The 72,089-nt window shown below is 36.6% G+C and overlaps 1 long non-coding RNA gene across 1 annotated transcript; it reads left to right on the forward strand.

Annotated features, from left to right (window-relative positions):
- The first annotated feature begins 17,746 nt into the window (after positions 1–17,746).
- LOC139039603 (uncharacterized) lies at positions 17,747–59,061 on the forward strand. Its single transcript, XR_011492933.1, has 3 exons — positions 17,747–17,825; positions 27,625–27,710; positions 58,888–59,061. It is a non-coding gene; the product is annotated as an uncharacterized lncRNA (long non-coding RNA).
- The last annotated feature ends 13,028 nt before the right edge of the window (positions 59,062–72,089 follow it).

A 72,089-nucleotide genomic window follows, 5' to 3' on the forward strand; every position in this document is an offset into this window, starting at 1 on the left:
ACTTTATTTTGGGGGGCTCCAAAATCACTGCAGATGGTCACTGAAGCCATGAAACTAAAAGACGCTTACTCCTTGGAAGGAAAGTTATGACCAACCTAGACAGCATATTAAAAAGCACAGACATTACTTTGCCAACAAAGGTCTGTCTGGTCATGGCTCTGGTTTTTCCAGTGGTCATGTATGAACTTGAGAGCTGGACTGTGAAGAAAGCTGAGCGCCGAAAAATTGATGCTTTTGAGCTGTGGTGTTGGAGAAGACTCCTGAGAATCCCTTAGACTGCAAGGAGAGCCAACCAGTCCATCCTGAAGGAGATAAGTCTTGGGTGTTCATTGGAATGACTGATGCTGAAGCTGAAACTGCATTACTTTGGCCACCTCATGAGAAGAGTTGACTCATTGGAAAAGACCCTGACGACAGAGGATGAGACGGCTGGATGGCATCACTGAACCGATGGGCATGAGTTTGAGTAAACTCCGGGAGTTTTTGATGGACAGGGAGGCCTGGCGTGCTGCAATTCATAGTGTCGCAAAGAGTCTGACACGACTGAGCGACTGAACTGAACTGAGGGTTAGTTCTCTGGTAGTCTAGTGTCTTTGAGTCAATCCTCCCACTCCAAAGGCTCAGGGCTTGATCTCTGATCAGGAATGAAGATTCCACAAGTGGTTTGTTATGACATTAAATGAGATTAAAACAAGAATCCAAAGATGATCTCCAGACAAATGGCAGTTACAAAATCAGGCAAATAATAATTAAAGTAATGGAATATGCACATATACATTTACACCCATAAGCAAAGTCAAGATAGTCCAACAAAAATAAAGTACAGTAGACTGACCAGGGGAACACAGGAAATAACGAAATTATATTTACTAGTTAGGAACACAAATAACCAAAGTTAAACCTGAAAACAAAACTAAAGCAAGGTGCCAAGTGGGCAATAAACAATGAAAACAAAACTAGCAAATATGTTGAGAGGAAAGGAAAGAAAGAAAAGAAAGCAAGAATAGATATATATACATTAAAGATTACCTGCAAGGAGAGAAGAAGAGTAGGAAAGGAAAGACAGGAATAAATGTAGAAAAAATAGAATAGATTTTAAAAATTAAAATTATAAAAAAGAGAAAAGAAAAAAAGGAAGAAGAAAGAAAAAAAAAGAAAAAAGAAAAACGAAAATTCCAAAGAAGTGCAAAAACCCAACATAGAGGCAGAGGATTATAACAACAATAAAAAGTGTGAATGAATATACACATATACATATATATCCATAAACAAAATCAAAACAGTCCAAGAAAAATAAAGTACAACACTTTGACCCAAGAAACAAAGGAAACTAAAAATTATATTTACCATTTAAGAACAAAACTAACTAAAGCACAAACTGCAAAACAAAACTAAAGCAAGGTGCCAATTGGGGAATAAAGCAATGAAAACAAAACTAACAAATATGTTGAGAGGAAAGGAAAGAAAGAAAAGAAAGGAAGAATAGATATCCAAAGTTAAATAGAGGTATATAAAGAAGATTTATATACATTAAGGATCAGTTGCAAGGGGAAAAGAATAGTAGGAAAGGGAAGTAAAGGAATAAATGTAGAAAAAATAATAATAGGTTTAAATAATTAAAAATTAAAGTTAAAACAGGTGAAGAGAAAAAAAGAAAAAGAAAACTTCACAAAACTATGGAAGCCCGACATAGAGGCAGAAGTTTATGACAACAGTGAAAAATGTAATTTGTTTAAAAAATAACTCAAAGCTTAATTAGATGTTATAGTGCCATTATAATCAACAACTACAACACAGGGGGAAAAGAAAGGGGGGATGGAGAAAAAAATCCAAAAGAATCGACAGAACAAGTCAAAACATAAGAATAGCAAATGTTTCTCTTGAGTCACTGCTGTCACAGTCCACCTCCCCTCCCTATGATGCCTTTAACACTGTGCTGATCTCTGGCCCTGCTGTGGGGGCAGCTCAGGGTCTAATCTGGTCCTACTCCTCTGTTTTTTGCCTCCAATGTCCACAGCTATCAGAACTAGTGTGTTATCTTTTGTGGGAGCTCTCCATGCCCTTTTATATGTTCCATAGACACAGAGCCTGCTTAGATGATTGTATGGATTTAATCTGCAGCTTGTACAGCTGGTGGGAAGGTTTTGGGTCTTCTTCCTTAGCCACACTGCCCCTGGGTTTCAACTGTGGTTTTATTTCCACCTCTGCACGTGGGTCGTCCCTGGGGCTTGCTCCTGAGGCTGCCCTGGAGGACTTGGGTTTGCCCTGTGAGGGCCAGGTGTGGAGGTGATACAGCTGCTTGGGTCTCAGGGGTTCTGGCAGCACCGGGTGCTCAGGGGTTCGGCGGCGAGGGCAGCAGGAAATACAGTGCTCTGGAAGGGAACGGCAACCAGTGTTGGCCCATACGCTCCAGTATTCCTGCCTGGAGAGCCCCCCTGACAGAGAAGCCTGGCAGGCCAGTCTACAAGGTCACAAAGAGTCCAGACATGACCAAAGCTACCCTGTGGGTATAAATGCACGACTATTTGTTTTTTTTTTTTGGCCTGTGGCAGCTCTGCCCCAGTGAGAGTTTAGCATGAAGGTGGTACAGCTGATTGGCTTGCAGGGACCCTGGCAGTGCCAAGTGTGCAGGGACACAGACTGCTCCCACCCCAAGAGTTATGGCCCGATCAGAGTCTTTTTTCAAGCCTCTTGTAGCTGGTGATCAGAAGGCCTTTTGGCCAGTCTTTCTCCATAGCTCTGCCCATGCAGGCACTTAGAAGGCTCACTTCCCTGGGGTCCTTCTCTGTTGTTAGGCAAGTCAGACACATATTGGGCCCCCCTGGCTGGGGTTTTACTCTGTAGATCAGCACGTCAGGCACTTAAAGGGGCTCCCTGGGTGGGGTCCTACTCTGTAGTTCAGTGCATCAGTCGTTTGATGGGCCAGGCTCTCTATTGTTCAGCTGCCGATGCTGGCAGGTGGGGAGAGAGGCTGTGGTGATGGCTCTGCCCACTACGTGTGACTCAGCTGTATCGCTTTGCTTCCATGGCTGCCTGGCTTTCCTCCACTGGCATTTCAGATCACAGTCTCCTCCCTCACATCCCCTCGATCCGTCTCTCTGCAGTCAATGGCAGCTCTTGTCCTGGGATTGCTCCACAATCCCTAAACTCCAGCTTCTAGCTGCTGCGCCTTCCAGGGGACCTGTGTCCCTGTCTGGGGTGTGTATGGCTGCGGCAAGGACTGTCTGATTCCCATTCCATTTAGGCTGCCACAGATCAGCTATTTCACTCCCACCCTTAACTGTTTCTCCTCTGACTCAGACAATTGCCCTCATGTGGAGATCGGACCCCTGCTTCAGTTCCCCTACCCGCTGAGGACAGGTCCAATCCCACTAGCACTTCTGTTTTCCCCCCTAGTTCCTTTGTCTTATCGAGTTTTGTGTGGTTCTAAATATTCTTTTCCACTGGTCAGGTACCCCTGTCCATTCTCAGCTGGTGTTCTGCATGTATTTCAGTGTCTGAAGGTGTACTCCTGATGTATCCACATCCACTACTCCTCCGCCATCTTGGTCTCTTTTTTCTGGGGGAGCTTTAATAAATAAAGAATCTATGTCTTTTCATTGGCTGAGCCCTTGCTAGGAAAAGAGTCTTTCTCCTTCCTGTTGGGTCCTGCTATAGTTGTAGGGTATGTTTTCCCACTTCTGGGCTCCCAACCCTAATTAAGTTTTTCTGGTTATTAAATTTTTTATACATCTGCACCTTACTTTGCTTTTAAAACTAAATTTCCTTATTTGTAAATTTCAAATGAATAGTAATTCATGTCTTATTTTGGGGAGTTTTAATGATCAAATGAATACTAACGCTTTTAGTAGAGGGGTAAACACTCTATGAATAGTAGCAGTTATTATTATTGTTTCAAATTACCAATGGAATTTACAGAGTTGAAGATTATTATGGGCTTGATCTCTAAAGAGAACCAAGTTTCAAACTTGCACCTTCTGATTTCAAACTCATTGCATTTGCATTATGCACAATGTCTTAGAGAATTTGAGTTAAAATGACTTACAGACATAAACTTCGAGTACAAGCAGAGTATTTTGAAATGACACTGATTATTTTCCACAATTTTGTTTCTTTGAAGTGTTCCCTTCCCTTTACCTGGGACTAAAGAACATCTTTCCTGAGTAAATTCCTTGAGCACTACTCTCTCTGCTCAACTTTGTCTTCAAGGCTTGTTGTATAAACTGTAATTACCAGAAGATGGGTTTTCAGGACACTAAATTATCCAAGCTAGAGAACTTTGTTCTCTCTGGAGCTGTGCTTTTTTGCACAAGATATAAAGGCTTCTTCAAACCTTTGGTTTAAGAGAAGACTGTTGGATTCTTATATCTGTTTCTGCATTTAGTGTATTGCTTTGTCATGTTATCACATGTCCTTAAGTCATAGGAAAACTCTACTGTATACACGTAAGAGAATGAGAATAAAAAAAGTAAATGACTTGGTATCATTATGAGAATAGTTTTTGTTTTAAGAATCCCTAGCCCAAAGTTTTATAAACACTGATATAAAATATTTGTAGATATGGTATAGGAAACAGAAAACTTATTAACAAATAAAGCAAGTCTGTTTTGTCCAATTGCATTGACATTTACCAAAAAATTCAGTTTTAATCTTCAAGTACGTGTTGTTGTTCAGTCGCTGAGTGAAGTGAAATGAAGGGAAAGTCGCTCAGTCATGTCCGATTCTTTGTGACTTCATGGACTATACAGTCCAGGGAATTCTCCAGGCCAGAATACTAGAGTGGGTAGCCTTTCCTTTCTCCAGGGGATCTTCCCAACCCAGGAATAGAACCCAGGCCTCTGGCATTGCAGGAGGATTCTTTACCAGCTGAACCATAAGGGAAGCCCAAGAACACTGGAGCGGGTAGCTTATCTCTTCTCCTGCGGATCTTCCTGACCCAGGAATTGAAGGCGTCTCTTGAATTGCAGGCGCTAAGTTGTTTCATATAATTTGTGACCCCATGGGCTGCAGTATGCTGGGCTTCCCTATCCTCCTCTGTCTCCTGGAGTTTACTCAAATCCATGTCCATTAGTCAGTATGCCATCTAACCATCTCATCCTCTGTCACCCCCTTCTCCTTTTGCCTTTGATTTTTCCCAGCATCAGGGTCTTTTCCAATGAGTTGGCTCTTTGCATCAGGTGGCCAAAGTACTGGAACTTTAGCTTTGACAACAGTTCTTCCAATGATTTTTCAAGATTGATTTCCTTTAAGACTGACTGGTTTGATCTCCTTGCAGTCCAAAGGATCTTCTGGAGCCTTCTCCATCATCACAATTCAAAAGCATCAATTTTTCAATGCTCAACCTTTTGTATGGTCCAACTTTCACAAATATATTCAGCCAGTGGAAAAACCATAGCTTGACTATATGGACCTTTGTAGGCAAAGTGATAGCTTTACTTTTTAATATGTTGACTAGTTTGTTTTGTCCAGTTACAGTGAAGCTAAGCAAAAAATTCAGTTCTAGCCTCCAAGTATGTATCCAGTCCCTATTTTAGAAACCAGTTATAAAAAACAAGTTACATAGATTATCTACTTTTAAGGGGTTAACCATTTTAACAGATGAAACTCAGATATACTTATAAGTATCTTGAAAGTGTGAGACATGATATAAGGTAAGAAAAAAATTTCAACAGAATACCAGAAAAGGTGCAAAGGAAAGAAAGATCAAATTAACTTTGGGAGTCTTAAAAGGTTTCCTGTTTCTGAGGAATTAGAATTTTGGTACTAAGTATTGATTTTGGTGAACTTCCCCAGTGGTTCAGCAGTAAATAATCCACCTGTGATGCAGCAGATGCAGGAGACATGGGTTTGATCCCTGGGTCAGGAAGATCCCCTTTAGGAGGACATGGCAGCCCACTCCAGTATTCTTGCCTGGAGAATCCCATGGACAGAGGAGCCTGGCGGGCTACAGTCTGTAGTGTGGCAAAGGGTTGAATACAACTGAAGTGATTGAGCATGCACACACATTGATTTTTGAGAATATATATATTTTTGATACTCACTGTTCTAGGACCTTTGCATATACAAATCCACTTAATCCTAACTACAATTCTATGAAGAAGGTATTATTATTATCTCATGCAATAGGAGGGAAATTTAGGTTCAGAAAGATTAACTAACTTGACAAAGGCCACACAGGTAATATTAAGTGGAGCTGGGCTATTAACTCAACAGTGCAGCACAGGTATCTGTCTTCTTAATGAACACAGTTACTGTTTTTTCAATAGAGATTTAAAACAATATGTATGTGTATAAGGATGTGTGCTATCAGAATTCAGCTCTTAGAGGTCTGGGGAAAGCAGTTCTACTTGGCAGGATAATCAAAATTCCCAAGTAAAATGGTGGGGTGTAAATTAAAAAATTCACTTCAGATTGTACGGTAGGGACTGTTGTCCAACAGAGTAAGATGTACACACAATTTGATGAGCAGTGGAAAGATACTAAAGGCGTTTGGGGAAGCTACTGAAGTAATTAACAGTAGGACTCAGAAACAAATCTGGCAACATAGATTGGGAAGGGAAAGAATTGGGCAGATGGACACCATTGCTATTGAGACTGTGAGAATGGGAGGTCATGTTCAGAATGAAGAAAGACAGTCATAGTGGAAGATGAATGTCCAGGATCCTGTATTTGATTAGATGTGTAATTTCTGTGTATAGGAAATTCAGTGAATTCAGAGTGGAGTGATGACAGGAAAAGTCAAAGAGAGTATTCTATGCTTCTCTGAGCCATCACCTTTTAAGCCCCATTTGAGAATGGCTAGTTCCTTCTGTAGGATTAATGTTGTCCTTGATTTTGTTTTGCTATAGTTGGTAATTTTAATTTAAAAGCAGTTCTTGATCACTCATTATGTGAAAGAAAGGCATCATATCAGATTCTTTGATGAAAATAAAGGTGAAAGAAATGTACTCTTACTCTTGAAGTAAATTTTATGTGTAGGGATTTACTTGAGTGGAAACTCATGAAGATAGGGTTTTTGCCTGGTTTCCCAACTGCTATAGTTCTTGCTGGCAAGTGCTCACCAATTATATGAATAAATAAATGTATTAATGAAAAGACTACAAATGAACTGACAAGAGAAGGAGAAAATTGAGAACTTGATGACTTGGAAATTAATGGTGCTGGAGTCAGCTCTTGACATTGGATCCTTGTATGTTATAAGAGAGAGACAATTTTCAAAATCCTTTTCCTATACCATGGCTTATTATAAAGCATCCAGTCTGAGTCTCAGAGCAGCAGACAAGCATGTTAGAAGGACCAATTTAAGCAATATTTTTCAAAAGCTTAACAAATTGGGTTAAAAGAACTCAGTGATTCTTTCAATCATTTATTCAAATGAAAACACATGAATATTCTTTGTACTAAAAACTGCCTTCTGGTGAAAATCTGTAGGGTAATATAGAAAATTTCTTGTCCTCATGGAATTCATAATCCAGTGATAAAATATTAAATAAGAAGGGATACAACATATCTATATAGTGATATGTGCAAGGAAACAGTTGATAGGGTCTTATGATGGAGAGTAGAGTGTTCCCAAAGACTATTAGGAAAGTACCCCTTAGGAGGGGTTTTTGGGTGAGATCTGATGGGTCTAGAATCTGCAGCAGAGAAAGAATGTTCAATAGAAGAACGTGGGCAAGGACCTCAGTTAGCGAACATCTTGATCTCTTTGGGGGCTGGTGGCCCACCTGTGAGACCAGGGCATTATGAACCAGGTGGGGTACAGCATCAGATACTGTTCATGAGACAGGTGAAACCTCTTGATACAGTGTCTTATGGACCAGATTAAGGATTTTTAAAGCTGAAAAAAACCCTGGAAGTCATCTAGTTCAACTCACAATCAAAAAGGATGAGATTCAATACCACCATTGGTGAATGATGAATGTACATCCTGAAAATACAAAGATAAAAGTCATGGTTATATTATGAACTATTTGAAAAGTAAAAAACAAACAAACAAAAAAATGGTAGAAAATGAATACTGATGAATTTTTTTTAAAATACAGTTTTACCAAGTCAGTTAATTGGTGGAATTATAAGAGCAAATGATAAAAAAATATTAATAAAAGCCAGGGTCTTAGTTGTGCATTGCTTCATAAACCAGATGCTACCTTCTCCCCAGAATGTAATGAAGTTCATTTGAGGGAGATTGTCATTGCCATTGTTTACAGTAGCTGGGACTGAGGGCAGATGTCCACTTCAGTGGGGATAGTGCTCTTTTTCATTTTCATGGAATTTTATTTGTTTATTTTTTCCTCAAATATATTACTTAAATTTCAAAGAACAATTTACTGAGATATTTAAAAGCAATGATCTAAATATGCCTGTGTATAATGAATTAGAAAAATTTATAAATGTTAAAGCAGTTTCATTTTCAGATTTATAATAACATAAGACTGCAAATAACAATTTGCAGATATAAATAAATATATAAATTAGTAATTGCATTTCTAGTCCTACAATGGTGTTTTTTTTCTTCCACACTGTAAAAATTTCCTCCTGCATTTGGGGCAAAACCAGAGATAACAATTGTTGAGCTAAATTGAACTGATGGGCCAATTAAACAAAGAATTAGAAAAGCAAACTTAGAGGGTGCTTCTGGCTCTCAAAAATTGTCTGGATTCTTAAAGATAAATCATTTACAATTCTAAATGGAATCATTTACTAAAGGAAGAACTTTGAAAGATGTGGTAGGGAAGACAGGAAAGACATTTAAACAGTAGTTTACAATTTTTTTTAAAATGTTAGCTCACAGAAATTTGTTTTACATTGTGTATACACACACACACACACACACACACACACACAGAGTTCATTATTAGAGTATTATATAATATAAATATAGCATATAAAAATGTAACATATATACATGTACAATGATATAGATAACTGTGTGTTATCTATATAAGTGTGGTGAACTCTAACATTGTCTTTTCTTATCTGCCCTATTTGTATCAATTCCATTTTATTCCATTTAAAAAAAAAAAAAGCTTATTTTGACCAATTAAATGGATGCTATGCCCTAACTAGTTAGATATTAATATAGAACTTAAAAAAATACTACATGAAAGAAACATCTGGGACTTGACTACACCATAATATTCCAGAGAAGATAAAAGATTAAAAAAAGGAATAGAAAAGACAAGATGGTAACTGTTCATAATAAAAGAGATTTTGTGTAGATTTGCCAAAGATATCAGGATGAGTTTCTGGAATTCTCCTTGTCCTGGGATTTGAGAGCCCACAGGTAAGGAACATCAAGTCCCAGTTCAATTTCTTTCCAGGGAAATCTTAGCTAACACAGAAATGGGTGGAGAAAAACGAATAGTATTGTTAAAGAGCAGAGGAGCAATGCATGCTTGATTAAGGAAGAACTGAAAGAATCATTGGTTTCTTCTAAGAACTTGTGTCTGAGGTGTAGTCCTAGGAAACAGAGGGTGTAACCAATAGAAAGGGAATTTATCAGCTTGTATGATATAAAGGGGTCCCCTATCTTTGGTTCCTTAGGAATTCTTCATGTCTACATTTTTTTGGGCTCCACTAGCACTGCAGATGGTGACTGCAGCCATGAAATTAAAAGACGCTTACTCCTTGGAAGGAAAGTTATGACCAAACTAGATAGCATATTAAAAAGCAGAGACATTACTTTGCCAACAAAGGTCCGTCTGGTCAAGGCTATGGTTTTTCCAGTGGTCATGTATGGATGTGAGAGTTGGACTGTGAGAAAAGCTGAGTGCCAGAAAAATTGATGCTTTTGAACTGTGGAGTTGGAGAAGACTCTTGAGAGTCCCTTGGACTGCAAGGAGATCCAACCAGTCCATCCTAAAGGAGATCAGTCCCGGGTGTTCATTGGAAGGACTGATGCTGAAGCTGAAACTCCAATACTTTGGCCACCTCATGTGAAGAGTTGACTCATTGGAAAAGACCCTGATACTGGGAGGGATTGGGGGCAGGAGGAGAAGGTGACGACAGAGGATGAGATGGTTGGATGGCATCACCGACTCGATGGACATGAGTTTGAGTAAACTCCGGGAGTTGGTGATGGACAGGGAGGCCTGGCGTGCTGCGATTCATGGGGTCACAAAGAGCCGGACACGACTGAGGAAATGAACTGAGTCTACTTGCCTAAAGTTTGCTACATTGTTATATAATAACTTCTGGTAATTAAGGCACTTGATCCAGTTTTGTCACACCACTTGTTGAGTGAAATTCTGGAAAATTTCATTACTTTGCATCTAACAAATTGCTTCAAAGTAGTTAAAATGAGTTATTTGAGGTGTTTAAGAAAGTTTACATGATTTTTTGTGGTGTCCCAGGACTCACTGGGGATATTTTTGTGATGATTTGCTTTCTATAAATCTAGTTCTTGCATTCCATCACCAGTACTGAGGTGATCTTGATGTAAGAGCTATGTAGCATGCTGCAAGGAGAAAGTTATCAGCTGATGTGCTTGTTAGAAGCCTGATGTAGTGGAAAGAACATCAGTTCCCTTGAGGTATACTTGATCTTGAGGATACCCTTGAACTATGGGGGAATAAACATGCTTGAATTTCTGTGGCTTAGGAGGTCAGGTTTTGCAGACATCTTCTGAACTTGAAGACTCTTTGAAACAGGAATCAGCAAATTTATACTGAAAAGGGCCAGAAAGTAAGTACTTTTGTTCCATGACCCATTTTGTTTGTTTTAACTTCTCAAATCTGCTGTCAGAAGAAGCAACTGACAACTAAATAGGTGTTGCTATGCATGAAGTTCTTTTATATACCAAAATAAATAGTGGTTTGTTTTGGTCTGTGGAATGTAGTTTGCAGACTTCTGCCTTGGAGATATATCTGAGGTAGGCAGAACTAAAATATTTTTGCATAAAATTGTTTTCTTTTTACTGATGGGAGGACCCATTTAATATTAGGATACTCTTTTTAGCCCCTCAAAGAACTAAAAACTGTAAAGGAAAAAAATCACAAGCATTTGTACAGGCATATCTTGCTTTATCACACTTTGTTTTATATTGCATATATGCATATATATTGTATTCTGTACAGATTGAAGGTTTGTGGTCACCCTGCATTGACCAAGTCTATTGGTGCTATTTTCCTACAGAATTTGCTCACTTTGTGTCATTGTGCTACATTTTGTTAATTCTGGCAATAATTAAAAATACTTCATTATTATATTTGCTTTGGTGATCAATGATCTTTAATTTACTATTGCAATTATTTGGGGGCACCACAGAAACATTCCTGTGTAAGACCCCAGACTTAATTGATAAATGATGTATGTGATGTGGCTGCTCCATCAACCAGCCATTCCCTCATCTCACTCCCTCTCCTCTCCTATAAACTGAGACACAAGAGTATTGAAATTAGGTCAGTTAATAATTCTAGAGTGATCTGAAAGTATTCCAGTGAAGGGAAGAGCTTCATGTCACCCATTTTAAATTTCAAAAGGTAGAAATGATTAGCAAGGAAGATAGAGCAAAAGTTGAAACAGGCCAAACCCTAGGTATCTTGTGCCAAAGAGTCAATTTATGAATGCAAAGGAAAAGTTTTGAAGGAAATTAAAAGGATAGATACTCCAGTGAATAATAATAAAATAAAACAATCTTATTGTTGATACTGGAAAAAATTTAGTGGTCTAAATAGGAGATGAAGCCAGCCATAAATTTCCCTTAAGCCAAAGCCTAATCCAGAGCAAGACTCAAACTCGTTGGAATTCTCTGAAGCCTGAGAGAGAGAATTCTATGAAGGCTGAGAATTCTATGAAGCTTCTTCAGAAGAAAAGTTGAAGCTAACAGAGGTAGGTTCTTGAGGCTTAAGGAAAGAAGCCATCATCATAATACCAAAGTGCAGGATGAAGCAGTAAGTGCTGATGTAGAAGCTACAGCATATTATTCAGAAGATTTAGCTAAGATAATTGATGAAAGTGACTACACTAAACAACACGTTATTATGTGTTCTCTTGAAAGAAGTTGCCATTTAGGACTTTCATAGGTAGAGAGGAGGAGTGAATGCCCTGCTTCAAAGCTTCAAAGAATAGGCTGACTCTCTTACTAGCGGTTAATGCAACTGGTGTCTTTTAAGTAGAAGCCCATGTTCACTTACCACTCCCAAAGTCCTGGACCCTTAAGAGTTATGTTGAATCTACTTTGCCTGTGCTCTACATATGCAACAACAAAGCCTAGCTTGCAGCACATTGTTTTTCAACATGATTTACTGAAAAATTTTAGTCCTATATTGAGATTTATTGCTCAGAAAATATGATTCCTTTCAAAATATTACTGGTTACTGACAATGAACCTCATCACTCAAGAGTACTGATAGAAATGTATAATGAAATTAATATTGTTTTCATGCTGTTTCATTCTGATCAAAGAGTAATTTCAAATTTCAAGTCTGACTATTTAAGAAATGCATTTCTTAAGGCCATAGATACCATAGATAGTGATTTCTCTGATATATCTGGGCAAAATCAATTGAAAACCTCTGGAAAGTACTCACTGTTCTAGATGCCATGAAAGACATTTGAAGTTCTTGAGAAGGAGTCAAGACATCAACATTGACAGGAGTTTGGAAGAAAGTAATTTAAAGTTTCATGGATAATTTTGAAGGTTTCCAGGCTTTAGTGGAAGAAGTAACCACAGATGTGGTGGAAATAGAAAGAGAATTAGAATTAGAGCTGGAGCCTGAAGATATATTTGAATCGCTGTAAAAATAAGATAAAATTTAAATGGATGAGGAATTGATTCATATGGATGAGCAAAGAATTCCAATTCTTGAAATGGAATCTACTCCTGATGAAGATGCAATGAAGGTTGTTGAGATGATAAGAAAGGATTTAGTGTATTACATAAACTTAGCTGATAAAGCAACAGCAAGATTTGAGACAATTGACTCCAATTTTTAATGAAGTTCTACTTGGATAAAATGCTATCAGATAGCTCTCCATGCATCAGAGGAATGCTTTCATCTTTATGAAAGGAAGAGTCAATCAATATAGTAAAATTTACTGGGTTCTTATTTTAGGAAATTAACACAGCCAGCTCAGTCTTCACTAACCACCACCCTGATCAGTCAGCAGCCATCAACACTGAGGCAAGACCCTCCACCAGAAGGAAGATTATGACTCACTAAAGGATCAGGTGATGGTTAGATTTTTTAGGAATAAAGTATTTTTAAATTAAGGTATGTATATTGTTTTTTAGACATAGTGCTATTGAACACTTTTAGACTACAATATTGTCACCTTGTTTGTTTAACTTATATTCAGAGTACATAATGAGAAATGCTGTGCTGGGTAAAGCACAAGCTGGAATCAAGATTGCTGGGAGAAATATCAATAACTTCATATATGCAGATAACACCACACTTATGGCAGAAAGCCAAGAAGAACTAAAGAGCCTCTTGATGAAAGTGAAAGAGGAGAGTGAAAAAAATTGGTTTAAAACTCAACATTCAGAAAACTAAGGTCATGGCATCTGGTCCCATCACTTCATGGCAAATAGAAGGGGAAACAATGGAAACAGTGAGAGACTTTATTTTGGGGGGCTCCAAAATCACTGCAGATGGTGACTGCAGCGTGAAATTAAAAGATGCTTGCTCCTTGGAAGAAAAGTTATGACCAACCTAGACAGTGTATGAAAAAGCAGAGACATTACTTTGCCAGCAAAGGTCCACCTAGTCAAAGCTTTGTTTTTTCCATTAGTCATGTATTGAGAGTTGAACTATAAAGAAAGTTGAGCACCAAAGAATTGATACTTTTGAATTGTGGTGTTGGAGAAGAGTCTTGAGAGTCCCTTTGGACTGCAAGGAGATCCAACCAGTCCATCTGAAAGGAAATCAGTCCTGAATATTCATTGGAAGGACTGATACTGAAGCTGAAACTCCAATACTTTGGCCAACTGATGCGAAGAACTGACTCATTTGAAAAGATCCTGATGCTGGGAAAGATTGAAGGTGAGAGGAAAAGGGGATGACAGAGGATGAGATGGTTGGATGGCATCACCGAGTCATGGACATGAGTTTGAGTGAACTCTGGAAGTCGGTCATGGACATGGAGGCCTGGCATGCTGCAGTCCATGGATTTGCAAAGAGTCAGACTCTACTGAGTGACTGAATTGAACTGATAGTATAAACATAACTTTTATATGCACTGGGAAACCAAAAGATCCATGTAACTTGCTTTATTTTGATATTTATTGCTACGATCTGGAACTGAGTTCACAATATATCTGACATCTGCCTATAGAAGTGTTGGCTTCATGAGATATTCCACCCTTAACTGATTGGACATTGCATGCAGCTGGGTCAAGGCAATAATTCCCAGAAAGTGTGTTTGATGTTGCTTGAGAGAATATTCCCTCCTTGTCTTGGTATTCATCATCTTGATTTTCTCTCTGGCACGATTCCATTTCTCCTTTAGGCCAAAGAGATACTTCCATTAGCCATTAGATTCCATAGTGGGTTCTTTGCCTTTCGGTCTTCCAGATGCTCTATAATTTATTGTGTCTTAATAATTTAAATACTCAGAGGAGAAAACAGCTGCTTACATAAGTGAAGCGAAGCTAAAGAAGTAAAGCTAAGTGGACACGCCAAATCTGGCTCCTGATTCCCATTATACCACACACCTTCCTCCTAAATCTTTGTTAAGTCTCCCATGAAAAGTCTGCCACCAATCTGCCACAATCCAATCTGTACAAATATAGAGTTTGATCTTGGAATGTGCAATATACTCCTTCCAGAGTTACAGCAGAGAAAATGCATTAACGTAAAGTTAGCCTCCCCATTCCTCCAGGAAATCTGGTTCTAGAAAAAAAATCCCTTGGTTTCCACTTCATAGCCCAGATTCTAATAATAGTTCATGAAGTGCCTTGTCTCCATCCTGCCCCTCAGAATGCAGAACATACCTTGGGGCTATGATAAGATATAAGGGGTAAATGTGGTAGAATCGTGCATACAGTCAAACATCCTTATCTGTGGATTTTGTATCTGCCGATTCAACCAATCTTGGATCAAAAATACTCAGAAAAAAATTCCAGAAAGTTCCAAAAAGCAAAACTTGAGTTTTCCTCAGGCTGAAAACTATTTGCATAGTATTTACATTGTACTAACTGCCTAAGTAACCTAGAGTTGATGTAAAGTATATGGGAGAATGAGTGTATGTTATATACAAACACTATGCTATTTTATATAAGGACTTGAGCATCTGGAGATTCTGATTTTTAAGAGGAGGTCCTGAAACCTATGTCCCACCCCTCCTCAGATACCAAGGGATGATTAATAGGCTTTCCTGAATATTTCAGATGGATCTATTCACTGGGGAAAATGCACAGGTACAACAGATTTATGAGCATGCATCATATGAAAGAAGTTTAGTACAGTGGCGGGGATGGTAGAATCTGGAGCCATACTGCCTGGATTAGTAGCTCAGTACCTCAGTTCTCTCGTCTGTAAAATGGGTTAATTAAAATATATCATTGAGTTGTTGTGAGAATTGTATGTACAATACTTGGACCAGTGTCTGGCATGTTATAGGGATTCAAAAAAGATGAAAAAAACCTAGAGTGTAGGAAATGTCTAAATAAAGGAATATAGGAAAAGGTCAAAAGTAAATAGTCTCCTCACTAAAGATTATGCTAATTTCCCTTTGTGCTTTCATTAAAAACTCACAGCTATCTTTTATCTCCTCCCTGCCTTGATTTTCCCTCTTCCAGCAGTGAAGGGAGAGGAATCTTTGATTCTAGTATCTCATCCTTTGTGGAAGGTGATGACTAGTGCATTGATTTGGAAGTTTCAACATTTGAATTATGACTGTGAATTGCCTCTTATATGATGAAGCAGAACCAATTGTTCTGGACCAGTTCCCTCTCTGAGTATCAGTTTTCTCAAGTGCAAATCAAGTTTTTTAATATATACCCTACTGTGTATGTATACTGCCAAACACAGTAATAAGTTCTAGTAGTTAGCTGCTCAGTATGTTAGGGATATTATGATTATTTTACTATATCGTTATTCTCTGGTAATCTCTGCTTTTCATGTGAAGTTTGAAGAAAGACACTGTGGATTCGAAGACAGTGGTTAACAACCTGAATTTTGGACCCAACTTTAATAAATTGGTGAAAATCCAGGCAGTTTATCTCTTTTTCATACATTTCTTTTCTCTTTGGGAAGGTAAGGAGGTTGTTTTAGCCATATTAACTAGCGTGAGGTGTAGTGAGACTAGGTGCTGCTCACGAGGGAGGAACCAGATTTTTAAGGTTCTGCTCCTCACAGCTCCTTGGGTATAACACAGCACGCCATTCAGGGCCACTCAGGGCAAGCTCAGGCTGGAGTTGAGGGAGAGGGGGAGCTTGGGCAAGTGCCTTGATTGTATTTTCTGTGGGAAGGAAGGGTAAGGAAGGGTTAGCAGGTTTAGGATTGATGAATAAAAGTTTCCGCAGGCTCTGGGGCACTGTTTCTAGTCATCTGGTACCTCATCCTGGGGTCATTAAGATGACTGTACAGTGGCCTACAGTGTGCAAGCCCCACAAGGGATGTGGTTGGTGTTGTGTGATGTGGATTTAAGCAGTTGCTCAAGAAAGGGAACTGTCTGGCCTCTAGCCCTGGGCCTCAAACTGGGTCAAGATTGTACAAAGCATCTGTTATACAGAGGTTAAACCAGGTGAGCTTTATAAATTTTCTAAGCTTAACTTCTGATTTGGGGCACAATGAGTTCCTTATTTGTTAATTCTTGGGCCAGAATATACAGAGCACCGTCATATAAACAGAGACTCATGGTCTTCCCATGGATGCGTTAGCCAGGTATAGCAGTGCTTCCACTTCCAGACTTATTAACAGAAGGTACTGGGGATTCTTCCCTCTGAGAAGACATCCAGTCAGGGGAGTTTAGCCTGGAGACTACAGTTATTTTACAGTTTACAATGAAGTCAAGTTTCTCATTTTTTTCTATAAACTATGGTCCTATTTCCCAGGTAGACCTTCTATTGACTTGCTCGGTAAGGATAGCAACTGGATTCAAATTCTCAAAGGACTTTATACTCTGAATATAAACTAATTGATATGTTAACTCATTCCTGAAACCAAAGTTGCCTTTAGGGTAGAAGGTAGCAAGTAGTAACCAGCACACAGTATCACAAAATAGCACCTTGGCTCACAAAATAAAGGCTATGATCCAATTCAAAGGTTGACAGAATGCAGTTAATGGCAAATTGAATTCAGCCTGGGGTGAAAGAGAAAAGTTCAAAAAAGAGCAGTAGCTAAACTATTTGGCCAATTTACTTTAGGTCTAGGTATTTTGCTAGCAATTTCCTAATGACTGAAATATATAATCTTGGTATTTCATTTTTTAAACTGATGAAGCAATCATATCATGAAATAGAAACATAATATCAAAGCAGAAAAAAAGGTAAAGCTCTTTCAAAGTTTCTAATTGCAATAAATATGGACTCCAAACTGTAGATTAATTTAGTAATTTTGACCCAAAAAATGTAGAAGGTTTCAAATAAAAGAGTAGTTTATTTGAAATTTTAAGAATTGCAATTTGGGAGGCACTGATTTGAGTTAAAACTCAAGTGTTCTCCAAGGGAAGCACAAAATTGTGAGGATGTATAAAGAAAACAAAGACATTCCAAAAAAGTTACAAGGGTTGTTTTACAGAACTGTGATTCGTGTTAGCAGGCATTCAGTTACTTAACAGCATCAGATTGTTGCTAAGCTGCAGTTTCCATGGAGTAAAGAAAATTGAGTTCCAGGTGGTCTGTGGATGGCCAGGTCAAAAGTTTACACAGCATCCAGGTATGGAATGTGTGAGTTATACTTTGCTGATGGCCTCCTGGCCCCATTTTAAGTCTCTTTGACATAAATGACTCCATTCTTTTGTTCATACACCACAATATTTAGGATCATGTCACACACTAACCCTCTTGCTTTATTTTTTTCCATAGTACATTTTCATTCCTGGTTTACCAATAAAACTTTAATAGAATTTTGTTTTTTTTTAATAAAAAACAGCTTTATTGAGATATCTTTGATATGTAAAAATTGTGTCTAAAGAGTACAACTTGATACTTTGAAACATATATATTATGAAAAGATCACTATAATCATAACATACTGAATAAATGTCATGTCTATTACCTCTACATTGTTATCAGTGTGCATATATGTGTGTGTTGAGATTTAATATAAGATCAGCCATCTTTCCAAATTTCAAGTATGAAATGACATATTGTTAACTATTCCCACCATGTTGTACATTAGATTATTTTAATTGGAACATAATTGCTTTACAATGTTGTATTAATTTCTGCCTCTCTCTCACCTCCATCATCCCACCCCTCTATGTCATCACAGAGTGCTGAGTTGAGATCCCTGCATCTACAGCAGATTTGTATAATTTATTAATCTTATATAACTGAAACTTTGTAACCTTTGACCAACATCATCCATTTCTTCTTAATTCCAGGCCCTGGGAACCATCAGTTTATTCTCTGCCTCTATGAGATTAGCTAATTTATATTCCACATATAAGTTAGATCATGCAACATTTCTCTTTCTGTGTGCAGATATTTTGTTTAGCATAATGTCCTACAGGTTCATCATGTTATTTCAAATGACAGGATTTTCTTCATTCTTAAGGCTGAATAGCATTTCATTGTGCATAGAGAGATAGATAAATAGAAAGATGTAATTTTCTTTATCCAGTCCCCATACTTGAAATCCATAGGGGACTGGAATGCAAAAGTAGGAAGTCAAGAGATACCTGGAGTAACAGGCAAGTTTGGCCTTGGAGTACTGAATAAAGTAGCAAAGTACAAAATGCTAGCAAAGGCTGACAAAGTTTTGCCAGGAGAATGAACTGGTAATAGCAAACACCCTCTTCCAACAACACGAGATGACTCTACACATGGACACCACCAATACTGAAATAAGATTGATTATATTTTTTTTGCAGCCAAAGTTGGAGAAGCTCTATACAGTCAGCAAAAAAAAAAAAAAAAAAACAAAAAAACAAAAAACAACAACAACAAAACAAAAACACACAAAGAAAGAAAAGCCTGGGAGCTAACTGTGGTTCAGATCCTCAACTCCTTATTGCAAAATTCAGATTTTAGTTTAAGAAAATAGGGAAACAACTAGGCCATTCAGGTATGACTTAAATCAAATCCCTTATGATTATATGGTGGAAGTGACAAATAAATTCCATGGATTAGATCTGATAGACAGAGTGCCTGAAGAACGATGAATGGAGGTTTATAACATTGTACAGGAGTCAGTGATCAAAATCATCCCCAACGAAAAAAAATGCAAAAAGGCAAAATGGTTGTCTGAGGAGGCCTTACAAATAGCTGAGAAGAGACATGAAAGGCAAAGGAGAAAAGGAAAGATAGACCCATCTGAATGCAGAGTTCCAAGAAATAGCAAGAAGAGATAAGAAAGCCTTCCTAAGTGAACAATGCAAAGAAATAGAGGAAAACAGTAGAATGGGAAAGACTAGTGATCTCTTCAAGAACTTTAGAGATACAAGGGAAATATTTCATGCAAAGATGGACACACAACAACAGAAATGACATGAACCTAAGAAAAGCAGAAAATATTAAGAAGGGGTGTGAAGAATACACAGAACTATACAGAAAAGATTTTGATGACCCAGATAACCACAGTAGTGTGATCACTCATCTAGAGCCAGGTATCCTGGAGTGTGAAGTCAAATGGACCTTAGGAAACATCACTATGAACACAGCTAGTGGAGGTGATGGAATTCCAGCTGTTGTTGTTCAGTCACTCAGTCATGTCTGACTCTTTGCAACCCCATGGGCTGCAGCACGTCAGGCTTCCCTGGAGCTTGCTCAAACTCAGGAATTCCAGCTGAGCTTCTGCAGATTCTGAAAGATGATGCTGTTAAATGCTACACTCAATATGCCAGCAAATTTGGAAAACTCAGCAGTGGCCACAGGACTGGAAAAGGTCAATTTTCATTCTAATCCCAAACAAGGGCAATGTCAAAGATTGTTCAAACTTCTGCACAACTGCATTCATTTCACATACTAGCAAGGTCATACTCAAAATCCTCCAAGTTAGATTTCACCAGCACATGTACAGAGAATTTCCAGATTTACAGGCTGGATTTAGGAAAGGCAGAAGTACCAGAGATCATATTGCCAACATCAGATGGATCATAGAAAAAGCAAGGGAATTCCAGAAAAACATCTACTTCTGCTTAATTGACTACACTAGAGCTTTTGATTGTGCAGATCACAACAAACTGTGGAAAATTCTTCAAGAGATAGGAATAGCAGACCACCTTACCTGCCTCCTGAGAAACCTGTATGCAGGTCAAGAAGCAACAGTTAAAGCTGAACATGGAACAAAAGACTGGCCCCAAATTGGGAAAGGAGTGCATCAAGGCTGTATATTGCCACCATATTTATTTAATTTATGTATGTATATGTAGGAGAAGGAAATGACAACCCACTCCATTATACTTGCCTGGAGAATCCCATGGACAGAGGAGCCTGGTGGGCTATAGTCCATGGGGTTGCAAATAGTTGGACATTACTGAAGCAACTGAGCACATATGTATATATACGCATATATACATACACATCTTGTGAAACGCTGGCTGGATGAATCACAAGCTGGAATCAAGATTGCCAGGCTAAATATCAATAACTTCATATATGAAGCTGACAGCACCCTTTTATGGCAGAAAATGAAGAGGAATTAAAGAGCATCTTGAGGAAGGTGAAAGAGGAGAATGAAAAAGCTGGCTTAAAACTCAACATTCAAAAAACTAAGATCATGGCATCCAGTCCCATCACTTCATGGCGTATAGATGAGGAAACAATAGAAACAGGAAAGACTTTATTTTCTTGGGCTCCAAAATCACTGAGGATGGTGAAAGCAGTCATGAAATTAAAAGACATTTGCTCCTTGGAAGAAAAGCTATGATCAACCTAGAGAGCATATTAAAAGCCTGAGACATTACTTTGCCAAGAAAGTTCTGAATAGTCAGAGCTATGGCTTTTCCTGTAGTCATGTATGGATGTGAGAGTTGAACCATAAAGAAGGCTGTGCACCAAAGAATTGATGTTTTTGAATTGTAGTGTTAAAGAAGACTCTTGAGAATCCCTTGCACTGCAAGGGGATCAAACCAATCAGTCCTAAAGGAAATAAGCCTGAATATTCATTGGAAGGACTGATGCAGAAGCTGAAGCTCCAGTACTTTGGCCAACTGATGCAAAAAGCCAACTCATTGGAAAAGTCCCTGATGCTAGGAAAGATAGAAGGCAGGAGAAGTAGGGGATGACAGAGAACAAGATGATTTGATGGCCTCCCTGACTTAATGGACATGAGTTTGAGCAAACTCTGGGAGATGGTGAAGGACAAGGAAGCCTGGCGTGCTGCAGTTGGTGGTGTTGCAAAGAGTTGGACATAACCTAGTGACTGAACAACATCATCTATAGACAGATGCCAAAGTTGTTTGCACATATTAGCTCTTATGAATAATGCTGCAATGAAATAGGAATACAGACACCATTTGAAGATAGTGATTTTATTCCCTTTACATATATACCTTGAGATGTGATTGCTGCATAAATTTTTTGAGGAATTTCCATACTATTTTCCATGATGGTTGCACTCATCTACTTTCCTAAGAGCAATGTACAGGGTTTCCCTTTCTCCACATTGTCTCCAAAGTTGTTGTTTTTGTCTTTTTTGATGTAGCCATTCTGACCAGTATGAGGTGTTATCTCATTATGTTGTTGATTTGTATTGCTCTGATTAGAGATGTTGAGAACCTTTTTATATAGCCATATAAATTAGCCATTTGTTAGCCATTTGAATTTCTTCTTTTGAGAGGTGTCGACTTAGTTCCTTTGTCCATTTTAAAATTGAGTTATTTGTATTTTGGGTATTGAGTTGTTTAAATTCTTAATATATTTTGGATATAAATCCTTTATCTGATGTATGGTTTGCAAATATTTTCTTCCATTATACCAGTTGCTTTTAATTTCATTATTTCCTTTGCTGTACAGAAGCTTCTTAGCTTGTTATAATCTCACTTGTCTATTTTTTTTTTTTGTTGCCTATGTTTTTGGTGTCATACCCAAAATATTATTTCCAAGACGAATGTCAAGAATATTTTTCCAGTTTCTCCTAGGAGCTTTGCAACTCCTTTGTAAGACTCTTACCTTTCATTTCGAGTGAGGTAATTTTTATATATGGTGTGACACTGAGAGCTAATTTTATTAGTTTGCATGTGGCCATCCTATTTTCTCAAGGACATTTTTGAAGTGCCTATCCTTTACCCATGTGTGTTCTTGGTATCTTGTGAAAATTAATTGATAATAAAAAGTGGCTTTATTTCTGAGTTTTCTGTTTCATTAGTCTATACTTAAGCTGGTTTTTATGTTGGTGTCACACTATTTTGATTATTATACTTTGTAGTATAGTTTGAAGTAAGGACATGTGATGATTCCAACTCTGTTCTTCTTGCTCCTTGACTGTTTTGGATCTTTTGTGGTTCTTATAAATTTTTTTTTTTTCTATTCTTGCAAAAAATGTCATTAGGATTTTGATAGGGATTGCACTGAATTTGTTGGTAGGTTTTGGTACTATTGATATTTTAACAATATTAATTCTTCATGAGCATGATTTATTTTTTTCCTTATTTATATGTATCTTCTAAAATTTCTTTCAACATTCTTTTACAATTCTTAGTATATAAGTTTTTCACCTTTTTGGTTAAGTTAATTCCCAAGTATTTCTTTATTGCTAATTCAAATGAGATTGTTTTATTAATTTCCCTTTCTGATTGTTTATTGGTGGTACATAATAACACCACTAATTTTTGCATGTTGGTTTTGTATCCTGTAACTTTGTTTAATTTATTTATCTAGTTTTATCACTTTTTTGGCTGAAGGAGCCTTGGATTTTCTACATATATAATCATGAGATAAGCAAGCAGAAATAATTTTACTTCTCTTTTGATTAAGATACCTTTTTTCTTTTTCTTGTCTAATTACTCTATGACTTTCAGTAATGTGTTGAATAGAAGTTATGATAGTGGACATTCTTGCCTTGTTCTGAATTTTAGAGGGTAAATTTTCAGTTTTTCCTCATTGATTAGGATATTAGCTCTGGATTTTTCACATGTTGCCCTTATTGTATTGAGGAATGTTCCTTATATATCTATTTTGTTGATTTTCTTTTTGCCATTAAAGGATGTTGAATTTTTCTCAAATGCTTCCTATGCATCTATTGAGATGATTATGTGTTTTTGTCTTGAATTCTGTTAATGTGGTTCATCATGCTTATTGATTTGCATAGGTTGAACCACACTTGCATTCCAGGGATAAATCCCACTTGATCAGTGTAATATCCTTTTATAGTACTGTTGAATTCAATATGCTAGTATTTTACTGAGGATTTCTATGTCAGTATTCATCAGGGATACTGGAATGTACTTTTGTTGTGTTTTTTGCCTGGCTTTGCAATCAGGGTGATACTGTCTTAATGAATTGAGTCTGGGGGTGTTCTTTTTTTTTTTTGAAAGAAGTTAAATGTTGATATTAGTACTTTTTGAAATGTTTAGTGGAATATACATATGCAGCCATCTGGTCCTTTGGTTTTCTTTGTTGGAAGATTTTTTTTTATTATTTATTCAGTATCCTTGATACTACTAGATTTTTCATGCAGTCTACTTCTTCTTGTTTCAGTCTTGGTCGATTGTCTGTCTCTAGGAATATATCCACTTTCCAAACATACCATTTTTTTGGTGAATAATTTTCACAACTATTCCTTATAAAGATTTTAGTTTCTGTGTTATCATGGCAACCACAAAGGAAGAACTATGAGAAACAAGCAAAAAAAAAAAAAAGAGAGAATCAAACAAAATTGCCACTAAAAATATAATAAAACAAAAGAAGACATTAAGAGAGGAATGCAGGAACAAAAGATCTGTATAACAGAAGACACTTAAGAAAATGGCAATTGTAAGTCCTTATCAATCAATAATTTCTTTAAATGTAAATGAATAAAAATCCCCAATTAGAAGACATAGAGTGGCTGAATGGATTAAAATAATCCATTGCTATCCTGTTACTAGAGACTCACTGCAGATATAAAGATGTACTGCAGGTATATAGACTGAAAGTGAAAGGGTAAAAAAAAAATTATAAATATGATAAATAACAAAAAGAAGGTGAATATAATTATATTGCACAAAATGGATGCTAAGATATATACTGTCACTAGAGACAAAGAAATTAACTATATATTGATAAAAATAGTTAATTCAAAGAACATATAACAATTCTAAATATATACATACCTCATGTCAGAACTCCTTAGGAGTTCTGACATGAGGTATGTATATATCAAAATCAAAGGGAACAATTTATAGAAATATAAAAAATAGTAAGAGACTTCAATACTTTCCTTACAATGCTGTACTGAATATCCAAGAAGAAAGCCAGTCATGAAACAAATTACATAAACAACACTATAGACCAAATGGACATAACTGATATATATGTGTGTGTGTGTGTGTGTGTGTGTGTGTGTGTGTGTGTGTATTCTGCTCCTAGAAAGTTCTATATAACAGATTACACACTTTTCTCAAAAATACACATAAAACTCTCCAGGACAGATTACATAATAGGCCACAAAATAAATCATAGAAAAGTAAAGAAGCTTGAAATATATCAAGGAACTTGTGACCACAGTGGAATGGAACTAGAAATCAATAACAGAAAGAAAACTAAAGTCCCAAACACATGGAAACTACACAACACACTCTTAAAAAATCATTTTATCAAGAGAAAGTCAACAGGGAATTTAAAAAATACCTGAGAACAGACAAAAGTAAAAATGCAACCCAGTAAAACTTTCAGGATGCAGCAAAGGCGATAATAGGAGGCAAGTTTATAACAACAAACATTTGCATTAAAATGAAAATTTTTATTTTAAATTGCATTTCTCAAGTAAACATCTAGCTTCATGTTTAAAGAAATTACAAAAATAATAAAGTAAGCCTAAAGTTAGCAAAAGGAAAAAAAAAAAATTAGAGAATAATAAATGAACTAGAGAACAGAAGAACAATAGAAAAATCAATGAAACTAAGAGATGTGTGTGTGTGTGTGTGTGTGTGTGTGTGTGTGTGTGTCCATTTGTTTATGTGAAGAAAATTCTTAGGCTAAGAAAAAAAAGAGAGATGAGTCAAGACTATCAGAAGTAAAAGAGAACCCATAGTATTATCTACTAGCTAATAAATGTATATAGCTATATATTTGAAGCTTGGTTGTCTCTCTAAATTAGAATGAAAGAAGCAAGGGTTTTGTTTATTTTGCTTGTTGTTGAACCTTTTCTGTCACTTAGCAGGTAGTTTAAAATTTTTGTTTAATCTTTGCTTACAAAGTGATATATTCATACATTTCAGTTACCCTCAACAGTAATATAAAATTTGTTTTAAATAGTAAAATTTACAGTGCTGTTGCATTTTTAATAACACAAAATTTTGCTATGAAAATGATCATAAAATTGGAGAGGCAAAGATCTATGTGGAAGCTTGTCAAACTTATTTGGTGAAGTTCACCTGAGGATCCTGTAACTCTCAAGTTAAAGTCATGTGTGATATTAATGAGTGGGTATTCTCTTTGCTGACTTTCATTTAGTAGTTCATTTGTCTTATTTTTGAAGAAATGAAGATGAATTTCTTGAGTAATAAGATATGTGTGTGAATGGTGGAGTATATCTTAATAGGACCCATAACACACTCAAAATGACTTATTTTCTTGATGAGTCAGGATCATAGCTATGTGCAAGCAGTTACATGATACGCATCTATCTGACAATGATGAGGTGCATCCAAATAAATGGTTTATTGTTCCAGCAGGGGGGCCTGGGTCTTGACCTTTTCTGAGAAATCCTCCATGAAAGGTTGTTCTTTGCTCATTTCCTTTTGCTTATTAAGATGTAGAATCTTAATTTCCCTTGACTATGGCCAAGTTTCTGAAAATTAATGAGTAAATTGAAGGTTAGAGTGTTTTTTGATTTCATTATGTCCTTTAAAATTACTTTAGTTCATGTTTTCAGTGCCTTGTGAGGTTATTCACCACTCCCCTCCCATCTAGTCTTCATGAGAAGACAATTACTGATCACCTGCTCTATTCCAGGCTCTGTGCCAATAGTTGAGTATGTTGTAATAAGCTGTCTTTAGCCTGAGAAATGGAATATTGGTGCCATATCAGTAAGCAAAGAATTTCAGAATTATCAGCGATTGCAGTCACAACCATGATGAACTGGTGAGCCCTGAGGAAAAAAGAAAGGAAAGAATGTTTGCCATCTAGCAGCCATCAGAACTGCAGTCAACCCCTAAAGTGAGCTCTGAAAAAACTCAGGATGTAAAAACACAGAACACTGGCCTGACATGTCTCAGGTGCATATTAAAGAAATGATTTCAGTGAGCCCAGACTCTTGAATCTTTCCACACCTAAAAAAGTGCTATATTCCTTAGCTTGCAATATCTGGTTTTCTTTAATTAACAATAATCCTTTGATGTTCAGACTGCCTGACTTCTGTTACAAAAATGCTATATATCCTGGTTTCCCCCACTGCCTCCTTGGAACAGTTCACTCAGGATGACTTGAGATGCTGCCTTTCGGGCTTGAAGTCCTAAAAATTCCTGCCAAATAAAATATAGCTCTCAACTTTTATATTGTGAATATATTTTTTAGTCAACAATTCCTATTGCAAATTTGTTGAAAATATACATTTTTCTCTGAAGTAAGTTATTTTTTTTTAAATTTACTTCTCAGATATGATGATTCAAAAAAAAATTATGTCATGTATCTACAAGTTTTGCTTGTAGAAAGCATAAACTGAGATAATTCACTGAGATTAAGAAGATAAGGAAATACATATGTATTACATGAAAAAGAAATTTTATAAGCAGTACGTGGAAAATGTGATGCAAAGTAGGTAGGGAGAGACCAACGAGAAGGTAAACAAAAAGTGGTTGGCATGAGAAGTGCTCTGTCCCTTTCTTCAGCGTCTCTGTACAAAAAGACAGATTTTCATCTGAAAGGTTTACTGGAGCAAGAAATTGTATTTTCCTCATCTCTTAGAGAGTTGGAGCCATTGGAAAAGCTTGAGTCTTTCTTGAGTAAAGGTAAGAGATGTACTGGCATATAGTGAATTCTAGAAAATGATCAACTTCTATTTCATTCAAGAATATTGTAGAGGATGTTAATGAAAGCTTGGGACAACTGGAAATTTATCTTGAAGCTGGCATTTAACTATATAACAAATTGTAGAGGAAAATAAGATGGGAAATGATGAGGATAGAAGTGACAAGAGAGTCCCAAGAGTGGTAACAGTCAGAATTTGTTGATATAACCTCTGTTTTGGGAGGGAGGATGGAAAATCCACCTGTGATATGGGCAGAGTGACCATAAGTGCATATAGGGCACGATGAGGGGTTTGGCAGAAGGATGGGCTTGAATGTATGTCTTCAGGCAGTGAACCCCCATCTCTAAAGTCAAGAGCCCATAGTGATGAAATGGCAACCTTCTTTTTTTCTGGTTTCCAGGAAGGATTCCTTAAAACAACAACAATAAGAAATCACATGACTTTTAGTATCTGTTCCAACTGGACATGAGTCTTCTGTCATTCAAGGTCAGTAAAATCATGTCTTCTCAAGGTGCAAGTACACCTTGAGAAATATTGATCTCTATACCCCACTGTGGACCAGAGAATGGTCTGCAGTCAAAGCATAAGCTGCCTTGACTCCTAAGGCACTAAGTATGTCTCTTAATATTTTTTCTTGTCACCACTCCAGAACACATAGATTGCCATTTTTCTCTCCAATCCCATGTACTTGTCATTTATCAAGAAGAGATTAGTCAACAAGGTATTTTTGGTAAATAGGAATTCTGTGTCAGATAATAGTAATTCCCCAGCCTAGAAACCATTGAAGTCATTCTCAGTTCCTCTTATTCTTTCTCTTTTATATGCATCTGTTGAGTAGAGGCTAGAGATGATGCTAAATTTCTACATTGCACAGAATAGGCCTCTCAAAAAGAAGAATTATTTTGTCCAAAATGTCAATACAATATCACTGGAATCTAATGACAGAGTAGTCAAATACTTGTAAGGGTTACTATCAAAGTGATATCAACCTCAAACATCAATATGTAGAATTTGAATCCAATGATTTTTGCTCCATAAACTGATGCATGCATGTGGATTAGGCCCTAGTACATGTATTATTATTTTGCTTACCTTAGCTGATGGGCTGAGATTCATTATATTCCATATAAAGATACATTCTAGTTGTCCAAAAGGATAAACATCTTCCCAACCTCAAGATAGTAAGTTGTGGCAGAGCTTAGATTGAAACCCTAGTCTGACAGGATCACCTATTACTCTGGGGGTTTTATAATCTAGTGCAGAAAGGTTATCTAGTTTTTCCCCCCACTTTCTAGCTACTCCTCTCATCTCAACCAGCCACCTCCAGTTCTGGCTCGTTTCAGAAAATGGTATGGTGGGTTTTTTTGTTTGTTTCTTTGTTTTGTGGATGACCTGGAGAAGGAAATAGAATCATTTATTTAGTGAACCAGTAACCTATTTGAGAGCCCCTTTTGGATAAATTAACAAAACAACCAACAGAAGCTTGGGAAATGCCAGACCCTTGGCTAGGTAAACGTGTGTTAAATGGGCTGAATCAACTGCATTATGAGAAAACAATAAAGCTTATTCTTTTTTAGCTTGTGAATATGAATAATCCTACTCTGTTTTTATTAATATATTCTTCAAAGGCATCTGGTGGTTTTCTAAATAGTATACAAAGCTTAGATATATTTAAAGCATTAAACAGCAGGCTATACTGATAAAAGTGTGAAATCATTATGAAAGAATGAACAATTCCAAGTTTTTGCCATTTGAACTTTGAAAGGAATAGACTTTGCAATCAAATCAACATTTTTCACCAACAGATGGCACAAATAATTTTCACCTTTTTTGACTTACCATGCCCACTCGCCTCCCCATACTCTTCAGAGAGGAGAAAGAGAAAATAGAATGTGTATTATTAGTTTAAAAATAGTAGACAAGAGAAAAAAACTTCTAATTTTATTTCTCCTTTTTAGCAGTATAATTAATAAATATTATCTGAAAATAAAATAATAGACTTTCATTAAGATGGGTGTTTCCCAGCTTGTAATGTCGCCTTACATGTTTGCAGTGTTCTAAGCCAATGAGGTCAAGTTTTGTGTCTCTTTAAGTGATGACATTGAAGCTGTTTATTTTAATTATATCAGATGTACCACCTGTTAAAAAAAATGCATTTAACAGCATCTATATCACTCTATAGCTCTCTCCATTGCATTACCATAGAAACCATCTTAAGGAAAATGGTGTTCAAAAGATGCTTGTGATCACGGAGGAGACTCATGCCTATGCATCAGAATCCCAGTGGGAAATTTACAATATCCTGGTGTTTGGAGATAGCTAAGGGTTTTCTGGGACATCCTACAATCCTATCATTTTACATTTCATTACCTTTGTAAAGATAACTTTTCAATGGGCCAAGGAAATTTAACATATATTTTAACATGCTCTGTGCCTTTACCATATCTGTATATTTGGTTAAGCAACATATTGAAATTCAGAAAATATCTCTTAAAAAGAGAGCAAAGGCGTTTCCTAGCAGTGGAATATATATATATATATATATATATATGTCTTAAAGGTTAGTTACTTGTTTGCTGAAAAATAAGTTCCTAGGCCCTAAAGATGTTGCATTAGGATGTTATGATGTTTGATACAGAACTAAATAAAACCCACAGATGGTATTACTGTCAGAAGATTGGTAAGTCAAGAAGAAAAAAATCCAAATCCGTATGAAGTGTCTATTCCAGGGAGGACAAATTACTCCCTCATTCATGAAACAAAAATGTGTCTAGTATAATTAATCTTCCACAAGCTGGTCAAAGGACCCCCTTAGGGTTTGTTACTTATCAGAGGATCAGGGGCAAATCCAGCCACTGGCAAATTGAATATTCAACCCTAATAGCAACCAGGTGAGTCTTGGAAAGGGAAAACTCATGTCATTGAGTCTAAGCATGACATCTGTTCCTACCAACATGCACTCCTTGCTAATAAGCTTAATGAAAAATCACTGAGTTGGCTGCACAATGAGCCAGATTGACATACACAGAGCTGATCATTATATCTGCTTGATTATGAGAGCTTTATTTGCAGTGGAGACATTTTTAGCAAACACATTAGTAAAAATATTCTGTAACACTCAAGATCCACTCTATCTACATAAGCTGTCCTCAAACATCGTTGTCTTCCATCCTCTAATCTTGTTCATCCTGAACAACTGATCACCAAACTAGTAGCCATTATAAAGGAATCGATGAATCATAAGAATGGCTGTCGGAATTTCTGCTTATCATGACTGCTTCTTATCTCCGATGCCCTTCAGAGTCACACAAATGGGACTTTCTCCCAAAACCTACTTCAATAAAGTGTCAGTGTGTACTGCTCAGCAATATGGAAAACAGGCTCAAACGCTTCCTTCTGAATCATCTGGTTGTAGAGAACTCCATGAGATTGACCTGAGGGTAGAGGCAGGTATGGTAAAGGAAGTGCAGAGCCAACATTTACAGGAGACACTTGCTTATGGAACTCACTTGTGCATCTACCTACATTCAATCTCATATACACAAAATCCAGCTGGTATGCTGCTGTTGACCCCAAATTTTATGGCTTGAGCAAATGCTACTCAGTTCATGAAAGGCAGCTCAGGCTCATGGTGTCTTTAATTTTAGAGTTGGGCATTCTGATCTTATTAGAGCTCAAAGGAAGACAAAAGCTTCCTCTCAAGAGGAAATTATTTACTTTCAAACTTTAGAGACGTCTGCTATTAATTTCCTACTGAGGTTTGTAAGAGACATTACTTAGCATCACAATCTGCCATAAATATTTCAAGAACAGTGCATCTGTGTAGTAACACCAGTCATACCAGAGAGCCTTCTTTTGTTCAGGGCATAGTCAAAACTGGCAGCCTTTGGGTCATTCAGCAAATGGTTGCAATAACATATCCAAATGGTTTTTTTGTTACTGTGAAAGTCCTAAGAGTTTCAAGTATTATGCTTCGAAGTATGCAAGGCAAATGCTTTGTGGAGCATTTATCTAAAACTTCAATTACATCACTTCACATTCTCTCAGCCTACATTTTGCTTCTGATACAGCTTTCACAGCCAGTGGCAGCAAACACTCTGTTACCTCAGCTGCATTCGCACAGTCCTTGCTTCTTGTCTCTGGGTGCTTCTGATGTGTTGGCGTGGGACTCGCAGAACCTCACTTGGTGTTAATGGGGTGTTTGTGCATGGGCAGTCTGGAAGTATAGATGAACTATGCTCCATGGGCAGCTTATAAAAATGTGGGATATATACTCAAGCAGAAAAGTTTGAGGCATATTGTACCTCTACACAGAAAGTCCAGTGTTAACTATGCATTTCTTACTTCCTATCCTTGGGCAGCTATGAGGATGTGATATGGGGCCCTGTGGAAACCCATTCAGGGTTCATACAGTCACAGTTTAGAAAATGACAAATTTTGACTAGTGGCAGATGGAGCTGATGAATAAATCACCCTCTTGTCTTTCCTTAGGTGGACACTTCTGAAGTAGCTTCTCTGCAATTCACAAGGTTGGGTGGAATTGACAAGACTCAATAAATTGGCTCTTGCTTTTTTCCTGTTTTACTCTCCTTATTCCCCTTATTTCTGTTTCTTGGGATCACTTTCCAAATAAACTACTTTCACCTTTTTTGTATCCAGCTCTGCATTTTGGAGAGCACCTTCTAAGTAAAAGGGGATCTTCCATCATGTCTCGGGGCTCTGGGCCATTCCCATTACTTAAGTGGCAAATACCATTTATTTCCTGCTTTCAGACATGTGTCTTACAAAGATGTCTCAAGTTTCATTTTCACCATGTTATTCGAGCACAGTGTTCTCACTTAAGTAGATTCACGATGATGCCCTGGAGGTGATGATGTAACTGAGGTTCCTGTGGACTAAATTGTGTTTCAGTGATGATGAGCTGGCAGAGACCCACTGTGGGATGCTGGATGTGTGCAGCTGACCTTGTGAAAGTAAATCACTTCTGGGGTTTCCTGATAACTGTGAAAGAAGTGATAAAAAAAAATCCAGACCAATAAATATATTCCAGGTATTCAGAGCCTTGGTGATTTGCTCCAAGAAAGGGTTCCCATCTGGAAGAGCAGCTGCAATCGCATTCACCACCTGATTAAACTATGCTAATCAAATATTATTTCCAACAGTCCTCTGTCTACATAGGACAGTACAAGTAAATGGTGATATGATAGGAATCATCACTCCTGTTTTCTTTGGTCTTTGGTGGTGATTCCCCCAAAGAGGTGGTATTGTTTTTGGTGTATTATTTTGATAAGGTGGGGGCACTCAAGAGGCCTTTTTTTTTTTTTTTAAATTGGAGTATAGTTGATTTTTATGGTTTCCTTCATAGCTTAGTCAGTAAAGATTCTGCCTACAATGCAGGAGTCCTGGGTTTGATTCCTGGATTGGGAAGATCCCCTGTAGAATGAAATGGCAACCCAGTCAAGTATTCCTGCTTGGAGAATTCCATGGACAGAGGAATAGCCCATGGGGCTATAGTCCCCATAGTCCATGGGGCTATAGTCCAAGGGGTTGCAAGAGTCGGACACAACTTAGTGACTAAATCATAGTTGATCTAGAATATTGTGTTAGTTTCAGGTGTATAGAAAAGTGATTCAAATATACTGACATATATAGACATATATCTATGTCTATACCCATCTTCTTTTTCAGATTCTCTTTTCATGTATGTTATTACAGAATACTGAGAGTTCTCTGCTGTATAGTAGGTCCTTGTTGGTTATCTATTTTATATGTAGTAGTGTGTATATGTTAATCTTAGTGGCTTACTGTTAGTCTCTCAGCTGTGAGACTCTCTCAACTGTCTCAACTCTCTCTCAACTCTCTCAACTCTTTCTGACCCCATGGACTGTAGCCCACCAGGCTCCTCTGTCCATGGAATTCTCCAGGCAAGAATATAGGAATGGGTTGCCATTTCCTTCTTCAGGCCCAATTAAGGGATCAAACCTGGGTCACCTGCATTACAGGCAGATTTTTTACCATTTGAACCACCAGGGAAGCTCATATATACTAACCCCAATCTCCTAATTTGCCCCTAATTCCTTCCCCCTCAAGAGGCGTCTCCTGTGCTATGTACTTAGTCTGTCAGTTGTATCTGACTCTTTGTGACCCCATGGATTGCAGCCCACCAGGCTCCTCTGTCCATGGGTTCTCCAGGCAAGAATACTGGAGTGGGTTGCCATGTCCTCCTCCAGGGGAATCTTCCCAATCCAGGGACTGAACCCAGGTCTCCTGCACTGTGGGCAGATTCTTAACCAATCAAGCCACCAGGGAAGTCCTCTAAAATTGTAATATTTTCTTCATTAGTGAATACTATTTCCTAAATTTAGCTGTTTATACTGCATCCTTAGAAACTGGGACTGTCACAAGATGGGCATGGAATCCTATGAGGCCCCAAATGAGATGGAATTTGATGAATTTCCATATTACAGTTGAGCTAAGAAGATTTGCCTGCCTGAATACCCATTCAAACCTGCTTCAGTCATGCTGTTTTCTGCTAGGGGCTAGACATATTGTGCTCAAATTCCCAGCCTTTCTATAGCTATGAATATGTGACATAGTTCTGGCTAATGGGAATCAGATGTTAGGACTTTACTTCCTGAGAAAATTCTGGCAAAGATATCTAAAAAAAAAAAGCTGACATTTTCTTTTGCCACCTTCTTTTCCTTGCCTAAAGGTAGTGCCCAGAAATAACAACACTCAGGCCTACTACCTTCTAAACTTCTCATTACTTAAAAAAAAATGAGTTTGGTGGGCATTTCTCATACTCATGATTCACAGAGCTAAGCAGATAGACCACACAATTCATATGAGCCATACTCTGAGCAGTAACCATGGAGATGAAGCACCTTGGAATAATATATTTCCTATTTTCCCATTCCACAGTTAGGGGCAGAAGTTGCATTGAAAAAGGATACGAGAAAAATTTACCATATAGACCAGGATATCATTGCCAAGTCTTCTTTCCCATACTATCTGCAAGTGACTCTTCATCTTTACCTGACTCAGATCTGGGATTAGGGGAGGGGCCGGGCTCTGTTGCTATGATGTTAATGTTACCTCTCTGTCATCACACTTAGAATGTTTATGCAAAGCACACAGACCTTAGTTCACTTTGCATCTATTTGAACTTACACATTTCATGCTCAATAATGCTTTCAATAATCTCTTTAAACACTATCATTCTAATGACCACTCTATCCTGCAGCGTATCACAGTAAGCATGCCCAATTCTGTTAAGTAGGACAACTTAACCTCTGCCAGTCCACAATTCCTTCATCATCTTTGAAATTAACAAGCCCATTTTAAATGTCCAGCAACTCTATCAGTATTCTTGTCATAAAAGAATTAAGCCACTGTGATACTTTTCAAAGATTTAGAACCCTTCAGGTTCAATATATTTTTCTGTGTTATGGCCAAAGATTATTTTCTGGATTATGACTGGTACTAGTTTGGTCATAAATTGGTATTCTTACTTTCAAAATCACAGTAAATTTCACCTAAGATATTTACATAACAGTTTTTCTCCATAAACTTGAGGATTCTTTTATCTCTGGCATAAAAAGGAATTTCTTGTATTTTAAACTTGTTTAGTCTAGTATATCATGAAATACATACTTGAGTAAGATGATAGAGGAGGTTAAAACTACTTTTATGTACCTCATTGAGCAAACTTAATATAAAATTTTTGGTCAATACATCTATCTATCTCAGTAAATTCAGCCATATATAACAATGTTTCTCTCTATTTAGCACCATTGGAACCCATTCTTATACATTTTTACAAATGCTAACTGATATTGATTAGGAATTAACATATTGAATTTTGCTTGGTGCATAATCTTTCACACTCCAGTGTCTATGAAAAAGGATAACTTGGGAAGGGACATGGAAGTATTGAATTGCTTTTGTGTGGCAGAAATTGTTAGTTGCAGGCACTACATTGATACTCATTTTCTCTTTCAACATTAATCTCAGAACCCACTTTTTATAGGAACAACCACACACCTTAACTAAAGGCTTTGCATCTGGCTTTGTTACATAATCAAGCCCTGCCAATGAGAGGCATAAAGTTGCATGGTCTTTCTGAGAAGTTCCTTATAGAATGGTGTTCACTGTTCTTCTCTTGCTGACTGGAATTAGAACTACGATAATGTGACAGTACACTAAAGATGAGAAATAGAATGGTAGTTGGAGCTGGTGTGTTGGTGACTATGGAGGACCCATTCCAAGTTCGGATTACCTGTTTGTGACTATTAACACTATTAAAAGTTTTAATACTCTTAAGTGACATAGAAAGTAGTTCTATTAGGCTTTAAAACACTGCTAATATCTTTTCCTGATAACGCAGCTAGACTTGATCCTCTTTCACGTTGTTTATGGGTGGTCTTCAAGCAAGACTAAACAACCATAACTGCCAAGAGACCAGGGGATGGTTTTGTAGACAAAGGGAGCTCAGTCAGACTGAAGAGTCCTTACCACTCAAATTTAGTGCTTTTCAATAGGAGCACTAAGGATATTTTAAGTGAGACAATTTTTCTTTGTGCAGGGTTTTCCCACATTTTTTAGGGCATTTAACGTCATTCATACTCCAGTGATAAATGCTAGTAGCATCCACCAGTGAAAGTACCTCCATATGCTTATGGAAACTGCCTGGGGCTGGCCACTTCTCAGGTTGAGAACTACTGCTTTAAACCATGTATAGCTTTCCATGAGTCTTTATGCCAGTTCTAAGTGCCTTATTCATTTTTAACATTTACGTTAAAGATTTGTCAAAGTTACAATTCGACTGATGCTATAAATTGTTAAGTCATAGGATTGCATGTTAACTTTTATTTATTGCACTTTCAGCCCTGTGGCTACCAGTGATAAGAAATTTGTTTAGCACAATCACAGAAAATTCATGATTTTCTGATTGCCTGAAAAAACAGAACTTTGAATTTGTCATTTTATTTCTGGAGCATCCCAATGCACTTAGAGGCCACTGGTCCATCTCACAGCCATCACAGTTATCACAGTGCTTTATAGAAATGGATATCGAGTCCTTCAAAGTCTTTTCATCAATGGGCACTTAATGCCAGGTGACCACAGGTGAGAGTAATGAGCCATCTGTTGGGCCAGAGAGTGTTCATAGTATAAGTTATAATCTTACCACCTCAGAACCAATCAAACAGGAAAAGTAATCCTAGATACACTCCTTCAAGTATCAGCTGTCTGCAACTCGTACTAGCTTTTTTTAATTCATTTTAAATTTTATTTAAATTAATATATTTATTTTAATTGAAGACTAATTACTTTACAATATTGTGGTGGTTTTTGCCATACACTGACATGAATCAGCCATGGATTTACATGTGTTCCCCATCCTGAACCCCCCTCCCGCCTCCTTCCCCATCCCATCCCTCTGGGTCATCCCAGTGCACCAGCCCTGAGCACTTGTCTCATGCATCGAACCTGGACTGTTGATCTGTTTCACATATGATAATACATGTTTCAGTGCTATTCTCTCAAGTCATCCCACCGTTGCCTTCTCCCACAGTGTCCAAAAGTCTGTTCTTTATATCTGTGTCTCTTTTGCTGTCTTGCATATAGGGTCATCGTTACCGTCTTTATAAATTCCATATATATGCTTTAATATACTATATTGGTGTTTTTCTTTCTGACTTACTTCACTCTGTATAATAGGCTCCGTTTCATCCAACTCAGTAGAACTGATTCAAATGTGTGGAGATTCCTTAAAAAACTGGAAATAGAACTGCCATACAACCCAGCAATCCCACTGCTGGGCATGCACACCAAGAAAACCAGAATTGAAAGAGACACGTGTACTCCAATGTTCATCATACTAGCTTCTGAATCAATCCGTGCTCCTGGTTGCAGCATACAGAATTCACTCAAGATTGTCTCTGATAAAAAGTAATGTCTGAGAGTTAATCTCAGAATATGAAGACAGGGACAATCTCCTAAATATACCACAGAGGTTTCTTAGCAAGGAAACCCCATGGAGGCCGCTTAGCCCAGTAAAGACACATCAGCAGGTCCAATGATGCAGGGGACAGGACTCCAAAGCTCCACCATCACCATTCCTGAGAACAGATTGCACTGGGTGCCCAAGTCAGTTGACTCCTTCTGAGCTGGTTTTACATGGATGTGCCTAATAAAAGAATTTTTACATGATGAATACGTGTTTTTTTCAGAATCTTTCTTTCACGCTTGTGCTTGAGGTAGATTTCTATATTACTACCAATCATCTTCTTCACAATCTTTCCTAGCTGGATAGTGATTTTCATATTTTAACAGCTTTATTATCTTTTAAAAATATGTAATACTTTGAATACTATGTAAGTTGATAAATTTTCATTTATCAGTGTCTCATTTATATATTTCCTCTGGATTTTAATGCTTTTTTCCACACCAAAATTTCAGTTGCAGTGTTTCCTGAATTCTTTATTAAAATGTTCAAATTTATTGAATCTATAAACTTTCCTTGTCATCTTTACTATATTTATATTCCCAGCTCTGCTTCATGTTTTTCCTAATTTATCTTCCATCTTATGTAGCTAAATTCATAATATTTTCTTTTATGGTATTTTCTATTGTTTTTATCCTGTGCAGGATATTATTCTATTAAATGATCAATTCTATTTCAAGGCTCACATTTTTGTTGTGGATAATTCCTTTAATGTGCACTTGAATTTCATTTCTTAATAATTTAGAATTCTTGTGTTACAGTCTAAAATGAACTTGGGTTCTTAAATGTCCAAAATTTATATCACATACTGAAAAACAAAGATTAAAAATCTAGCATAGAGGTTAGACTCTTTGAAATACAATATTTAAAAACAAAAACAAAAACACAAAATTTAGAAATATATATGAAGTTCAGTTTAAAAATAGGGCTTCTCTCTCTCTCTCTTTTTTTTTTGCAAGGTTATAGTGAAATGAAAATGAAAATTAAGGAATAATAGAGGAGTATTAGAGGACTTTAAAAGGAAATAGGAGAGAAAAACAAGAAAAAGAAAAAAAGAAAGAAAGAAGAAAAAAAAAGAAAAGAAAAAAAATTTTTTCACCTAATTAAAAAAAATAATAAAAATATATGAAAATGAAAGTTGAGGAGTAATGGGGGAGTAGTAGGGAATTTTAAAAGAAAATAAAAGAGAAAAAATTTTAAAAAAAAAGGAAAGAAAAAAAATTTTTCTTCTTTTTTTTTTTTTAAATTTAACAAAAAATATACATATATATCTAGGAATTTCTCTGGAGCTGTTGCAGTCAGTGTAGGTTCAGTTCAATTTCAGATAGCTCCTCTTTCCAGCTTACACTTCTCGATATGTATAGGCCCCTTCCAGTGTAATTGGTGTTACCTTCAGGGATTTTAATCTGTTGCACCGGTCCTTTCTGAAGTGGCTATTCAGTTCCCATTTTTATTCAGGAGTGTGTTGATTACTCTCTCCCACTTTTGACTCTCTGTTTTCTACCTCAGAACACCTCTATTTCCTCCTTTCCGCTTCTCTTCCCAATCCAATTCTGTGAATCTTTGTGGGTGTCTGGGCTACGGAGAACACTTTGGGAACAGATAACTGTGTAGATCTGTCTCTCTCCTCTTGAGTCCCCCTTTCTCTCCTCCTGCTCACCTCTATCTCCTTCCTCCCTCTCCTATTCTTCATGTAACTCTGTGAACCTCTCTGGTTGTCTCTCATGGTGGAGAATCTTTTTACCATTAACCTAGAAGTTTTATTATCAGTGCTGTATAGTTGGAGAAGTCTTGAGACTATTGGAAGAATAAAACTGAAATCCAGAGGCAGGAGACTAAAGCCCCGAACCTGAGAAAACCAGAAAACTCCTGACTACACAGAACATTAAGGAATAAGAGACCATCCAAAAGCCTCCATACCTACACCAAAACCAACCACCACCCAAGAGCCAATAAGCTCCAGAACAAGACATACCACACAAATTCTTTAGCAACGCAGGAATATAGACCTGAGTGTCAGCATACAGGCTGCCCAAAGCCACACCTAACACATAGACCCATCGCAAAACTCATTACTGGACACTCCATTGCACTCCAGAGAGAAGAAATCCATTTCCATGCACCAGAACACTGACACAAGCTTCCCTAGCCAGGAAACCTAGACAAGCCAATCGTCCAACCCTACCCACTGGGTAAAATCTCCACAATAAAAAGGAATCACAGACCACCAGAATACAGAAAGCCCACTCCAGACACAGCAATTTAAACAAGATGAAAAGGCAGAGAAATGCCCAACAAGTAAAGGAACATGAAAAATGCCCACCAAATCAAACAAAAGAGGAGGAGATAGGGAATCTACCTGAAAAAGAATTTAAAATAATGATAATGAAAATGATCTAAAATCTTGAAAACAAAATGGAGTTACAAATACATAGCTTGGAGACAAAGATTGAGAAGATGCAAGAAATGTTTAACAAGGACCTAGAAGAAATAAAAAAGAGTCAATTAAAAATGAATAATGCAATAAATGAGATAAAAACACTCTGGAGGGAACCATGAGTAGAATAACAGAGACAGAAGATAGGATAAGTGAGTTAGAAGATAAAATAGTGGAAATAAATGAAGCAGAGAGGAGAAAAGAAAAAAGAATCAAAAGAAATGAGGACAACCTCAGGGACCTTTGGGACAATGTGAAACGCCCCAACATTCGACTCAGGAGTCCCAGAAGAAGAAGACAAAAAGAAAGGTCATGAGAAGTTACTCGAGGAGATAATAGCTGAAAACTTCCCTAAAATGGGGAAGGGAATAGCCACCCAAGTCCAAGAAACCCGGAGAGTTCCAAACAGGATAACCCCAAGGAGAAATACCCCAAGACACATATTAATCAAATTAACAAAGATCAAGCATAAAGAACAAATATTAAAAGCAGCAAGGGAGAAACAACAAATAACACACAAGGGGATTCCCATCAGGATAATAGCTGATCTATCAATAGAAACCCTTCAGGCCAGAAGGGAATGGCAGGACATACTTAGAGTAATGAAAGAGAATAACCTACAACCTAGATTACTGTACCCAGCAAGGATCTCATTCAGATATGAAGGAGAACTCAAAAGATTTACAGACAAGCAAAAGCTGAGAGAATTCAGCACCACCAAGCCAGCTCTTCAACAAATGCTAAAGGATCTTCTCTAGACAGGAAACACAGAAAGGTGGTATAAACGTGAACCCCAAACAACAAAGTAAATGGCAACAGGACCATACCTATCAATAATTACCTTAAATGTAAATGGGTTGAATGCCCCAACCAAAAGACAAAGACTAGCTGAATGGATACAAAAACAAGACCCCTATATATGCTGTCTACAAGAGACCCACCTCAAAGCAAGGGACACATACAGACTAAAAGTGAAGGGCTGAACGGAGACCAAAAGAAAGCAGGAGTCGCAAAACTCATATCAGATAAAATAGACTTTCAAATAAAGGCTGTGAAAAGAGACAAAGAAGGACACTACATAATGATCAAAGGATCAATCCAAGAAGAAGATATAACAATTATAAATATATATGAACCCAACATAGGAGCACCGTAATATGTAAGGCAAATACTAAAAACTATGAAAGAGGAAATTATAGTGGGAGACTTTAACACCCCACTCACAACTATGGATAGATCAACTAAACAGAAAATTAACAAGGAAACACAAACTTTAAAGGACACATGGACCAGCTAGAACTTATTGACATCTATAGGATGTTTCACCCCAAAACAATCAACTTCACCTTTTTCTCAAGTGCACACAGAACCTTCTCCAGAATATATCCCATCCTGGGCCATAAATCTAGTCTTGGTAAATTCAAAAAAATTGAAATCATTCCAGTCGTCTTTTCTGACCACAGTGCAGTAAGATTAGATCACAATTACAGGAAAAAAATTATTAAAAATTCAAACATATGGAGGCTAAACAACATGCTTCTGAATAACCAACAAATCATTGAAGAAATCAAAAAAGAAATCAATATATGCATAGAAATGAATGAAAATGAAAAGACAACAACCCAAAACCTATGGGACACTGTAAAAGCAGTGCTAAGGGGAAGATTCATAGCATTACAGGCCTACCTCAAGAAACAAGAAAAAAGTCAAATAAATAACCTAACTCGACACCTAAAGCAAATAGAGAAGGAAGAAATGAAGAACCACAGGGTTAGTAGAAGGAAAGAAATTTTAAAAATTAGGGCAGAAATAAATGCAAAAGAAACTAAAGAGACCATAGCAAAAATTAACAAAGCTAAAAGCTGTTTTTTTGAAAAAAATAAACAAAATTGACAAACCATTAGCAAGACTCATTAAGAAACAAAGGGAGAAGAACCAAATTAATAAAATTAGAAACGAAAATGGAGAGATCACAACAGACAACACTGAAATACAAAGGATCATAAGAGACAGCTGCCAATAAAATGGACAACTTGGAAGAAATGGACAAGTTCTTAGAGAAGTATAACTTTCCAAAACTGAACCAGGAAGAAATAGAAGATCTTAACAAACCCATCACAAGCAAGGAAATCGAAACTGTAATCAGAAATCTTCCAGCAAACAAAAGCCCAGGACCAGATGGCTTCACAGCTGAATTCTACCAAAAATTTAGAGAAGAGCTAACACCTATCTTACTCAAACTCTTCCAGAAAATTGCAGAAGAAGGTTAACTTCCAAACTCATTCTATGAGGCCACCATCACCCTAATTCCAAAACCAGACAAAGATGCCACAAAAAAAGAAAACTACAGGCCAATATCACTGATGAACATAGATGCAAAAATCCTTAACAAAATTCTAGCAAACAGAATCCAACAACATATTAAAAAAGTCATACACCATGACCAAGTGGGCTTTATCCCAGGAATGCAAGGATTCTTTAATATCTGCAAATCAATCAATGTGATACACCGCATTAACAAATTGAAAGATAAAAACCATATGATTATCTCAATAGATGCAGAAAAAGCCTTTGACAAAATTCAACATCCATTTATGATTAAAACTCTCCAGAAAGCAGGAATAGAAGGAACATACCTCAACATAATAAAAGCTATATATGACAAACCCACAACAAGCATTACCCTAAATGGTGAAAAATTGAAAGCATTTCCCCTAAAATCAGGAACAAGACAAGGGTGCCTACTCTCACCACTACTATTCAGCCTAGTTTTGGAAGTGTTGGCCACAGCAATCAGGGCAGAAAAAGAAGTAAAAGGAATCCAGATAGGAAAAGAAGAAGTGAAACTCTCTCTGTTTGCAGATGACATGATCCTCTACATAGAAAACCCTAAAGACTCTACCAGAAAATTACTAGAACTACAACGAATATAGTAAAGTTGCAGGATATAAAATTAACACACAGAAATCTCTTGCATTCCTATACACTAACAATGAGAAAACAGAAAGAGAAATTAAGGAAAAAATACCATTCACCACTGCAACAAACAGAATAAAATACTTAGGAGTATATCTACCTAAAGAAACAAAAGACTTATACATAGAAAACTATAAATCACTGATGAAAGAAATCAAAGAGGACACAAACAGATGGAGAAATATACCGTGTTCATGGATTGGAAGAATCAATATTGTCAAAATGGCTATACTACCCAAAGCAATCTATAGATTCAATGCAATCCCTATCAAGCTACCAACGGTATTTTTCACAGAACTAGAACAAATAATTTCACAATTTGTATGGAAATACAAAAAACCTCGAATAGCCAAAGTAATCTAGAGAAAGAAGAATGGAAATGGAGGAATCAACCTGCCTGACTTCAGACTACACTACAAAGCCACAGTCATCAAGACAGTATGGTACTGGCACAAAGACAGAAATATAGATCAATGGAACAGAATAGAAAGCCCAGAGATAAATCCACGAACCTATGGACACCTTATCTTTGACAAAGGAGGCAAGGATATACAATGGAGAAAAGTCAACCTCTTCAAGAAGTGGTGTTGGGAACACTGGTTAACCACTTGTAAAAGAATGAAACTAGAAAACTTTCTAACACCATACACAAAAATAAACTCAAAATGGATCAAAGATCTAAATGTAAGGCCAGGAACTATAAAACTTCTAGAGGAGAACATAGGCAAAACACTCTCTGACATAAATCACAGCAGGATCCTCTATGACCCACATCCCAGAATATTAGAAATAAAAGCAAAAATAAACAAATGGGACCTAATGAAATTTAAAAGCTTTTGCACAACAAAGGAAACCATAAGCAAGGTGAAAAGACAGCCCTCAGATTAGGAGAAAATAACAGCAAATGAAGCAACAGACAAAGGATTAATCTCAAAAATATACAAGCAACTCCTCCAGCTCAACTCCAGAAAAATAAATGACCCAATCAAAAAATGGGCCAAAGAACTCAACAGACATTTCTCCAAGGAAGACATACAGATGGCAAAAAAACACATGAAAAGATGCTCAACATCACTCATTATCAGAGAAATGCAAATCAAAACCACAATGAGGTACCATTACATGCCAGTCAGGATGGCTGCTATCCAAAAGTCTACAAGCAATAAATGCTGGAGAGGGTGTGAAGAAAAGGGAACCCTCTTACACTGTTGGTGGGAATGCAAATTAGTACAGCCACTATGGAAAACAGTGTGGAGATTTCTTAAAAAGCTGGAAATAGAACTGCCATATGACCCAGCAATCCCACTCCTGGGCATACACACCGAGGAAACCAGATCTGAAAGAGACACGTGCACCCCAATGTTCATCACAGCACTGTTTATAATAGCCAGGACATGGAAGCACCTAGATGCCCATCAGCAGACGAATGGATGAGGAAGCTGTGGTACATATACACCATGGAATATTACTCAGCCATTAAAAAGAATTCATTTGAATCAGTTCTAATGAGATGGATGAAACTGGAGCCCATTATACAGAATGAAGTAAGCCAGAAAGATAAAGACCATTACAGTATACTAACACATATATATGGAATTTAGAAAGATGGCAATGATAACCCTATATGCAAAACAGAAAAAGAGACACGGATGTATAGAACAGACTTTTGGACTCTGTGGGAGAAGGCGAGGGTGGGATATTTCGAGAGAACAGCATTGAAACATGTATATTATCTAGGGTGAAACAGATCACCAGCCCAGGTTGGATGCATGAGACAAGTGCTCAGGGCTGGTGCACTGGGATGACCCAGAGGGATCGGGTGGAGAGGAAGGTGGGAGGGGGGATCGGGATGGGGAATACATGTATATCCATGTTTGATTCATGTCAATGTATGACAAAAACCACTACAATATTGTGAAGTAATTAGCCTCCAACTAATAAAAAAAAATTAAAAAAATAAAATGAACTTGGTCCGTGGGGTAGCTTGATACACTGTTTTTACCCTGTTTTGATATCATAAACCTTCTTGTAACTTGTCTTTGTTGACTTCTGTCTTCTTTTTAATGCTCTGGAGCAGTTATTTATAATATTTATTAACATCTTATACCACATTCTAAGGGCATTTTGCTCAGATAGTTTATGAAGATAATTCTTGGGGCATTTCCATGTCTTAACCATTATTATTTATTCAATTTTCGCAATGCAATTTTATAGACAAATAGAAACTTTAATTTTTTAGAGGAGAGCAGTAATTTTCACACTTTAATGTGAATAAGTATGGCTTGATAGATATGCAGATTCCTGGCTCCTTCTCCAAATATTCAGACCCATTAACTCTAATTCTGATAGACCTAAACTTTTGTACCTTTAATATGCCAGGAAATTCTTAAGTAGAAGAGCTGAAAACTGTACCTTGAGAAATATAGGGATAAATTTCATATGTTCTCTTACAAAAGCTATGTCCTTATACAGGTCATTGTATCTTTTATCTCATTCCTAATTTGATTTTCTTGTGTTTGTCTTTTCTCTTATTTAGAATTTCCAGTAGTTATTGCTAACTTCTCATAAGTATAATTTATAAATTCAAATATATTTGTACTCCATTTTATAATTTACTGATTTCCTCTGTGGTTCTTATTATGTTATCCTTTATATAAATTTGTTTTGTTTTTCTCAGAGTTGAACATTCAGTATATTTGCTTTATTTCTGTTTAAAAATGAAAATATTGACAGTAATGATTTTAAGTTTGGTGTTTTCATCTCCCATGAGACCTAACATGATATTCTAATTTTAGCTATTTTGTAAAGTTCTGGGATCATAGTTTTGAATTTTATGTAATATAGTAGCATTTAACAGTTTTTCCTTGAGTTGTAATTGTTTAGTATCCCTTTGTTTCTGGTTTCTGGTTTATTGTATGGTGGAAAAATATTATAGTTCATATGATTTACTTTTTCAGGAAATTACTAATGTTGCCCTATGGCCTAATATGCCATCCATTCTTTTTACACAGGGACTGCTTGAAAAGAAAAGCTTTAATTTTTTAAAATGAATTTCCAAGTTTACTATATTATTTGCATTTTTTGTGTTTCATATATTGTATGCATATTACACATACTTGTTTGAGCTGTAGTTTAAGTACTCTCACAAAACTTTCTATTAATATTTTATTTACTTTCTATGAGTTTTTACAGTATATAATTTGAATCATTTTTATTTAGTTGTAATCTCTCTTAAACATCACGATAAACTCTTCCTTTTCATGGCATGCAGGCCAATATAAATGAAAATGTAAACTCATTTTAGTTTTCTAACTTAAAAAATTATTGAAATATAGTTGATTTACAATGTTGTGTTAGTTTCAGATATATAGCAAAGTGACTCAGTTTTACATATACACTTGTGTTTGTTGTTTTTGTTTAGTCACTAAATCGTGTCCGGCTGTTTTGCTACCCCATAGACTGTAGCCCACGAGGCTCTTCTGTCCATGGGATTTCCCAGGCAAATACTGGACTGGGTTGCCATTTTCTCCTCCAGATATATGTGTGTGTGTGTGTGTGTATTAGATTCTTTTCCATTATTTTATTACAAGTTACTGAGCACAGTTCCCTTTGCTACACTATATGTCCTTTCTAGTTTTTGATAGTCTATAATATAACCTGCTTTTTAAAACATCCTAAATTATCACCATTACATCATCATTCTTATATTGCATATCTTACAGTGGGCACGTATTGTACTATCTTTTAAAGTACTGCTCACTTTAAAAGGGCAGCTTTTTTATTTTTAGCAATTGCTTCTTTGTACCCTCCAAATGTGTCTTTCCAATGGGGATGCCATTTGCTGTGTTTTGTCTGGATAGTCAGAGTTGCTTTGCACAGCAGTTGGCCCTGACCAAAGGTAAGCTAACCTGAGTCCTTCCACAGACAGTTTTGGAGCAGAACTGTGTCAAAAGATAATGTCAAAAAATAATCTTTGACATTTGATGTCTAAAAGGTGTTAGAGGGACAGACATATGTGTTATGAACTATGGAAAGAGTGAAGGCCTATGTTTCCAGATCTTCAGAAAAGATGCTAGTCTCAGAGAAGAAATAGGGCAAACAGAAAGCAGCAGAGACAGATGAAAATGTGGTCCTGTTTGTGTTTGGCCCCCAAGCTCCTAAAGTCCCTGAGTTCCAGCTGTTTCTCTGACCTTATTGAAGCTGTGTTGGCCATCCAGTCAATTCTCTAGACTGAACAGGAAAAGAGGGCTTCTGATTGGGGGGAGCAGAGGTTGAATAGCCCTCTAAATCCCTTAGAAAAAAAATCTCAAGAATAACATGTTGGTTAAAACTTTGTATGCTCAAAGGTTATTGTATGACCCAATAACAGTCAGGAAGCAAAGTAAAAAGACACACATTCTACTTTCTGTTCAAAAGCACACTTTCTAACAACATACAGCTCTTTGGCCAATAGTGGGTTTTTCAATTTTTTCCATTGACACCAGAAAGGAAACTTATTCTAGGACTTTGAGAAATATTATGAGAGTATTATTGTTGCTTTTCTTTCTTTCTTTGCCTTTTCTATGTACTTAGCATATATTAAAGGTAGTTTGAAAGAGAACATTTTAAACCAAATAATATCATCAGTATCACACCATGTTTGCTTTATCATGTTTGCTTCAGCCTACAATTCCCTTATCCCATTCTCCATGTCTGTTTAGGCAAAGGGTATACAGTTTAACTGCTTCTTCTTTCATTATAACATATAAAGTGAAATGTGGATCATTTTGCTTCTAAAAAAGCTGACAGGTTGAAGATGTTTAAGATGGTATGAAAAAATACTGAGCAAATTTATTAGATGAACAGAATTTATTCAACCTTTGTTGTTGTTTAGTAGCTAAGATGTGCCTGACTTTTTGCAGCTCCATAAACTGCAGCACACCAGGCTTCCCTGTTCTTCACCATCTCAGATTCATGTCTATTGAGTTGGTGATGCCATCCAACCATCTCATCCTCTGTCATCCCCCTCTCCTCATGCCTTCAATCTTTCCCAGGATTAGGGTCTTTTCCAATGATCTGCTCTTTGCATCAGGTGACCAAAGTACTGGAGCTTCAGTTTCAGCGTCAGTCCTTCCAATTAATATTCAGGTTTGATTTCTTTTAGGATTGACTTGTTTGATCTCCTTGCTGTCCCAGGGACACTGAAGAGTCTTCACAGCAAGACAGTTTGAAAGCATCAATTCTTTGGTGCTCAGCTTTCTTTATGGTCCAACTCTTACATCCATACATGACTACTGGAAAAACTATAGCTCTGACTATATGGACCTTTGTCAGCAAAGTGATGTCTCTGCTTTTTAATATGCTGTCTAAGTTTGTCATAGCTTTCCTTCCAAGGAACAAGTGTGATTTAATTTCATGCTTTAATTGTACTGAATACATTTCTGAAAATAAGGACGAGCAGCTCTGATCTTAAAGAAGTCCGTCTAGAAGTACCAAGGGTACTTTCATTTGAAATGCAACCAAAGTTGACCCATTGTATTAATAGTTTATTACCATTTGACATCAACAATGCAGTTTCACTAAAAGCAAAGCACTGTGTCATTTAAATTTAGAAAAATGTGCCACACCATAAAAAATTTGAAACAATGATTGATACAGATCTGAGTCCTATTGTTAACCACTTGTATAATAGTTGTAGCTCAATAAGGAAAAAAAAAGATTAAAGAAAAGTAACATCCACTTTATTGCAGTGTGGTAAATGAGGGGTATAATCTATAAGTGGAAGATGTCACATAATTAATTTTCAGAATCATGCAGCTATTGAACACTGCTATTAATACAATATCTTAATAAAATATTATGGAAAATTCATGTCTGCTTAACTTTTACTTTTTTTCCTGTGATTTAAAAAGTGAAGACACAACTTCTAGGAAAGTTAATTTGTAAGGCCATAATAATTATAAGGACCCAACTGGGAAAATAGTTTATTTTACTATATTGGCTTTCTAAGCTAAGTGTCCTTAACTTGTGTTAGATTATTTAAGAGATTCTCGAATTTGGAAGGGAAGAAATGCATGTTTATAGTCATTAATACCTAATTGAAATGTAGGTCTCTTCCTTTGTTACCTAGGGAACATATTTCAGTAATATTAGTGTTATCTATGATTTTGTTTTCAGCAGAGATTATAAGTATTTTTATAACATAAAACTCAAATTACTGTTATAACTATTTTAAAGTTATAGTAAACTACCTGCTCTATCTCATAATTAAATGCATTTATAAAGCAGCATATACATCACTACACCACAAATTCATTTTCTAATAATATTTTAGTTTCTTCATCTCAATATAAAACAGTTTTATTTATAATTCTATATATTTTTATGCATTTCAAATATGTTAAAGAAGTGGTCCATGAATAACAACACCAGAACATTAAGAATCTTTGTTGCACAGCCATGTAGGGGAAAAAATTAAGGAAAAGAATAGTAGAATGAATTTTTTTTCATTTTTCTTCCCATATTTCTTAAAAAGTGAACAAAATGAAGTTTTTGAAAGGAAAATATATATTATGGGGTAACTATATTTCCTGGTTTGCCTGGGATAGTCCTGGTTTTCCTAGAGTAGTTATTAAAACATTCCATTTCACACCCAAAAGTATCTTGGGTTGATGATAAAGGATATCAGCAAGGTACATATTATGTCCTTAAATTCACAAGGAAGAAGGTTTGGCACTGATTTAATTTAAAGGATTAGTAAATGGAAATGTCGTCCTTAATTTTTTCCTTTTTTACAAAATCTTCCATTTCTTACATGTGAAAAGACATATGAGTTTTGAAAAGACAACCAAAGAATAAGATTTATTATATTTGACACTTAAAATATTGGAAAGCTTAGGCAGAATCTTAGTAAATATTTGTTTAATTAAAAGCTGTTTTAGTAGAAAAGGAATATTCACTAATTTATTCCATATTGCCTCCATCTCTAGTTTAAAATAATGCACACAACAACCATCATCTAAAATATAGAACAATCATAAAAGGCCATGCAGATGGAGTATGGTCTATTATTCATTTTGGGGTATTACTCAGAAATCTGAGACAGGCTAATGGTTTATTAGGAAATGTCCATGGAAAGCAGAACAAACAGTTTATGCAACAATGGTAACATTTCATTGCTAAGAAAAAATGTACAATGGCAGAGACTGGCAAGATGGCACAAATAAGTGGGCCAACCTATTGTGCCTTTTCCTTTAGCCATTAGATTGCCCTGCCCTAATGCTTGTGGGAGGAGAATTTACATGTGCAATCTACTGACTAGCTGGAATTCAGGAAGTACATATAGACCTTTGACAATTAAATTGTAGACACCACATTCCACACTTTGTTGCCTTATGGTAATTTTTTTGTTCTCTCATTTTGGCTTTAAATAAGAATGGATCATTCTTATTTTGCTTTTTCTTATTTAGATATCTTTCAGTAAAGCATCTGAGGTGGTTAGACGGCATCGCTGACTCAATGGACATGAGTGAGCAAACTCCGGGAGGTAGTGAAGGACAGGGAAGCCTGGTGTGCTGCAGTCTATGGGGTCACAGAGAGTTGGACACAACTTAGTGACTGAACAGCAACAAAAACCTAAACTTACTCATGCATCCAGCCTGGGCTGGTGATCTGTTTCACCCTAGGTAATACACATGTTTCGATGCTGTTCTCTCGAAACATCCCACCCTCGCCTTCTCCCACAGAGTCCAAAAGTCTGTTCTGTACATCCGTGTCTCTTTTTCTGTTTTGCATATAGGGTTATCGTTACCATCTTTCTAAATTCCATATATATGTGTTAGTATACTGTATTGATCTTTATCTTTCTGGCTTACTTCACTCTGTATAATGGGCTCCAGTTCCATCCATCTCACTAGAACTGAATTCTTTTTAATGGCTGAGTAATATTCCATAGTGTATATGTACCACAGCTTCCTTATCCATTCGTCTGCTGTTGGGCATCTAGGTTGCTTCCATGTCCTGGCTATTGCTATTGGAGAGGGAGGTGGGAGGGGGGATCGGGATGGGGAATACATGTAAATCCATGGCTGATTCATGTCAATGTATGACAAAAACTGCTACAATATTGTAAAGTAATTAGCCTCCAACTAATAAAAATAAATGAAAAAACAAGCAAACAAACAAAACAAAACAAACAAAAAACCCCCCTAAACTTCCAAGGGAAAACCTATATATCATGATTGCTTTAAAATTGGGATGAAGCTATTCCAAACTTCGTAGGGAATTGTAAACAATTCTAAAAAAGAAGTTAGCATTGTTTTATGAAATGAACTTGAAAAGAAGAATTATTTTAAAGTGAATAGTCTTAAAAAGAAAGAAAAAGTGTATTTTTTTTTAAAAAAAAAATCAAAAAGCAGCCACAGCAGAGTGTAAATAAAATATTCTATAAAATACAGTCTGGGATATTTTAATGAAATATTGAGGAATACAGTAGAAATATGCCTTTGAGCAACACTAGCAGTAAAGCAGCTGAATTTTTGCTTTGTTTTGTATTCTGTATTCAAATAATTAAATCCTTGAGAAATAAGAGAAGACAAAGGAATTAGAGTATATCACAACTGAACAAATTTACAATATATACCTACACAATGAAATTTGCCTCAAAATGTTTGTACAGTTCACTATTGCATCATTGAATTGAACATCAATCCTGAAATTTTAGCACATGAAGTTTTCCTTAAGTTGTATTTTCCAGGGCACCCAGATAAAGACATTACGTATGCACTGTTGTCACAAGACCATCACTAGTATTTATGATTTCTGATTCTATGAATCATTAAATATTTCATTTGCTCTCAGCCAGTATTTCAGGTGACTGAGATTGTTTTCATGATGAGGTAAATCAAACAACCATTTCTGAGGAAGAGAATTAATCAGTGGTTTTATTTCTATGATGTTTCTGTGGTCTTTCTGAATTTTCTGGAGTCTCCCAGTAAGTTTTACTGTTAGATTAAGAGGAACCCTAGGGAAGACTTTGGATTTAAAAAATATTACAGCCTTACCTCAAGCAGACTTTTTTTTCCCTTGAAAAGATCAATAACCCTGTATTTTGCATCTTTGTCTTATAACAAGAAGAACTTGAGCTAGACAAATGGAAGCAACAGCCGCCACTTCATTGAAACGATTGTAGAGTCCCCTGATAGAAGAACTTACCTGTGTGTTATAAAATCTCCTGGGGGGATTCTAAGACAAGAGAGTTGGACACAAAAACATAAATGAAACCACTAGCTTTGAGGGATTCACTAGGTATGAGAGTGAGAGGTATACAACCTGCTTCTATTCTTTGTTTCTTATATTCCAGGTCTGGTTCAGGGAATATACACATAGGACAGTATCCGAATTTTATCAGATGTTATCTTCTATCTTATTTCCATTCAGGAAGCTTCAACTTTCTGTAAGGTCAACTGATTTGGAGTGATAAGGTACACAGTTAGCAGTAAATTCCATGAGTGTTAAGCTTAATTAGTTGCTTTAATTTGTCTGCATGAAATTAGCTCTTTGATCAGCCACAATGCTGTGAATAAGGCATTCAGGAAACCCAGAGGTGGGGTTGATGGGAGAAGCATGTCACAAATGGAAGGAAAACCTAATCCAGAGTAAATATTTGGTCCAGTTAGGGAAAATTATTCTTCCTTTCATTATGGAAAAGATCTAATGTTCAGTCGACAATCAGATAGCTGGCTAGATCCCTAGGAAGTAATACCTTTACTTTCCTTACTGGTGCTGGAAAATTGGATACTCAGCAGAAATGGGACCCAGTGGGCTGTGGAGTGAGGAAATATTTGTTGTTACACTGTCTCTGACCTTGCCATCAAGGTCATGGAATCCTTTGGCCAAGAAGAAAGGAGGCTTGGGAAAGAGGTGACTGAAAACTACCAGTGTATTCAGAGTCCCCATTGCACTGGGAGCCTTTCAGTAAACATTCATATGGTACATCCTCACACTCTGAATCCATCCCAAAAGTTCCATCCACGTGCTTCTTTCCAAAACATCCTAGAAACCCCCTCTTAATACCAATTTTTCCAAGTTCTACTCTGTCCAAGCAATTATTCACCACTTTCTCATGTAGATCTTCATTTTGTTTTCTCTAGCCATCTTCTCTTTTGCTAAAAGAATTAGATGCCATATAATTCAACTCGTGAGTGGAGCTGAGGTTCCTCAACTCTTGTATTCCTATTTCCAGAGTACTATGTAAGGTTTTTGTTTTTTTTTTCTATGTAAGGTTTTCAGGAAATTATTTGGCTTTTACTGACAGCATGCCCCTCTATCAGCAAACCTCTATTGTGGTTTGAGGGAGGATTGGACATATGGCAAAGGTAAACACAGTGGGAGCCTGAACTGCTCATGAAAGTGACACGCTTGTGCTTTCAGATACTGTCTACAATAACATTTTATGATTTAGTTCAAGAAACATGCCTGATTTTTCTGGTTTGTAACATTTGATAACAACCAGTTCATGATGGGCAACTCAAATTACTGGGATACCTAGCTCTATAATCAGGCATTCAATCTCTGCAGGGTTCAGCAGCAAGCCAATAATTATTTCTCCAAAGGAAAATAATTACTTGGGAATTACTTGTTACCTGGCTTTATGCAAAAACATAGAATTCTCCATGTCTTGGCTCATCACAAATGCCACATAACTTCCAAGTATGGCATGGGTACTATGAATAATGCTGAATTTCATAGTCATAAGGTCCCAGTTAAAAAAAAAAATGTATGCATAGTCATACAGCCCAAATCAGTTAAAATACCTACTCTTTTCTATTTTTCTCTTAATAGTAGAATTTTGAGCTACTCAATAAATGAATCAGAGCAGCACAGCCCAAACAATTACATTTTCCTTCAAAATACAAAAGGATGTATCATATGTGATGTCTCATTCTTAGTGGTAAAGAGTATAAGGTGCTTCAAACTATTTTCATTTTAGAAGGAATATCCTGAAATTTCCAGGCTTCTAAATTCTCCAGAACATTACTGAGGAATCAGGCCCCTGGCTTTTAATAAGAATCATTTCCCATCTTCTGGCAATAGGAACTTACCAGGTCATCTTGCAGACCTGCTGTTTTCTATTCACCAGGTTCTGTCAGACTTATGTAATCAGGGTTGCAAAGCCTCATACAGATTTGAGAAGAAGATAAAAGGATTTGAGGGGTACAGAGCCACTAAAGCAAATTAATGAAGATATAATATTACTCCTAATAAACTAACCCAAAGCATAGTGCTTACTGACTTCTGAGATGGATAAATAATACATATTTATAAATAAATATAAAATATTTAAATATATAAAATGCAAAATGATAATGAATATAATATGAAATACCATCAGCAAGTGGAATTGCTAGGTATTTGAGTTTATGACAATCCACTCATTTTCTAAGACCTACCTATCTTCTGCTCAAGACAACAAACACCTTAACTCATGATGGGTATTTGCAACTATCACTTCTATATATATTGTCTTCACTGGTGGCATTAATCTCCAGGACTCAGCCAGACATGTGATACTGTGTGGTTTACTTTTTTGAAATGAAATATGTGATGGTTAATTTTATGTATCAACTTGACTGGGAATGGGATACACTGATACCTGGTAAGATACTTTTTCTGGGTGTGTAAGGGTGTTTTTTCTGTGAGGGTGTTTCTGGAAGAGATTAGCTTCCGACTGAGTAGACTAAGTAAAGAAGACCCACCCTCACCAGTGTGGGTAGGCATCAAACCATCCACTGAAGACTGAAATAGAACAAAATTTGAAGAAAGGGTGAATTTATTCTCTCTTCTTGAGCAGGGATACCCATCTTTTCCTGTTCTCAGACATCAGAACTGCTGGTTCTTGGGGTGTGTGTGTGTGTGTGTGTGTGTGTGTATGTGTGCGCGTGCATGTGTGTGTGTGTATGTGCATGCTCAGCCATGTTCTACTCTTTGTGACCCCATGGTCACTCTTTGAGCCCACCAGGCTCCTCTGTCCTTGAAATTTTCAGGCAAGAATGCTGGAGCAGGTTGCTATTTCCTAGTCCAGGAGATCTTTCCAACCCAGGGATCCAGTCTGTGTCTCTTGTGTTTTCTGCACTGGCAGGCAAATTCCTTACCACTGAGCCACCATGGAAACCCTTTTGGGACTTAGAACTCCAGAAATTATTCTGTTGTTCCCCCCACTTCTCAGGCCTTCAGGCTTATATTGAGTATATCATTGACTTACCTTGTTCTCCGGCTTATGAACAGGATACTGTAGGACTTCTCAGTCTCCACATGTGAGTCAACTACTGTAATAAATATTTCTGTATGTATACATGTATCTATCATCTGTCTCTTGTTGTTTCTGTTCTGCTGGAGAATCCTGACTAATAGAAGAATTGAGGATCATAATCGTTCACTTGGCTCTTTGAACCATGTTAACCATAGGGCAGAGAGTTATGACACTCAGTTGCTGATTTTATTTATTCTCATCTTAATTCAGGAGCCAGAGTAACAACTACTTGTTTAGTCACACAGCCAATGGGCCACATAAACACACTTAATATAGTCCTCGTTCAGCAGATGATTTCAATAAGTTACCCCTTTGAGAGTCCCTTGGACTGCAAGGAGATCCAACGAGTCCATCCGAAAGGAGATCAGTCCTGGGTGTTCATTGGAAGGACTGATGCTGAAGCTGAAACTCCAGTACTTTTGACACCTCAGGCAAAGAGTTGACTCATTGGAAAAGACCCTGATGCTGGGAGGGACTAGGGGCAGGAAGAGAAGGGGACGACAGAGGATGAGATGGTTGGATGGCATCACCGACTCGATGGGCATGAGTTTGAGTGAACTCCAGGAGTTGGTGATGGACAGGGAGGCCTGGCGTGCTGCGATTCATGGGGTCGCAAAGAGTTGGACATGACTAAGTGACAGAACTGAACTGAACCCCTTTGACCAATGGACTCAAGTGTTCTGGATTCCTAGGGATATTAGTATAGAGGCAGTGATAATCCAAATTGACCATCAAATATATGGATTTTTCTATTTTGGGTGAATGAGTGCTCTTGTAAATGTCTGTTGGACCTTTTGGGGAAAATCAGGATAAAATCTGTAGCTCAAGATTCTGTTATTAGAAGATCTTTCCTCAATCGTGTGCATGATTTAACATATACAATTCTGTTCTTTATGATCTACTAACAGTTCAAGCATCTTACCCTGGGAGAAGTTATTGTAAGCTCAACAAGCTTTTAATAAACTTGCCTAATACTAATATTATTTTTCATCTCATTACTAAGAAATCAATCATATTTGAATTTCAAAGGATAAGCTGGAAATCATATCAATGTGATTCTGTCATTTAAGTGCTATCATAACAGAATTAATTAAATGTAATTTTAAAATGGAATGAAGAAAATCCAAAATTTCTTTTAGACAGTCATAATACCCAGAAAAGAGTTAAAATTCTGTTTAGTGGATTGACAGGTCAACAAAACAGCCAAACAAGGTACTCTTAATATTGATTTATCAATTATCTCTAAAAGTGTTATAACTTGGCCTCTGTCACTTGGTTAATATCTAAGCAGGATTTCCATCAGTGATTCTTAATTGGAAAAGAAAATCTCACTCATGAAGACATCAACTGATTAATCATGTATTTTTATGTTAACAACTTAGACACTGCAAGTATCTATTTATCATTTTGCTCAAGTGCTTAAAGGAGGGAAAAAAATCTGCCTTTCATTAATTTATGTTAGATAAGATTAATTTTGATGTTTAAAGATGGTAAGATGTGATTCTAAAATTTTCCTAGAAAAATTTCATTAGAAGGCAACATGTTATATCAGAGAGTCCAAATTTGGCATGGAGGATCTGCCACTGGCTTTGTTTTTTTTTTTTTTTTTTTTTTTGACTCAGGCAAGAGATTGAACTTTTCTGAACTTTCATTTATGAATCTTCAATTAGAAATAGAGATACCTATCTTGCAGTTTCATAAATCTTGTGTAAAGTGTATATGGCTAGAGTTTGGTACATAGCAAAGTAGGTATTAATTATATGACTTAGACAAATTATGAGATCATGAATTCATAAAGATATATTTTGCATAAACACCTTTAAAAACAGAAGGGGGAGGTACCATCAATATATATCTTTGTAAAGCCTTGTGGCAGCATTCTCTCCTTCTATGTTCTACCCACATTTCAATCACCCTTTATGAACAACTGCAGAGTTGCTCTGAGGCTTAATTGATATTGGGTTTTGGGGGGACACTCAGCAGTTGTTGAATATATGGGGAGAGGGATCCAGGACCATGGCCAGTGCCTTGCACATCATCTTTAACCCACAGATCAATAATTTTAGCCATTTTCAATTTGGGTCTTTGGAAGAAGATTTAACCTGAAGGAAGATTCTATGCTGCCCATATTTTGAAAACTTCTAGCCAAGACCATTTCATCTTTGCCTTTTGAGAGTAACAGATATTAGTTAAAAACCACAAGTAAGAGCCAGATGGATGTCATTTCCTGTTTCTCCATTAAATGGCTACTCTACCTTTATATAATAATTGGACGTTAAATTGAGTCTGACCTGAGCACAAAACCATGGTGAATGTGTCATGTGTATTTTGTCCCTATAAAGGAAATTTATTTTTTGTTCTAGTGTTTTCCCTTATATTAAAATGAAGTAAATTACTCTAATTTCATCGTTCAAAATACATTGTTTATTTTTAAATGTATATTTTTTCTTTTACAATCCCCAAAGCTTTTATTTTTTTTTATTTTTCCATTTATTTTTATTAGTTGGAGGCTAATTATTTTGCATCATTGCAGTGGTTTTTGTTATACATTGAAATGAATTAGCCATGGATTTACATGTATTCCCCATCCCAGTCCCCCCTCCCACCTCCCTCTCCACCCGATCCCTCTGGGTCAATCCCCAAAGCTTTTAAATCTCCATTTCCTTTCTCCATGTGTTTAAATAATAACTACCAATTACACAACATCCCCAATTTGTTTCTACATTCCCTGATCTTTTTAAAAAAATGCCTACTTTGTCACACATTTTACTGCTTCTCTTTCACACTGTTCAGGTTTATATTTTTCTTCCATTAACATTTTATAAAATAGCATTTTATAAAGTGGACTTGGTCATTTTTTTCTTCTGGAAATGAACAGGTGTGTGCTGAAATAAGAGGTCTGGGTCTCCAAGAAAAGGAACACAGAACTCTTGTAACCAGTCCCCACTCTATGGACGAGAGGCCACAAACACTGCCCTCTCCCCCCGATGCCAGCCCGTAGGTCACCTCGAGCCACCACAACTTTCAGAAACATCTTTGCCTCTTCCTACCTCCTCCTCATGGCTCTGGGAAAACTGCACTGGCTAGACAATTGCATCAGGACTTTTCCAGGGCTCTGATTTTTGGCACAGAGTTTCCTTTTTCAGGGAAGATGATGTCTTTGAGTTCAATCCTGACTTCTTGGAGGAAGCTCATGAATGGAACCAGAACAGAGCAAGAAAAGCAATAACAAATGGCATATCCCACATTATCACTGATGATACCAAATGAAGCTCTAGGCAGTCAACGTATTTCAGATCCAACAAAAGAATCTTTTCAGGCTGGAAATGGATGTTGTTAGTTTTTAGGCCAGACACATTCATTGAGTCCCAAGAGAGAAAATACTATGAACGAAAGAACTGTAGGAATGTGATTTTATAGTGTGCTGGATGCCAAAAACCAAGCAGAGCCAACAGAAACCAGAACACATGTGGTTTGCCTGTCCTTTTGAAGATGAACTTCCCACAACGGAGGGTGCGCGGTGGCCTCACTAATGAGAGCTCCTTAAAAGAAGGGGTGGTTGTCACCATAGCTATTAAAAGTCTCTCTGACAAGCTTCCATAATTTTCCAAAATCAGTTTTTACTTCAATTTCTGGTATTTATTCTTCGTTCAGTTGTAGTCAGAGCTCTGATTCCAGTGTAAATAGTCAAACTTGAAAGTCTTTGAGCAGAGGGCATTACATTTCTCTTCAACAAGCGTTTGTTAAAGTGATCCTCTGTGCATGGTCCGATGCTGGAAATTCTGCCAATTTGATTAAACAGTCCCTTTTTCTGGTAAAGAATTGACTTGAAACTGAAACCTGAGAACATATCCAAGAACATGAACAGTCACATAGTTTCATTAATGAACTGAAGTGTTTATAGTACAAAGCTTCAGTACCACATTTTCTGAAGCAATCTATTTCTTTTTTTCAGGAAATTCATCTGCATCAAGATTAGAGAGGTGGGGGAGAAGTAGAAGGCGGGATCACGAAAAGAAAAAGAGTAGACTGAACAGGAAATGCTACTGTAGGAAGGCCTACATGAAGAAATGTATTCCTCTTTATTAAGTAATGTAAAACAAATATTTGATTGAAAAGTAAAGCACACTTTCCTCCTAATTTGGAAAACCTTTAAGAATAGAAGTTGTGCATAAATTAATATACATATTTATTGGAATTCTGAATAAAATCTTAACAGTTCTAAAAAAAATAAGTTTAGTGTGATTGCTACTTTGATTATCCATGTATCCAAAAATATGAGATATGTGGCTGTAATGATGATTTTCCTTCAAACGGAATATGCCAGAACATACACACTAAGGAATATTGTCCTTCAAAGGAGACATTTTGGGAAATTAGTCCTTTATTTTAGTAAAGTATCATTGTTAGAAATGTCTGTTAAAAGCCTTCTTAATAGCTATACAAATTGGCTGAGGAAAATCAGTGTTATTATTTGAAGTCATTTTCCAGGCAGGAATACTGGAGTGGGTTGTTATTTCCTTCTCCAGGTGATCTTCCTGACCCAGGGGTGAAACCTTAGTCTTCTGTGTTATTATGTAGATTATTTACCACTTTATTGAACAGGGTGAAACCTGAAAAGCTTTTGACTGTAAATAAAACAAGTCTGCCTTTAGAAAATACCAATTTTTAAGTGGAATAATTAAGCAGTTTTTAAAATTATGCCTGTGAACATGCATATGGTCAGTTGGCAGTCCCAAAGTTTAGGGAATACAAAGGATGGAGCATCCCAGGATATAGCTTATATGGAAATTTCAAAGAATAATGTTCATCTTAAGAGGAGGAGTCTTAAAAAAAAAAAAAAAAAGAGGAGTCTTGTTGTTTTATGTGGATTAAAGACCAAATCCTACCACACTCCTATGTATGAATGTATGAAATGTATGAATCTAAATTAAATCTTTACAGATTGGAATCAGATTAATTTGGTGTGAGGCCATGATAGATAAAATCATGTAGGATGTGTGCTTTATTTTCTGTTGACCAATGGTTTCTTCTGTTTTGTGAAGTATTAAGTGTTTTCTATAACGGTGCTTTTATGGTTATTAAACATTATAATATGATATTGCTTTTAAAAATAAAATAAGAGGGCTGGAGTCCTTAGAGATATTCCTGGAAGCAATTGAGCTGTTGAGTCCCTACTACCATTGGGGGTGGATTGGATTGGGGGTGCTTCTAGTCAGTTATGAGAATAGTGGCTGTAGTGGATATAGTTTGGAGCTGTGTTTATAACTTTTAATCACATGAACATTCTTGGAAATAACTCTTCCTTTGTTTTTTGGTGCTTTTCTCCTACTAAAAGTCTTGCTTCAAAGTTTTCAATTTTCTATAATGGCAAAATAACTCCTATTGGACCAAACCTCCTACAGATAACAAGTTTGAACTCTGGACACAATATAAAAAGTAACCATTTTGGGACACTGGTAAGTGGCCAAAAGCAAGCAGATACTTGTTGGGTTCCACTTGGGAAGAAGGAAACTGTACCATGTGATCTTTTGTGACTTTAGACCAAGATAGGTTTAAAAGGCATAAAGACAGTATGTGTGTGTTATCCTAGGTGGGTAACACAGACATTTAAAAAAAAAATCTTTCATTGTTCCAGGATTGAAAAATTAGAAGATAGATTTTCAGACAATTACAGCAACTGAAAAATGAGGGTAGAAATAATGGAAGGGAGAGAGACAAAAAGGGAAGACCAAAATTATGTGTGTAGTCTCTGCTCAGATCTCTGTATGACCCATGAACCTCACAGATATTAGAAATATTTCAAGCATCCCAGTTAAACTAAAAAATCTGAGGTGAAATTTCAATAACTGCTTACGGCAGACAAGACTGTTTCCAATTTGAATCTGAGTTAAGACCAGATAGCTCTCTGTACAAAGTTTTTCTTTGGAGAAATGTAACAAAGTCTGGAGTGTCTATTAATACAATGCATACTTCACAAGATTGTGGTTATAATCTACTATATACCATGCCAAATAAAAAGAAATAGGAAATTGCTATTTATGTTCTGGAGAAAAGACAATGAAAACTGGGATGATACAGCAGTATTAGCTGACAAGGATTATTAAAGCAGCTGTTGCATCTAAGATTATGGGTAAGAAGGAAAATTTGCCTCTAATAAATGAGAGAGAGAGAAAATCTCAGATCATCAATAGAAACTTTAAATGGGGAACAAATGGAAATTCTAGAACAGGAAATGTCATATCTGAAATAAATATCTGGATGGAACTAATAGCAGATTGGTGATGACCAAAAACATCAATAAATTTCAGGACATATAATGAAAAAAATTGCCAAGGCACAGACAAATTTAAAAATATTCAGAATCCTATGGGCCAGTTTCAGAAATGTAAATGCATATAACTAGAGTCTCTGAATTGAATGAGAAAAGAATGAGAAAATTATCTGAAATAATGTGCTGTGCTAAGTCACTCAGCCGAGTCCCACTCTTTGTGACTCTATGGAATGTTTCCTGCCAGACTCCTCTATCTGTGTGGTTCTCCAGGCAAGAATACTGGAGTGGGTTGCCATGCCCTCCTCCAGTTTGAAATAATAATGCCTTTCAAATTCCTAAATTTGGTGAAAGCCTGTCTATAAATTTAGGAAACTTAGTTAACCTTAATCTGAATACATATAAGCAACAGCACCCAAGGATATCAAACTGCTGAAAGAAAAAGATGAAAAAAAATATTGAAATTGACAATTAAAGAGTGGAAAGATCTGAACAAACATCTCATAAAAGAAGATACATAAGGGGAAAATAAGCATATGAGAAGATGCTCAACATCATATGTTATGAAAGAATTATAAATTAAAACAATGAGATGCTACTATACTCTTACTAAAAAGGTTAAAACCTAAAACACTAATAACACTAAATGCTCATGAGGATGTTGAGCAACAGGAACTTTAACTCACTGTTGCTGGGAATGCAACTGGTGCAGTCACTGTGGAAGATAGGTTTGGAACTATCTTCCACTGTTGAAGATAGTCACACTCCCTGGTATTTACTTAAATGAGTTGAAAACTTTTGTCTACCTACAAACCTGTGTACGAATGGATATAGCATCTCTGTTCGTAATTGCCAAAGCATAAAAGAGAATGAGATGTCCTTCATTAAGTGAATGAATAAATAAACCCAGATAGTGAACTATTACTCAGTGATAAAAATAAATAAGCTATCAATTCAGGAAAAAGACATAGAGGAATCTCAAATATGTATTGCTAATAAAAGAATTTACTCTGAGAAAGCTCTGTACTATATGATTCCAACTATATGACATTCTGGTAAAGGCAAGTCTGTGGAGGCAGTGAAAAGATCAGTGGTTGACAGGGATTTGTGGGGGTGGGGAAGGTGTCACACAAGAGATTTTTAGGACTCTGAAACTATTCGATATGGTATAATACTATAGTAGTAGCTCTGGGCTTGCTCAATCGTGTTTGACTCTTTGCAACCCCAGGGACTGTAGCCGACCAGGCTCCTTTGTCCAAGGGATTTCCCAGGCAAGAATACTGGAGCGGTTGCTGTTTACTTCTCCAGGGGATCTTCCTGACCCAGGGATGGAACTTGCATCTCTGCCATCTCCTGCACTCAGGCTGATTCTTTACCACTAGCGCCACCTGGGGAAGCCCTTTTTTCTCTCAGAGACAGGACTTGGGGAATAAACAACAGTTACACATTTATCAAAAACCGTCAAACGTACAGCATAGAGACAAGTCTTATGTAATGAGAATTTGATCAGAATTACTCTAAATTTAGAGAGTAATTTGGGGATGTGACCTAGTCATGATTACAAGCATATTTCAAAGTGATACTTTTTAAGTAGTTGTGTGCATGTCTGACTCCCTGCAATCCCATGGACTGTAGCCCATTAGGCTCCTCTGTCCATGGAATTTTCCAGGCAAAAATACTGGAGTGGGTTGCCATTTCCTTCTCCAGGGGATTTTCCTCAACCAGGGATTGAACCCGCATCTCTGGTGTCTCCTGCATTAGCAGGTGGATTCTTTACCACTGTTGCCAGCTAGGAAGCCATTCCAAACAGGAATATTGTTTAAGGACACGTGCCACATGTATGAAATTCTTAAAATAGTTTTCTTAGTAGTGTGAAACTAGCAACACTTCGGTTAATTAATATTAGCACTGATTTTAGTAGATATTGTTGAAAACATTTATCATGTCTTGTTATCTTCACTCTTACTAAAACATATGATTATATAATTCTAGAAAGATATTTTTATATTTTGATTACTTGGCTTTAAGTTAAATTCATGTTACTGAGATGATTAGATGTTTCCTTGTAAAACTAGATGAAGGTAAATATATTATTGAAGATAAGACAGTATTTTGGATTTGAGTTTTGATCCTCAAATTAACAATTAGCCAAGTAATTACAAGTTTGCATTTTATTTGTCCCCAAGTTGTTTCAGTCCAAGGAGTTTTGATTTTGGATGTTAGCTTCAATTTTCTTTAATTCATATACTAGTAGTTTTCAAATGAAAAAACATATCATATCATAACACATTTTTATATTAATATATGCATACTAGTCTTGCACATTTCAGAAACTTAAAGTAATAAAATGAAATCTTAAATATGCAGCAATGAGTTGAAATATAGTTACATGTAATAGGAAGTTTTATGCTAGAGAACTGAAAAGGAAGTTAATATGTCACATCCATATTCTCTTTATTATTCCACAGTGTCAGTTAATTACTGTAGAGGCAGGTGGGTGTTCTATAGATCTTCCAGGGTACTTAGGCATTGCCCTCTCCTTATTCGTTTTTTAGGTCTTCTTGGAAAATAAGTGCAAATTTTAGAATCTTCATTGAAATTTGACTCTTTGTTTTGATCCTCTTTTTACAAAAAAAGATGTAAGAGCCTGAGAATCTGTTAAATAACACTAAAGTACAATTAAGTAGATTCTGATTAACTGGATAACACCATTTGTTCTGAGCAGAAAGAAAAGGTGGATAAAACATGAAAAATTAAAGTATTGCTATTTGTTCTTTTCAATATAGAAATTACTTACTTTTATATAGCTTTCTCCAACATGTTGAACACATTACTGGAACTAGAAGAATTAATGCAATCTGACACACTTGTGGCTCAGCTGGTAAACAATCACCTGCAATGCAGGAGACCTGAGTTCGATCCCTGGGTTGGGAAGATCCCCTGGAGAAGGGAAAGGCTACCCACTCCAGTATTCTGGCCTAGAGAATTCCATGGACTATACAGTCCATGGTGTTGCAAAGAGTCAGACACAACTGAGTGACTTTCACTATCATTTGGAAATGAGTACCTCTATTATATTAACTGGTTGCTGTGGAACACAGAAGAGAACAAGACATTGAACTAGGCATTTCTAAAGAGGTCTTTTGATTTCTGTTTTTGGGTTTTCCTGGCAAGAATACAGGACTGTGTTACTATGTCCTTCTTCAGGGGATCTTCTTGACCCAGGGATTGAACCCATGTCTCCTGTGTCCCCTGCATTGCAGCTACCAGGGAAGCCCTTTTTTATTTTAGTGTTGGCATATATAATCCAATGGATATTCACTTAAAAGATGAATATGCCTGATCCTTAGCAAGGAATCATATTGATATATTTTCCATATTTCCAGAGAGGAAAGATTTACATTCTTTCTCCTTAATCTGTCTCAAAGCTTTGTAGACTTCATAAACTGTATAAAAGGCCAAGTCACATAACAAGCCTTTGTCCATCAAACAAGTTCTCATCAAATCTCAGTCCAAATACACATTGCTTTATGAAGGTGTTTATAGCCAAAATCTGCCAAATTTTCAAAAAGTATCATTCATAATGTCTTCATGTAGCTAACAGATTGTTAAAAAAAAAAAAAAAACGAGTAGACTTGGTCTCGAGTGGTGGCGATGCTGCTTTTACTCATATGTTCTCATTTATTCTCTGCCAGAATGTTTATGTGCTACTATGTATTCCCAGGCAGGCCATCTGTTCCTATTGTCAAGGCCAGTGAGCTTAGGTAACAAGAGGGTGCTGCATTCTTGATTTCTGAAGACATTAGTTAGCTGCACCCAGAAATGCATTCTATTTTTTGTCTACTTTCTATACCTCAAATCATATAAGCTCTCCTGCAAATATGGGCAAGGTGTTACATGGAAAATTAGATAAAAGTGTATGAAGCCAGGGGAAATTTAGTATAATCACAAACAGTTAAGGGCATGATCTTTCATCAAACACACTGGACTGAAATTTTGGCTCAGCTACTTACTAGCTCCATGACCTTGGGCAAGTTAATAACACACTTTAAACTGCAGCATCCTTGTTCGTGAATTTTAGAGATAACAAAAGTACTTTGTCTATTATGTTTGCTTATGAAGTAACACAAGAAAACTCTTATCAAATTACCTAGCTTATTGTAAGCAGTCTGTATTCGTTAGCTGTTATTATATGTGCCTTACTAGGTACAATAGCAATTTTAATCCTTTGTTAGTGCCCTAAATTATACTTCAAAATAGATCTGAAACTTGTAAAATATATTGTACTTTATTGTTGATTCAAGTAAACATACTTGATAGTGTATTCTCAAGCTTGTATAATGCTATCCATGATTGATTTGGCCAGTTTTCTGACATGATCTGCATTTCTTTCCCTCAGCCTAGGATACTTAAATAGATATTTTTTTAAATGCCAGTTTATTTCATGTGTACACTTTGTTTTGTGTGTTTTAGTTGAAGTGAAATATTCACCTTTATTTTATTTCAGAATAAGCATAGTTTAAAAAGTATTGGCAACAATTGGCAGTACTGGAGAAAATATCAGAGGAGACAGGAGGACGGTGTTGTGACAACTGTGAAAATCATTTGGAAAGGATACAATTTTAACAAATGATGTTTTGAAAGAAAATAATTTATTCAAATAAATTGTAAAAGTCAGCCTATAATATAAAGAAAATAAATTAACCATTTTGAGAAATTTTAGTTGAAGTCAATTAGCCGATAGATAAATCCATCAAAGGCAGATCCCATTTCACCTTCCTCAGTAAAAGGAGCTGTCTCTTTTTCAGATAACTGCTGTATTTTTGTAAGTCACATTCCTTTGATAGACATGTTTTTTATATATTTTATTATCTTCTAAGTTTTTCTCCTATATATTGTAAGAATATTTCTGCAAATTGTTCCAAGACTGTTTTGGACCAAGGAGTACTTTATAAAATTAGCAATACCTTACAAAATGTTTATTGTGTTTACATGAGTACTTTCCCAAATGTAGTGTTTTTAACTACTCTTGGTTAACATCTCATAGTTACTGCAATCCAGATGTGATTAACAGATGGGTACAGATTTTATAATATAAAAATTTTGCAGAAAAGTTTATAATCTTCTCATTTGTCTCAGTTACATTTTCTGGTGCTACCCACTCTTCCTCTGTGTTTCTCTAGTATTATTTGCCATTGATATCAGTAGATTGTAATATAAAATAATATGTTATGTAAGATTTTCTTTAGTATGTAATGTGTTTCAAATACAACTGAGAACTAAAGCACAGCCTGAAATAATACAGACTTTTCCATTAAGGGTCAAGGACTTCACAGTGATGCAGCCAGAGATATCAATTGATCAGAATTAGCATTGTAAGGAATATGTTGGTAGTGGTAGAAGGCACCAAGAGGAAAAGGAAGTCTGTGGATAGCATTCCAATCCTGAAGCCTGGGGGTCAGTCTGAGCTTACAATAAATTATAGCTTCTGAGGTGTCCACCAGAAGGCAATAGGCAGCCTCTAGAAGGGAGGAAATAAAAGCATGTTGATACGACTTTGCCTTATTTCTGTTCTGAAGTCTATCAAGTTTATCTCTCCTTTTAGATCTCTAACAGAAACTATTGTTTTACTAGGAACCATCTTTTATAAGGATATTATGGCTGATCCTTTTTGCCTTTCAGATCTGAGCTCAAATGTCACCTTTTCAGATAGGTCTTCCTCAATCTTTTTTGAGTTACTTTGCTTATTTTTTAATGTTGTTTCTCAATCTTGATCATTTATTTATTTTTTATTGATCAACTTTTCTGTCCACTCTCCTTTGCCCCTCCTATTTCAATGCAAATGTAATGAGGATAATGCTCTTGCCTTATTCCCTGATTTGTCCTCAGCAGCAAGGGATAGACCTCGATGAACACAGTTCCTCGATAACTCCCTGCCCAGTGGATGAATGCATGCATGAATGAATAAGAGCATAGGAGATCATATTAGTGAATGGAAGCATAGGAGACCCAGTTAGGTTTTTATTTTAGGGTAGTCCTTCACCCACTGAAAGGATCAAAGGGTAACAAATATATTAGGGATTCACAATGAGGCTTACTAATAATGAACTGCCAGTGTAGAATTTCTTCTAATTCTCCCTTCTGGGATTGTTAGGCTGTGGCGAGGAACTGAATGTACAGGCAAGGATTAAATGAATCTTCAAGGAACACAGGAGAAGTGTGAAAAAATCACTTCATTGTTTTACCTACTCTTTATCTAAAAAGTAAAAATCTTTAGGCAAAAGCCTCACTGACATCTGAGTTAGCTGAAAATTAGCTTTCCAAAAGTAGTGTACTCATAATTGACCTATTATACAGAAATAACTGGTTGTTTCAGTTAACTGGCACCGCCTTTGCTTTTGCACCTCACCAGCACAATAATATTCTATTATAGACATCATGTTTCAACAGAATAAAATCTGGCAAGTAAGAGATATAAACATAATCTTTTTTTGGCTCTTCACATAGACTAAGTAAAGGTTCTGGCTCCTTATGATGCCAGTTCATTATTAGACTAGTTTATTTTGGGATAATGCCTAGTAGTGTGTTTCAAGAGATAATAGACAACATCAGGCTAATATAGAGTTTATTCCAGAATCCTAAGAAGTTTTAATACAAAAGCTTTCAGCTAAGATTTATTTACATATAATCAAAAAATTAAATTTCAGTAAGCTGGAAACATAAGCAGAATATCTCACTCTGCTAGAAGACCAAATCAAAAACTACACTAAGCTTCATATGAGTGATCAGAATAGAAATACTCCCAAAGTCTGTAAGAATGACATGAGGGTACCCATTTTCATTGCTATTAGCCAACATTTCACTGGAGACAAGCAATACAAAGAGAAAAAAATTTAAAGCCTGTAACTATTTGAAATGATTATTATCATCTTCTTATACAACCTAAGCAAGCAAAAATTTGTAATTTTAAACCAATAAAAGAATCTACTAAGAACCTATTAATCAAATAAAGATCAACATGTAAAATAGTAGAACTTTTCTGCTTAAATATATGCCAGAAGTTTTACAGAAATAAAAGAAAATAATCTTACTTACTTCTGCAAGAAAATCAGTAAAACACATAGGAATGATGCTAAAAAATGGTCCTTTATGGTAAAAACTATAAAACTTTTCTAATAATATGTTCAAATCAATTAATTTAGTATGTTCAAATCAATTAATCAGTCTTCTATGACAAGTCTTAATATTAAATTCTAAACATGAATAATTGCATTTCTATTGACAAATTTTTTTAATAAAATTTGACAAATATTCCAATCAATTTGGAAAGAAAATAATTTAAATATTTTGAAAAGCAAAAAAAAAAACTCAGGAACAGTTTGTAGGGTGCTGTATTACCATATATGTAAACATATTTAAAAGCCATAGTAACTTAGAACATTGTATTGGTACATGAAAACAAGAAGAAAACCATAACTTTAAATAAGGTTCAGAAAGATATATTTATATCTAACATTTAATTTTTAAAATAGGTAGCATTGTTAATTACATTTGTAAGATGGGTTAGGGAAAAGAAATGATTAAATAAATAATATTGTGAAAATAGTTTAGCATCAGGGGCAGGGGGAAGCAGGTTAAATCACTACCTTGTTCTCTTCCAAAACCTAATCCTAAATAAATTAAGGAACCAAATATGAAACATGCGTAAAACAAAGGAAAACAAAATTAAAGAAAATATAACAGACTTTAAAAATCATCTTAAAATGAGAAATACCTTTCTGAGTAAGACATAACTTAGAAGCCACAAAGGAGTAAGCTAACAGATCACATGACATGAAGATAAGATACTTGAGGGCAATAGAACACCACATGCAAAGTTAAAAGACAAATAACAGATTAGAGGAAAATATGTGCAATACATTTAACTGCTAAGAATTTCTGTGTAGAGTACACACAGACTATGAAAAGAAAAGCAGACCAAAGGAAAAATGTAGAAAAGCTACCATCACGTGTTCCCAAAAAGAAGATGGAAAACAAACGTGTAAAGTTATGCTGACTCTTAATAGTATTAGAAAATACATTTCAGCTTAATTCAGTCACTCAGTCATGCCCGACTGTTCATGGACTGCAGTGCGCCAGGTTTCCCTGTCCATCACCGACTCCTGGAACATGCTCAACTTCATGTCCATCGAGATGTTGATGTCATCCAACCATCTCATTCTCTGGTGTCTGCTTCTCCTCCTGCCATCAATCTTTCCCAGCATCAGGGTCTTTTCCAGGGAGTCAGTTCTTTGCATCAGGTGGCCAAAGTACTGGAGCTTCAGCTTCAGCATCAGTCCTTCCAATGAATATTCAGGACTGATGTCCTTTAGGATGGACTGGTTGGATCTCCTTGCAGTCCAAGGGACTCTCAAGAGTCTTCAACACTGCAGTTCAAAAGCATCAATTCTTTGGCTCTCAGCTTTCTTTATGGTCCAAATCTCACATCCATACATGACTACTGAAAAAACCATAGCTTTGACCAGATGGACCTTTGTCGGCAAACAAACAGAGTACAAGACAAAGAGAATATACGTGAGGTTACTTTGTAGATTTTACCAATATATAAGGTTGGTAAAAGGGCTTCCCTGGTGGCTCAGTGGTAAAGAACCTGCCTGTAACACAGGAGACCACCTGCAATGCAGGAGACCTAGTTTCAATCTCTGAGTTAAGAAGATCCCTTGGAGAAGGAAATATCAACCCACTCCATATTCTTGCCTGGAGAATCCCATGCACAAAAGTGTGTTGTGAGCTACAGTCCATGGGGTTGCAAGAGCTGGACATGACTTAGTGACTAAACCACCACCACCAAGCTTGGTAGAAATTTTAAAAGTTTGAAAATGTCAAGTTTGTTGAGTAAACAAAAACAGAAGCATGCACACACACACACACACACACACACAAACTATTAGCAAGAATGAGAATTAATGAAATGATTTTCAAGTGTAATTTGCAGTGTATATGGAAAATATACATCACATAGAATTAAACCCACAATAAATATCCACACATCTGCAGAAAAATAGGTTAAGTGATATCCATTCCACTGCAGTCTGTGTTAGAGGGATAATGAACACAATCAAGGGCTTCCCTGATAGCTCAGTTGGTAAAGAATCTGCCTGCAATGCAGAAGACCCTGGTTCAGTCCCTGGGCTGGGAAGATTCCCTGGAGAAGGGAAAGGCTACCCACTCCAGTATTCTGACCTGGAGAATTCCATGGACTGTATAGTCCAAGGGGTTGCAAAGAGTCACTGAGCCTCCATCAATGTCCAAATTGCAAAATATATGTAGTATATCCTAAGGTGGAATATTTTATATATAAAAAAGACAATGAGATTAGCCTAAACATACCAACTAGATATATATGTAAGTCATATTACATAGAATGCATAGCATGCCTACAGTGATTGAATTTAAAAGTGAAAATTTATGCATGCATGAAGATAGATCTACACATACAGAGAGGCTGAGAGGAAGCACACTCAACCTCTGACTGCTGTTATATGTATAAAGGAAGGGACTGAAAGCATTGCTGAAGATGTTCGCATTTTACTTTGTATGTTTTTACATTGTTTATATTTTTCAGGGAAGACCCTTTTCTGTTCAATTCAGTTCAGTTCAGTTGCTCAGTTGTTTTCAGCTCTTTGAGACCCCATGGACCCCAGGCTTCCCTGTCCATCACCAACTCCCTGAGTCTACTCAAACTCATGTCCATCCTGTCCGTGATGCCATCCAACCATCTCATCCTCTGTCATCCCCTTCTCCTCCTGCCTTCAATCATTCCCAGCATCAGGGTCTTTTCCAATGAGTTGGTTCTTCACATCATGTGGCCAAAGTATTGGAGTTTCAGCTTCAGCACCAGTCCTTCCAATGAGTATTCAGGACAGATTTCCTTTAGGATGGATTGGTTGGATGTCCTTGCAGTCCAGGGGACTCTGAAGAGTCTTCTCCAACACCACAGCTCAAAAGTATCATTTCTTCAGTGCTCAGCTGTCTTTATAGTCCAACTCTCACATCCATACATGACTACTGGAAAAGCCATAGCTTTGACTAGATGGACTTTTGTTGGTAAAGTAATGTCTCTGCTTTTTCATATGCTGTCTAGGTTGGTCATAGCTTTTCTTTCAAGCTGCAAGCATCTTTTAATTTCATGGCTGCAGTCATTATCTGCAGTGATTTTGGAGCCCCCAAGAAATAAAGTCTCTCACTGTTTCCCCATTTATTTGCCATTTAGTGATGGGACCAGAAGCCATGATCTTAGTTTTCTGAATATTGAGCTTTAAGTCAACATTTTCACTCTCCTCTTTCACTTTCATCAAGAGGCTCATCAAGTTCTTCTTCACTTTGTGCTATAAGGGTGGGGTCATCTGTATATCTGAGGTTATTGACATTTTTCCTGGCAATCTCAATTCCAGCTTGTGCTTCATCCAGCCTGGCATTTCACATGAAGTGCATAGTTCCCTGGTGGCTCAGACGGTAAAAGCGTCTGCCTACAGTGCGAGAAACCTGGGTTTGATCCCTGGGTTGGGAAGATCCCCTGGAGAAGGAAATGGCACCCCACTCCAGTACTCTTGCCTGGAAAAGCCCATGGATGGAGGAGCCTGGTAGACTACAGACCATGGTGTCGCAGAGTTGGACACAACTGAGCAACTTCACTTTCACTTTCACTCTGCATATAAGTTAAATAAGCAGGGTGACATTATAAGTCTTGGCATATTACTTTACCGATTCGGAACCAGTCTGTAGTTCCATGTCCAGTTCTAACTGTTGGTCCTTGACCTGCATACAGATTTCATAGGAGGAAGAAAATAAGTGCAAATTATGCCCTGAGAAAATATCATCTGCCC

The sequence above is a fragment of the Odocoileus virginianus genome, chromosome 19, assembly GCF_023699985.2.
Source record: "Odocoileus virginianus isolate 20LAN1187 ecotype Illinois chromosome 19, Ovbor_1.2, whole genome shotgun sequence".
Taxonomy (NCBI): Eukaryota; Metazoa; Chordata; class Mammalia; order Artiodactyla; family Cervidae; genus Odocoileus; species Odocoileus virginianus.